General features: G+C 37.1%; 4 protein-coding genes and 1 long non-coding RNA gene across 5 annotated transcripts in view; all 5 read right to left on the bottom strand.

Annotated features, from left to right (window-relative positions):
* Window positions 1-13,567: 13,567 nt before the first annotated feature.
* On the bottom strand, window positions 13,568-15,036 carry LOC308640658. The gene is made up of 2 exons (XR_014020328.1): window positions 14,915-15,036; window positions 13,568-14,271 (listed from the first exon to the last, which is right to left on the bottom strand). It is a non-coding gene; the product is annotated as an uncharacterized lncRNA (long non-coding RNA).
* Window positions 15,037-15,083: 47 nt separating this feature from the next.
* Window positions 15,084-18,788, bottom strand: LOC308640657 (transport and Golgi organization protein 1 homolog; the record flags this gene model as incomplete). Its single annotated transcript, XM_081312462.1, has 4 exons — window positions 18,717-18,788; window positions 16,923-17,085; window positions 15,709-15,904; window positions 15,084-15,102 (listed from the first exon to the last, which is right to left on the bottom strand). Exons 1-4 carry the CDS (start codon window positions 18,768-18,770, stop codon window positions 15,084-15,086), a joined length of 432 nt encoding a protein of 143 aa, XP_081168588.1. The 5' UTR covers window positions 18,771-18,788.
* A 1,462-nt stretch (window positions 18,789-20,250) lies between these two features.
* Window positions 20,251-37,747, bottom strand: LOC308640656 (uncharacterized protein; the record flags this gene model as incomplete). Its single annotated transcript, XM_081312461.1, has 5 exons — window positions 20,251-20,459; window positions 21,560-21,683; window positions 36,897-37,042; window positions 37,487-37,601; window positions 37,718-37,747. 5 exons carry the CDS (start codon window positions 37,745-37,747, stop codon window positions 20,440-20,442), a joined length of 435 nt encoding a protein of 144 aa, XP_081168587.1. The 3' UTR covers window positions 20,251-20,439.
* A 1,502-nt stretch (window positions 37,748-39,249) lies between these two features.
* Window positions 39,250-45,443, bottom strand: LOC308640659 (transport and Golgi organization protein 1 homolog). Its single transcript, XM_081312463.1, has 3 exons — window positions 45,312-45,443; window positions 42,293-42,426; window positions 39,250-39,530 (listed from the first exon to the last, which is right to left on the bottom strand). Exons 1-3 carry the CDS (start codon window positions 45,421-45,423, stop codon window positions 39,408-39,410), a joined length of 369 nt encoding a protein of 122 aa, XP_081168589.1. The 5' UTR covers window positions 45,424-45,443; the 3' UTR covers window positions 39,250-39,407.
* Window positions 45,444-69,793: 24,350 nt separating this feature from the next.
* The window catches only part of LOC308640655 (ATP-dependent RNA helicase DHX15-like), a gene marked incomplete at its 3' end in the record, with an annotated part of 11,494 nt that continues 9,198 nt past the window's right edge, over window positions 69,794-72,089 (bottom strand). The window contains exons 3-4 of the mRNA XM_081312460.1: window positions 70,822-71,014; window positions 69,794-69,819 (exon numbers count right to left, since the gene is read on the bottom strand). Of these exons, the coding sequence (XP_081168586.1) occupies window positions 69,794-69,819; window positions 70,822-71,014 (219 nt within the window). The remainder of the gene's footprint in view (window positions 69,820-70,821; window positions 71,015-72,089) is intronic.

Below are 72,089 nucleotides of genomic sequence, written 5' to 3'. Positions count from 1 at the left end.
GGCTTTGCATACTTCACTGTTTTCCAAGGTAATGCTCTGTCTAAAGGCGTCAATTCACAAACTCAAAATCTTCAGTCGTTCAAGGCTCAGGAGTAATAGAGTAAAATGTCAGTGGTTTCCCCAGGAGGCCAGTGATCAGAATCAGGACATTCTTAGTCTGGGACGTACTGTTCCCTTCTGACTGAATCCTATATTCAACATCTCTGTGAGACAGAGATACAAGGCCTCTGAGACTGGTTATTCCCAGAAACTACCTTCAGAGTTTGCCTTATCTGATGAGGTCAGGCTGGGGAAATGCCCAAGCAGAAAGATAAAAGTGACAAATGGCATCTTTTGGCTGCTTGTATGAAAACACAAGAGAGGGAGAGGAAGAGCAGAAGAAACTGTTTTATTTTATATCAAAATTTAAAGAAAATCTTAGAGTAGCCTTTCTAGGAAGCAAAGCCTTTCAAAATAAGAAAATGCAAAGATGAAATCTAGAATATCGTCAGTAAAATTTGGTCCTGAGTGAGCCCTTAAGACGGTTTTCTGAAAGATCAGAAAAATGTAAGGGTGTGCCTCTCAGCTACTCCTTGCTCTATTAGAGTCCAACCATCTTAAGGCATTGTTGCTAAGTGTTGGGTAAATTTGCTACTTGGCAAGAAGTAACTGCAACACTAACTCCCAAATGTTTGCCATCTTAGGGAGATGATCGTGGGCTCATGTTTCCCTACCTACTTCATTTGCATTTCTCTGACTGCTAGTGGGTTTGAGAAGCTTTTTGTGAATCCCCATTCTGTGAGGTGGGTGACAAGGTTTGGAGGAAGGAAAACATTTCTCCAAATTAGCCAGGATAAATCAGCAATTTGAGATATACTACAGTGCAGATGTTAAAAGAAAGAATTTCCAAAGGGAAAATATCCCACAACACCAGGTTACTGGAGGGCTCACCCTTAGACTAGATAGTGGTAATGCTGTAGATAAATTGAGAACAATTACTCAATAGACGATGGCCACCATGCCCTTGATTCTGAGAAAGTTGGCTTCTGGATTTTTGGAAATTATAATCCAAAATGGCCAAAGGTACAGGTGTGAGGTTGCTCTTGTCATCTCCAGTGAAAGTGGCAGAAGCAGCTAAGCACCTGCAGCAGGAATCCGACAGGAAACCAGTAGATCAGAATTCTCACTAAAAGCAAGTGAGGTTGCAGTCTTTCAGCCTCATATGAGGCTGGCACTTGAAGTGTTAGGGCTGGGGACACGAAGGCTTGAGATCACCCTCCAGCACCTATGGGTTGGCAGCCCATCATTTTCAAACCAGGATTTGGATATTTTCAATGTTTAAACCTGGAGTGATAGAGGAAAACTAAGAAGTCTCCCTGAGCTTCCTTTTCATAGATAAAGAGATTAAATAAACCAAGAGGGCCACAAAATAAATGCCAGCAATTTCAGCCATGGAAAGAAGTAATAATTATGAAGCTAAGAAAAGCTCTCCCTGAATATGAATTATGCATGTTGGAAGCTTATTGGTTTTAATACTCAAAGTGTTGGAATTAGTACTGTCTTCTTCCAAAAATTCTAATTTGGATTAAATCAACTCAGTATAAAAATTTGAATATACACTAACTCACTCTTCATTTCTTTGATGAAGAATAAATATTTTCATTGCTTAAAAAAAAGGAGAAGGAAGAATCTTTCTTGCTGAATTTTCTGGAGAAAGGAGGCCAAGGGAGAGACTGGCTTCAAGTTGAAGGTTTTAGCAATGTCAGGAGCCCTGTAAAATGTTAGGGACAAATCTTCTCCTTAAGTCTCTTCTCTTTTGTGGATCTGCCAAACAAATAAAATAATTGTTGCTGTTTTTAGTCAGTGTGGAGTTACAATTTACATACAATAAGATACACCTTTCTTCCTCCTCCTTCCCCTCCTCCTCCTCCTTTTCTCCTCCTCCTTCTCCTTCTTCTTCTTATGCTCTTGCTCTTCCCCCTCCTCCTCCCCCTCTTCTTTTCCCTCCTCCTCCTCCTGATACTCCTTCTCTCTCTCCTTCTTCTTCGAGCAGGGATCTCACTGTGTTGTTTGGTGAATTGGCAGACTCAAGTGATTCTCCTGCCCCAGTCTCCCAAGTAGCTGGTATCTGGGAACACAGGAATGTATCACAATACCTGGCTCAAGAAGGACCCATTTTCAGTCTGCTGGGCCCTATTTAAGTGCCTGATCCAAAGATCATAAGAAATGGCTTTTTCCAAAGTTGTGGAAGAGCACTTGGCCTGGACACAACCCAGTGGAAGTGCTTGAGACTTAACTTCTCAGAAAAGCCCCCAGCTAATGGCTGAACACAGCTGGTGTCGAAATGCCCATCACCACTCAAAGGAGAGTTTTGCATTATTTTGTAGAATCTCCAGGGCCCAGGCTACAAGTTCCCTTAGTACTGACCTGACTCATAAGGCAGCTTATTGGCTGCTTTCCCTTCTGACTCCAAGTTTGTCCTGCACCTCCAAAATAAACTGCTGGCACTTGAACCCTCATCTGAGGGTCTGCTTTTGAAGAACTGCAAATTAAGGGAGAAACTGATCCAGACATTTGAGCAATTGTTATTGATAATTTAAGGCTAGGCAAACATATAGATCAATAGATGAAAGCATGGATAGATACAGAATGAATGAATGGGTGGATGAAGATTGGATGGATGGATGGATGGGTGGATGGGTGGATGGGTGGATGTATGGATGGATTGATAATGGATATATGAATGATTTTTAATGGTTTTATTTGTTAACGGACCTTTATTTATTTTTATTTATTTATATGTAGTACTGAGAATCGAACAGGTGCTTCACACACAAGGCAATCCCTCTGCCCCTGAGCCACAACCCCAGCCCCATGAATGATTATTGAATGGATGGATGGATGACTAGCTGGGTTATGAAGGGATGGATGAAGATTTGCTAGATGGCTAGGTGGATGGTGGGTAGATAGTGAATAAGTGGTTATTATTGAATGGATGGATGGTGGATGGTACATGAAATTAAAAAAAAGAATAATTGTAAAGAAGAAGCCTTGCAGACATTTTTATCTGGCAATTTCATATTGATTAAATTCACATTTTGTTACTTGCATGTTTAAAAATTGTTTTATGGGGTGGGGGAACAGTAGCACATACCTATAATCCCAGTGGGGTGGGAGGCTGAGGCAGGAAGATTTCAAGTTCAAGGCCAGCCTGAGCAACCTATGGAGAACCTAAGCAACTCATTGAGATCCTGTCTCAAAATAAAACATAAAAAGGGTTGTGGATGTGGCTCATTGGTTAAGCACCCTGGTTTAAATCTCCAGTACCCCAAATAAATAAGTATAAATAAAAATAAAAATTACTTTTAATTTCTTTCAAAGGTTTTTGTTGTAGAAAATTTAAACCCTATAAAAAAAGTCTCCAGATACAATCCCACTCAGAGGTCCTAGGGCTGGGGACTTTAGCACATGGATTTGGGGGGAATACAATTGAGTTTATAACAACCACTTTGAAAAACTACTGGGAGGATCTGCTAAAGCCGAAAATACCCATATTTTATAAACCATTAGTTCTTTTAGGCATATGCTCAACAAAAATGCACACTTACGGGTGCCTGAAGACATTGGAAAGTGTTCACAGCAGTCCTGCTTGAGATAATCCCAACCTGGAAACAACAGAAATGTCAGTCCACAGCGGAATGAATAAACAGTGCTGTATTCAATAAAAAATAAAGCATTATTAAGTAATAAGTAAATTATAATGGGATATTGTGTGACATGAAGGAATTATTAATTACTTTAGATGTGATAATAGTACGGTGATTGCTCTTCAAAAAAAAACTTTTATCTTTTAGACATATATATACTAAGACATTTTGAGATTGAATTTTCTGACTTCTGATTCAGAATAATATAGAGAAGGGTGGGTACCCAGAGTGACAATGGGAAACAAGATGGCTATGAGTAGATAATTTTTAACCTAGAGAATGGGTATATGGAGGGCTGCAGTCGTGGCTCAGCTGTAGAGCACTTGCCTAGCACATTCGAGGCCCTGGGTTCAATCCTCAGCACCACATTAAAAAATAAATAAATAAAATAAAGGTGAAAGGAAAGTGACCACAACACTCGGAGTGACCACAAGATCTTTATTGCAGCAGTGCAACAAAGAGAAAAGAAGGAAGGAAGAGAGAGAGAGAGAGAGAGAGAGAGAGAGAGAGAGAGAGAGAGAGAAGAGAAGAGATGAACAGGGAGAGAGCAAGAGCAAGAGAGAGACAGAGAGCACGCGCAAGAAAGATAAAGAGAGCAAGAGAGAGAGAGAGAGAGAGAGAGAGAGAGAGAGAGAGAGAGAGAGAGAGCAAGAGAGAAAGAGCAAGAGAGAGAGGAGAGAGGGGCCTGGCAGGAGGGAGTTTTTATAGCCCAAATCTAATGGGGCCTCTGGGTCTGCAAGCTGCCATGTTGGCCCAAGGGGGGTTGAGTGCTCAGCCTTGAGCCGGACTTGACACAAACAGGTGATAAAGGACCAGATAGAGGGGGGTTTGAGTGTGTGGGCTATCTTGCAGCCAACATCTGTTCAGCCTGCCCTGCAGACAACACAGTTCAGCCTGCTCTGCACCCAACAAAAGGTATTGTGTCTGACTGTAACTAAAACATAAATATTAAAAAAGAGAATGGGTATAAGGAAATTTATGAAACTAATCTCTCTACTTTTTATAGGGTTTAAATTTTCTACAACAAAAACCTTTGAAAGAAATTAAAAGTAATTTTTATTTTTATTTATACTTATTTATTTGGGGTACTGGAGATTTAAACCAGGGTGCTTAACCAATGAGCCACATCCACAACCCTTTTTATGTTTTATTTTGAGACAGGATCTCAATGAGTTGCTTAGGTTCTCCATAGGTTGCTCAGGCTGGCCTTGAACTTGAAATCTTCCTGCCTCAGCCTCCCACCCCACTGGGATTATAGGTATGTGCTACTGTTCCCCCACCCCATAAAACAATTTTTAAACATGCAAGTAACAAAATGTGAATTTAATCAATATGAAATTGCCAGATAAAAATGTCTGCAAGGCTTCTTCTTTACAATTATTCTTTTTTTTAATTTCATGTACCATCCACCATCCATCCATTCAATAATAACCACTTATTCACTATCTACCCACCATCCACCTAGCCATCTAGCAAATCTTCATCCATCCCTTCATAACCCAGCTAGTCATCCATCCATCCATTCAATAATCATTCATGGGGCTGGGGTTGTGGCTCAGGGGCAGAGGGATTGCCTTGTGTGTGAAGCACCTGTTCGATTCTCAGTACTACATATAAATAAATAAAAATAAATAAAGGTCCGTTAACAAATAAAACCATTAAAAATCATTCATATATCCATTATCAATCCATCCATACATCCACCCATCCACCCATCCACCCATCCATCCATCCATCCAATCTTCATCCACCCATTCATTCATTCTGTATCTATCCATGCTTTCATCTATTGATCTATATGTTTGCCTAGCCTTAAATTATCAATAACAATTGCTCAAATGTCTGGATCAGTTTCTCCCTTAATTTGCAGTTCTTCAAAAGCAGACCCTCAGATGAGGGTTCAAGTGCCAGCAGTTTATTTTGGAGGTGCAGGACAAACTTGGAGTCAGAAGGGAAAGCAGCCAATAAGCTGCCTTATGAGTCAGGTCAGTACTAAGGGAACTTGTAGCCTGGGCCCTGGAGATTCTACAAAATAATGCAAAACTCTCCTTTGAGTGGTGATGGGCATTTCGACACCAGCTGTGTTCAGCCATTAGCTGGGGGCTTTTCTGAGAAGTTAAGTCTCAAGCACTTCCACTGGGTTGTGTCCAGGCCAAGTGCTCTTCCACAACTTTGGAAAAAGCCATTTCTTATGATCTTTGGATCAGGCACTTAAATAGGGCCCAGCAGACTGAAAATGGGTCCTTCTTGAGCCAGGTATTGTGATACATTCCTGTGTTCCCAGATACCAGCTACTTGGGAGACTGGGGCAGGAGAATCACTTGAGTCTGCCAATTCACCAAACAACACAGTGAGATCCCTGCTCGAAGAAGAAGGAGAGAGAGAAGGAGTATCAGGAGGAGGAGGAGGGAAAAGAAGAGGGGGAGGAGGAGGGGGAAGAGCAAGAGCATAAGAAGAAGAAGGAGAAGGAGGAGGAGAAAAGGAGGAGGAGGAGGGGAAGGAGGAGGAAGAAAGGTGTATCTTATTGTATGTAAATTGTAACTCCACACTGACTAAAAACAGCAACAATTATTTTATTTGTTTGGCAGATCCACAAAAGAGAAGAGACTTAAGGAGAAGATTTGTCCCTAACATTTTACAGGGCTCCTGACATTGCTAAAACCTTCAACTTGAAGCCAGTCTCTCCCTTGGCCTCCTTTCTCCAGAAAATTCAGCAAGAAAGATTCTTCCTTCTCCTTTTTTTTAAGCAATGAAAATATTTATTCTTCATCAAAGAAATGAAGAGTGAGTTAGTGTATATTCAAATTTTTATACTGAGTTGATTTAATCCAAATTAGAATTTTTGGAAGAAGACAGTACTAATTCCAACACTTTGAGTATTAAAACCAATAAGCTTCCAACATGCATAATTCATATTCAGGGAGAGCTTTTCTTAGCTTCATAATTATTACTTCTTTCCATGGCTGAAATTGCTGGCATTTATTTTGTGGCCCTCTTGGTTTATTTAATCTCTTTATCTATGAAAAGGAAGCTCAGGGAGACTTCTTAGTTTTCCTCTATCACTCCAGGTTTAAACATTGAAAATATCCAAATCCTGGTTTGAAAATGATGGGCTGCCAACCCATAGGTGCTGGAGGGTGATCTCAAGCCTTCGTGTCCCCAGCCCTAACACTTCAAGTGCCAGCCTCATATGAGGCTGAAAGACTGCAACCTCACTTGCTTTTAGTGAGAATTCTGATCTACTGGTTTCCTGTCGGATTCCTGCTGCAGGTGCTTAGCTGCTTCTGCCACTTTCACTGGAGATGACAAGAGCAACCTCACACCTGTACCTTTGGCCATTTTGGATTATAATTTCCAAAAATCCAGAAGCCAACTTTCTCAGAATCAAGGGCATGGTGGCCATCGTCTATTGAGTAATTGTTCTCAATTTATCTACAGCATTACCACTATCTAGTCTAAGGGTGAGCCCTCCAGTAACCTGGTGTTGTGGGATATTTTCCCTTTGGAAATTCTTTCTTTTAACATCTGCACTGTAGTATATCTCAAATTGCTGATTTATCCTGGCTAATTTGGAGAAATGTTTTCCTTCCTCCAAACCTTGTCACCCACCTCACAGAATGGGGATTCACAAAAAGCTTCTCAAACCCACTAGCAGTCAGAGAAATGCAAATGAAGTAGGTAGGGAAACATGAGCCCACGATCATCTCCCTAAGATGGCAAACATTTGGGAGTTAGTGTTGCAGTTACTTCTTGCCAAGTAGCAAATTTACCCAACACTTAGCAACAATGCCTTAAGATGGTTGGACTCTAATAGAGCAAGGAGTAGCTGAGAGGCACACCCTTACATTTTTCTGATCTTTCAGAAAACCGTCTTAAGGGCTCACTCAGGACCAAATTTTACTGACGATATTCTAGATTTCATCTTTGCATTTTCTTATTTTGAAAGGCTTTGCTTCCTAGAAAGGCTACTCTAAGATTTTCTTTAAATTTTGATATAAAATAAAACAGTTTCTTCTGCTCTTCCTCTCCCTCTCTTGTGTTTTCATACAAGCAGCCAAAAGATGCCATTTGTCACTTTTATCTTTCTGCTTGGGCATTTCCCCAGCCTGACCTCATCAGATAAGGCAAACTCTGAAGGTAGTTTCTGGGAATAACCAGTCTCAGAGGCCTTGTATCTCTGTCTCACAGAGATGTTGAATATAGGATTCAGTCAGAAGGGAACAGTACGTCCCAGACTAAGAATGTCCTGATTCTGATCACTGGCCTCCTGGGGAAACCACTGACATTTTACTCTATTACTCCTGAGCCTTGAACGACTGAAGATTTTGAGTTTGTGAATTGACGCCTTTAGACAGAGCATTACCTTGGAAAACAGTGAAGTATGCAAAGCCTTTGAGGAGTCCAATATTTATTTAATGAATTCATAGAAGAGAGTCTCTGAAAATACTTATGTGAGGTTGGGTAAATAGGAAACGTTTTGCATTCAATTTACTATTATCGGTTTAACATCGACTTTTTGCAAAGCACAGTCTGAAGAACTTGGGATTGGAACCAGAGTGGGGCCACAATCCCTTCTTTCAAATACGATGATATTTCACAGGAAACAACCTGCATGAGGATGTGATGACAAGAGTCATGTGCCAGTTGAGACCTTGTTAAATGATAGCTTTTCCAATTTTTTTTTTTGTTACCAAAGATTCACACACATAATATTTCTTTTGGAATCACTAATATTGAGAATAACCTATTTGTAAAAATAATCAATTTGTGTCTGAAACTGATTGTTAGGGTGAATTTAACCAAAATTATCTGTAAAAAGTCAATTTATAAAAAGGAAGTTTTTAAAAATAACTGATAGAACAATATGATTCTGAAAGAGTCTGTCAGCGGGTTGATTGACATCTTGGCAGGTCACACCCATCTCATTGATGGGTGCTGTTGCTGTGTGGGTCCTGGCAGAGCGGAAAGAGATTCACATTGTCCCTGGGCATTGACCAGAGGAAATGTCCACTGGCCATTCCCAGACACCAGATGTCCCTATCCATGAGGCTTCCATGCTCGGTGACCCACATGCAACCCATGGCTCATGGCACAAGTTCTCCGGGGAATTTTCTTGATAGTGCCATTATGACTACATCTTCTCTCCCTCTCCAAATACTCCACTCTGGGAGAGTTAATCCACAAAGGTGTTTCTGGAGTGTGAGTGAAGCATGATTAGCTGCAAAACTGAATTTTGTATCCATTAGCCTGTGGTATGCTGCGTGGGCTGTCTCTAGTCCAGCGAGGAGGTCCACGGAACAGGGTAGAGGAGAGAGTGGCTGCGGAGTCACTAATCAAGACCTCCGGAGACCAAGCAGGAAGCAGGTCTGATTTTATTGCGTAGTTACCATGTATATATTCTCAGGCAGGAGCTCAGCAGATTACAGGCAGCCACCAATGCAATTTCTGCTAACTGTCCTTGCAGTGACCACTCAAGGAATGGGCCGTGGAGCAAACACAGGGACTGCAACACCTGGCCTCACGCCCAGGGTTGTGGCTTCGGGGTAAGTGGCCTGCCACTCAGACGCCCTTAATGTATGCTATGTATGTAGTACTCCATGCACTTGTTCCCCACAGTATACAGTGTTTTTCTCCTTCTTCTCCAGATCTGTGACGACAAAGGGTTTTAGTCACTCGATTTGATGGCCTTGTCTCTGTTGTGTCAATCACCTACCTGCCTCTAGAACAGGCACCTCCTGGAACTGAAAGCATTTCTGATCCACTAATAGTATCTTCCTATGAAGTTGGGTGCAGATTTCCATAAAGATATGATCAAATGATTGTATTTTATACTGTGAATAGAAATAAACCTGAGCATTGAGAGACTGAGGTTACAAATGGATAAAGAACAAACCATAGGTACAAGTGGAGTTTTGACCCATAACCTGCAAGCAACTTGCCTAAGAAAGCAAGCCCTCATCTACAACAATGTAGGCAGCCACTCTGCTCATAAGTCAGACCTGCAGGAAGTCAGATGGCTATCTCTGTGGCAATCTTAGAAGCTAAACAAGTGCTACAAGACTTTGGCCAGGATTTAACTGACAGTTTCCCTAATCTTTGCCTGCTTTCCATTTAGGACCAACTTAGAGACAGCCAAATATGAACCTCTAATCAATCAAATAGGGTGTCCCCATTCCTAATCACCAGCCTGTACCTTCCTCAGGCCAACAGCCTCCAACCAGGGCACACCTGACTGTTCTTGCTCCTCAGCCTGCTTTTGAGGTTCTGACCAAATGCAAGTGGAGGTGCTTGCTCCTTTCCTACAGCAAGCTCAGAATAAATAGCCTTTGCTTTTCTCATTTGGTTGGTCTCCATTTGTTTGCACAGCATGGTCATGTAAATAGGCTTTGTGTGCTAATTGGCTTCCAAATCATCCCAACTGCTATTCATTCATTTATTTATTCAATAAATGTTTCTTTATTGAATGAATAAATGAATGAATAGCAGTTGGGATGATTTAACATATTCCTTGTTAGGCCCTGGGGCAAACAACAAAGAGTAAAATACAGTCTCTCCCCTAGAGGACAGTAGCTTAACAACTAAGGAGACAGAATGAATGATTGGGCAGTCTGATCAACAGGAAGTTGAAGTTGAATGGACATTTTTACTTTCATAGTAAGGAACTTGAATGTGGACTAGAGAAATAAGCATTTTAAGTCCACCAAACCCATGATATGACAATATTACTTTAGGATGAATGTGTATTGGTTGAGACCAAATCAGGAGGGGGAAAAAATCCCAAACACTGTAGGGAAAGAAAGATCCCCTAATTCTTGTAGTTCTTGTGTAGGGTTCCATGGCTGGAATTTATTGCAAAGGCTGATTAACAAGAGTGTAAGAGTTTTCATTTTGCATGTATGTCAGATCTTCACAAGAAAATGAAGTCTGAAGGAATGGCCAGATCATGATGCTTACATGCTTTTTTAGGCAAAGAACAATCAATGCGTGCAGGAATGAAGGGCAGTAAAGATCTGGACTAGGATCATAAGTGCCAGGATCCTAAGTGCCAGGCATGGCACTAGGAGACATGCGGGGAATGTAGAAGCTAGTGGAAGGTTTGACAGTTCATGTTCATAGCAGCCCGAATTACCACTCCCTGGTGGTCAAGGCTATTATCCAGCCTTGACATGAAAAGGACATGGCTCCGAAAATAATCTTTATGGCTTGCCGTATTTTGCCTTAACGCCTTCAACACCCTTTTTAAAAAATAGTTGGTGCATAAGAATTATGCACAACAGTGGGTTTCACCATGGCATATTTGTACATAATTTGATCAACTTTATATCCTCCTCTTCCCTCCCCTCCTCCCTTCCCCCCAATCCTCTTCCATTACCCTACTGGTATCCCTTCTATTTTCATGAGGTCTCTCTCCGCCCCCCCTTATGTTAGCCTTACTTTAGCTTCTACATATGACCCTTGACTTTCTAAGTCTGGCTCAATTTGTTTAACAAAGTACTCTCCAGTTCCATCCATTTCCCTGCAAATGACATAATTTTGTTCTTCATAACTGAATAAAACTCCATTGTGCATACATACTGCATTTTCTTCATCCATTCCTCTGCTGATGGACACCTGGCTGGCTCCAAAATTTGGTTGGACAAGCTCGGCCATGTGTGCAAAGCTATATTATACTGACTTTGATTCTTTTGGATACATGTTGAGGAACACTGTTCTAATTTTAACAGAGGAAATCAATACAAAGAATTCATAATGAGGCACAAAGGTGTCCTGCAGGAAGCTGCCACCCGAAGGGAGAGGTGGAATTGTTGAGTGTAGAAGTTGGAGGGGGCCTGACAGCTGCCATTCAGATGTCTGATGAGCTGCTGCTCATCAGTGCCTTGCTCATCAGTACCAGTGCCTTGGAGTTGAGCCGGAGCCTGTGGCCCAGCAATGACAGATGTGTGAGGAGGGAACACTGGGGGTTGGTTGGTGCCAGTGCTGGTCCTGGATGGAGCTATGGGCTGCTCCAGCAAGCGCCGGGAACACGGATGCTCCTGGTGACAGAGACTTAGTAATACTGTAAACTGGTGTTAATTACTGTCACCAGTACACAGGCCTCTGCAGGGTGAAGGAGTTTTGAGCATGGTGAAGGAGGAGGAAGGAAAAAGGAAGCAGACAGGATGGACCAAGTCCTCCCTCTTCTTCTAGCTTTACCACCTCCTTCTGGGCTTCCACTGGAAGATCCCAGGTGCTGAGTACAGTCTGCTTTTATTTGTGGGTTCTGCATCTGTGAATTCAAACAACTGTGGATCAAACATATTCAGGAAAAATATTTGCTACTGTACTGAACATGTGGACAACACATAGAAATGATACAGTGTAACAATTAGTCACTTAACATTTAATTGTATTTGGTATTGTAAGTAACCTAAGGATGACTTAAAGCACATGAGAGGATGTGCAAGTCCTATACAAATACTATACCATTTTATGCCAAGGACTCAAGTATCCTTGGATTCTGGAACCCACCAGAAGCCCTGGAACCAGTAACCCACAGATAGCTGACAGCATTGAGGGTGAGCTGGAACCTGAGAAGCAATCGTTTACAATCTGATAGAGCCCATGGTGGGCCATTCAGCCTCTGCACACAAAATGCTTAACATAATTAATCTTCCTGCATCAAGAGAAGCATCTCTTTATTTCTATTTAATAAATCACAAACATCCTTTTATAAAAGAGATCTTCACCTTTTCTCCCAAATGAGACAAGAATGTCCAGTAGATCTTTGATCAGTTTCTGGGAGTCACACTCATCTCCTCAGTTACAGTTAAATCGTAGTCACAGACTAAACAGCAAATTGAATCCAAGCTTATATAAAATAAAGGGGAAGAGAGGAAATCAGCACACACAGTGTGCAACTGAGGCAGTAACTTGTTTCTGTAACTGTTGGTCACAGGCAGCAGTTAGTAAACTTATTCACACCCACATATTCCGTTTCACCTCCCTCATCTTTTCAGGGTTCCTATGTGGTGGGAGTCCTAAAATGTAATGGTCTAAAGGTCACACTCTTCTTTGAGGTTATTGTTATTTCCATTAAAATTCTGTTACTGGACATTGAAGTGCTAAACACACCCTAGTGTGACCCTTGGGCACAAGCCCATGTAAGTGGTCCCCAATTCAGATGGGGTGCTATACCCTAGCCAGTGCTACCAATGTTTTCAGCACCGTTCCACCATCCCTGTGTACCCGCTACTCCTGGTGACAGAGGACTTGGTAAACCAGGCATCACCTGTTGCCATGCATGGGCTCATTATTAGAAGTGACGCTGTGAAGGTGGAGAGTGTGCCCAAGACATTTGGTAGACCGTGGTGCGGGCAGGGGATGGGGAGGAACTTCCAACCACTTCTCTAGGATGGAGCGCACTGGCAGCATACTGTTCCCACCTTCACACACACACACACACACAAAGCATGATTCTTCAAATTCACTTGTCATAATTCACCAGAGAACTGAGATCACAGAACCACCAAAATCTATGGGAGATTCAGGGAGAGAGATCTGTATCTTGCTTATTTGTTGAGAAAAAACATTAAGTGATATCAGTAATTTAAAAAAACTCTCAGTACCTAACTCCAGACAGATCCACTTAATTCCATATGCTTCTACACCTGGTACTTAGAATAGGTTCAGGCTGAGATGGTCTGGTGGTGAGTGGTAAGTTCTATAGGCCTATACTATAAGAGACTAGAATACTGTTTTTGACCCATATAAGGCAACTTCTTATGGTTCAATTGAATACATCAATATATTCTAAATTAATGGCTGATATTAAAAATTACTATTTGGATAAGTTACATTATCTAGACTAAAATTATTTGGAAGTCCAAGAAAACAGAAAAAGCATGTGGAAACAGATATTTATTACAGAATATTTTAAAAAAATTAAATGCCTTAAACAAAAAACAATACCATAAAGTGATAGACCTAGTAGCATGCAAATACTTCAGGTTGGAGAGGCATGTTTGCTCTTGATGAATGTACATATAATAAATTCCTGACATTTGACTCCAAAATGAATGTATGAATCGGCTGGACATGATTATATGACTAATAATTTAAAGTAAAATATAATCTTAAAGGCAATTTAAACACTGGCATTAATCTATAGGAGTCCATTCAAGGTCAGTGACTGGAGAGCTATATAAAAAGAACTGAGGTTAAATCTTTAGGAAGCAATGCTGTGCCTATGAACATCTGTAAGATTCAGGCTCAACTTCTGCTTCTGACGAACCTGATTTGGAAAAGGATGTATAACATCCATTACACATCTGTTTCAAACACAGTCTATTTCTAAAATTACACATCTCTTTACAAATAAATATCAAGTATTAATAGCTGAAAGATGCCACTGGGATGGGCTCCAAAGTCTGCTGTTCTCATGGCCACCCCGAGACATATTTTAAGGCATCATTTTTAATCTTGGGGCTTTAAGAACATCTTCTTTGCTTTAACTGGTTTTATGTTTCCATTTTCATCTTCTTCGTAATTGGCACGGTCTCTTTTCTTGGCAAACTTTTTTCCAATTGTCCCCACCAAGGTCTCATATCTGTTAAAATGACATATAGCACAAGTTTAATTTCAAATAAAGTAGGAATCAAATCTTGTCAAGAATATCAAACCAAAGGCAACAAAAATAAAATAGAAGTAGAAACTATGATTAAAAGAAACAGTTTGATCTAAAAATTTATGAACTTTTTAAAGAATGACTAAATTACTTCCTGGTTTTGCTTTGCATTACTCTAAGTAAACATTTTTGAATACATGGAAGAAGCACTGGAGAGGACACTTCAACTGTCAGCTTGCCATAGGTGAAGGCACCTGAGGCTGTTGAGGAGGCAGACTTGAAGTCTTCCTGCCGGGGGCTTCGTTTTTTCATTTTTCTTTGGGGATTGAACCCAGAGGTACTTACTCACTGAGCCATATTCCCAGCCCTTTATATTTTATTTTATATTTTGAGACAAGGTCTTACTAAGTTGCTTAGGGCCTTGCTAATTTGCTAAGGCTGGCTTAAAACTTGCAATCCTCCTGCCTCAGTCTCCCGAGCTGTTGGGATTACAGGTGCGCGCCAACATGTCCAGCTCTAGGGGGTTCTTTTTAAAGCTTCAGCAAACTGTAGGGTAAGAGAAGTGCACACAGGGTGCCAATGACACAAGGCCCAGCTTGCAAAGCTGTTCCCAGGTAACAGTTACCTTCTAGCCATTTCCTCATCTGACACATCAAGCTCTACTATCTCATCTTCATCTTCATCTTCTGCTTTGTTCTTAGCATTCATCTGAAGCATCAATTTCTGAAAAATACACCAATGTTGACCATGATGGCTAGCTAGACAAGGCTTTGTGAAAGGATATGGCATCAAACTTATTTGAAGGTGGAGAAACTAAAGTCAAAGAATCCAGAGTACATGTCAGAATTTATAAGGGATTCCCTGTAACACTCGATGAGTTCTGAATCACAGACAAGTAAGAAAAGCCCCACCACACTGTATTTAGTGCCAAGGAATTCAAGGTGTCTTTTCTTTTGCCTCATATTTAAGATGGGCATATGATACCACAATATAGTGAAAAGGCGAAAAAAAAATAGACTTCAGATTTCCTTTGAACTTCCCATCTTAGAGCCCAGTGAAAGATGTATTGGTAGAGGAGGATAGTCACTAGTAATCTGGATTGCATGTCTCAGTGGTGGACAGGAGGGCAGCCAGTGCAGGACAGAAGTGGAAGCCTGGCCCTGCATGATGCACAGAATCTGCAGCCAAGCTCACTCTGAGCTTCAGGGTGGAAGAGGCATGGCACGCAGTGTCTCTTAGCCATGCCCTTTCCTCCCTCATTAACCTCTTTGTAAGAGCTATTCTCTAACAAACTAAAAAATAAAATTAAAGAGGGGCTGGGGATATAGCTCAGTTGGTAAAGTGCTTGCCTCACATGCACAAGGCCCTGGGTTCTATCTCCAGTAACATACACACACACACACACACACACACACACACCTGAGAATAAAGTACACTTGGGGACCATGAGTTGGAGGTGGTAATGTGGCACCAGGAATGAAGTACTCTCTTGGGCCAAATGAGCCTAAAGGTCTAAATGGTGCGGGTCCTGGAAAAAAATCACGTGGGTCAAAAGGCAAATCCCGTGGAACACCTGGTGCATATTCTCTGAAGCCTATTGGATGCATACCAGGACCTGGAAAATAAAAAGGAAGTTATGTAAACACCCAGAAATTTCTGAACTAGGGTGATTTCAAGTATGTTAATATAGTCTTTAATTTCTCCCAAGCCTAGAACATCAACTGGTGAACATCCTGACTTGCCAGATGAGGCAAACTGAGATGGAACAAGTTTAGGTTATAGCCTTTGGCCAACCAGCCATGAAGCAACATATTAAGGATTTAAACATGGCTCTACCTAGCTCCAGGTTTGTCTTTTTTCTTTCCCTACTATGTAACTGCAGAATTATTTCTATCTCACAAGAGCTCCATTTATATTTGGAAGTACTATATTACCATGACAAGATGATAGATTATGAAATAAGAACTTTACTACATCAAAGAAATTTTGATAAAAGGAAATCCCACTATTTATTACTGTATCCATTAAAAATTCATGAAGTATTTCAGCATGGACTTTACACATGCCATCAGAATTAAGGTGCATGCCCTCCTGGATGGAAAAGGCCTTCCACAGCCACCTAATTAAATCAGCAACATTTATTAGGTCACTGTTAAATCCTCCTCTTTAACACTTCCCTCTGACGTTTCTCAAGGTAAGGAGGGTTTGACTTTTCCTTTTCTATATTCTATAACCTACTGCTTATGCTTCCATTATGGGTGATTACAAACTTTATGTTATTGGATTTTCATATTTGTGACAAAATTTTAAGTTATGGCATGTGTCTCATCCACCTTTCCATCTATTGCAGTGCACATCAACAGATTTTCAACAAACATCTGCAGAAGTAATATTTCTGGATTTTCTGTATATAGCTCCTTATCCTTGTCTATGAGAGATAGCTATTGCCTATCTCAGTATAAGATTATGTAGTGTCCCATATATCCCAGAAAACTGGAGGAAAAGTTAAAATGTACTCAGCTTTATCCTTTCATTGTTAAGACCTGAGATAGCAACCAACTGTTTTAGCAAGCAATAGAAATGGAAGATGAATGTGATTTATAAGTCAATCACTACTGTTCAGATCATCATACCAAATGGTGGAGGGATTGGCCGAGGCCCAAAAGGCCCACCGAGCTGAAGTGGCGGTCCATACCGAATGGGAGGTGGTGGAGGTCGTCCCATCGGGGGTCCCATAGGGAGGCCCATGAAGGGTACCCCTGAGAAAGGAGGGGGCCCTTTCATAGCCATATTAGCCTGCAATTTAAGATTTGAAAGCAGTTGAAAGTTTTAAAAGTCCTACGTATGAAGACAAAGTACCAACACCGATAAAAGCTAAAACCCAAAGCTGGCACCTGTCCAGAGAACACCATCAGTGCAACAAAACTCTACCCACCCCTCCTGTGTATTCCCACTGACAGCTTACAGAAGTTAGAAGGATGCCACAAGAGGGAGCAGTTTGTTACTGATTTAATCTGCACAGGAAAGGGAAAGGCAAGAGGACTGGCAGAGGTTATTAACAGAGGTGATTTCTGACCAGTATGTCATGCTGTATTATTCACTACAATCTATTTCAAAGGGAGTCCCCCCTCCCCATCACTTCCCTTTCATCACAATAGCTCATTACCTTCCATATTAAGAATGAACAGAATAAAATGAAAAATCCATTCTCTACCCATGTAATAATAGCTACTATTCAGCGTATCTTCAATAAGTCTTTCATATATTATTCAACCTCTGAGATCTTTAAGTAGACTGTCTTGTTTTAAATAAGAGGGAACAAAAGCAAATGGAATATCATAATTTGTTGAAGGCCACACTGCATATTAAAGGAACTCAATCCCAGGTTTGCCTCCAAGCCATGCTTTCCCCACCTCTACTCCTCTCTAACAACGGGTCTTTGCTCTCTTTTAAATCTTCTACTACAAAGGGGTTTGGGGTCTTATCTAAGCTGCCCTTAGATTTCTCCAGAGATGTATATTCCTGGAATATATATACACTGGAACTTGATAAGTATTTTCCAACACAGTGCTATACACACAAATTAGGAAGACAAGGCTTTAATATTTACTTTCATTTACTGTACACCATTTGAGATATTGATTTATCATTTCCTATGAGTAATGGGTTTCAAACTAAACAATTAAAAATTTGTTTTATTATAGAGCTGCAGAAGACCTACCAGATATAATAGCAACACAGTTACAAGAGAATACACTTATATGAACAAATGAGACCATTGCTTGGGACTGGCTCAAGAGGTCATTTCAGATGATCATTGTTTCACTGAAACAGTATTTCACTTTCAGAAAATCTGATACCAATCTAATTCTAATCACTCAAAATAGGGTTTGCACAAATGGAGGAATTCTTAAATAGCATTCTTCCAAACAAAAATAAAAATGATGAATTATATAACTTATAATGAATTTACTTTGCCTTAGAGCATTCAACACAAAACACCATATAAAGTTAGAGTGATAACTTTTCACATTCTGTAGTTCATTATAGTTGTACACACTTAAGCAACATTCCCAAGTTAAGGAGAAAAGTAAGCTCAATATCGCATGCAGTTTAAAGCAAACAAGATCAGTGTCATGCTCTGAACATCCTTCCCAGAAATGCACAGAATAAAACCCAATTCAGTTCTCAACCTCTAAGTACTTACTCCAACTGGATGCTCAGTCAAAGAAGTAATGGTGGAGACTGAGGGGGTCTCAGGTTCTAAACTGAGGGGGTCTCAGGTTCTTGGGGAACAGTTTGCTTTTTAAAAAACAAATGGGATAGTACAAATAGAACACAAAGAAGGATAAAGCAAAGAGCAAGTACTGTAGGAAAGCTACATGTTCCTGCATGACCACATGATTCACAGTAACTACAGAACTTACCTTGCCCTCATTCGTCACCTTAGCTGGAGAAGAACTTCTGGAACTGCTGTTCATGTGAGCTGGACCACATTCTGGGTCTGTTAGAGATCAAAGAATGGATTCAGACTTATTCTAACATGAAAAGAATAAAAATCCTCCATCCACAATTACAGATTCTTTGAAATTACTTGGTCCCTTTACCAGAGGCAACGGGTTTCCCAGATGCCTCAGAAGACCAGTACGAGGTAAAGGTCCATCCATTGATCCTCAGAGCCCTTGTATGTATTTTTCAGAAGAAATAAACCACTGGTGGACAGGTCAGGGTTCAACAATAACTAGAAAGCAACATTAAAAATGGGTTGCCCAGGGGTTGGGGTTGGGGTTGTAGCTCAGTTGTAGAGTGTTTGCCTAGCATGTGTGAGGCGCTGGGTTTGATTCTCAGCACCACATTTAAAAAATAAAGATATCATGTCCATCTACAATTAAAAATATTTTTTTTAAAAAAAACAGGTTGCCCAATACTGTGGGGAGCCATTCTGACACGTGATTGGGTGACTCCCGTTAAGGGCCTGAGGCGCTCTGGCTGTGTCGGAGCTTACAATGATATGTCTGAAATAATTAAGAAATCAGAAAAAGAACACTCAGATTTGAAAAGATTTGTATCCAATGCTTTTGGCCTCTTTAACTGTTAGGCTTTTCATATGCAAAGTCCATTTACCTAAAATAATTTTCTTCCAATTATGTTAAATAACTATGAAACAGAATGACCTACAGTACAAACATAAGTATGTATAAGCGCATATATTATATATATATATATATATATATACACACACACACACACACTTATACATATATGTACACACATACACAGAGATAGACTAATTCTGCTCAGGAAAAAAAAAAAACTTAATGAACAAAACATTTAATGGATTTTTGGACAACACATAATCTATACTTCCAAATAAAAAGGTATTTTCTGAACACATGATCAAATCATAAAATCTGGGAAAAATTTATATAAAAGACTGGAAAAATTATCTCATCTCCTTTTTCTCATTTTACTGTTATTTCTTTGCAGCATTTCCCCGTTTATATGTGTTTATATTAACATACAGTTCATCAACATTTAAATCTTAGTTTCTGCTTTTTTTTCCCACTTCACATTTAATTGTGAGCATTTTCTGTACCTCAAAGCTTTGAAATAAATAAATCTGCCTACTATTCCATTAATCGAACATACAATAACCCCTAAATGAATTATGTTGTGCTAAGTCTTCAATCTAATACACTGTTCCATTGAAAAACATTACCAAAATCTTCAAAGCATAGTTATTTCTTTAAGATAGATTACTAGACATATATGCTACATAAAAGGATATTTATCTACCCTATCCCACCTTTTATCCCACTTTTAAGACTTCTAATACATATGAAACTACTGGTCAGGATGGCTGTAAGAATTACCAGTTCTACCAAATGCACCCACACTAAATTATTTTATAAGGTTAGTTTGACTTAAACCACTAATTTGTGTTTTAGCAACTGAAAAAGAAAAGGGGGGGGGGCAGTGACTATATAAAATAATCCTTGTGCTTATGTGCTAAGGTATAAGTAAGTTAATTTACTCACAACAAGAGCAGTTCTCCAAAAGAAAATGACAAAGGATACAATCCCAAAGAAAACAGTGAAAACTACAGGCTTCCATGGTAGTCCATAAAAATCAGTTCCAGGTTGAGTATCATCAGGCAATGTAGTAAACAGCTGAAACAGACAAATTAGAAGAAATGGGAAACCTTAAATTTATAACAAAACAGTCACAAAGAATCATGGCAATTCTAAACCAACGTCCTCATCAGAAATCCACCTCCTCAATATTTTCCAATAGCTTCTTCAAGAGAGAGGATACTGGCAGTCTCATATTTTTTGTTTGCTTGCAGTGTTTTCAAGTATAATGAATCTAAATACTTTTTAAAAAATATTTATTTATGTATCTTTAGGTTTAGGGTGGACACATTGTTTTGTTTTTATATGGTGCTGAGGATCGAACCCAGTGCCTCATGTATGCTAGGCAAGCGCTCTACCACTGAGCCACAACCCCAGCCCGAATCTAAATACTTTAAATTGAGCATACATTTCCAGTTTGTAACAGGCCCTATATCATCACATTGTCTAACACCTGGCTAGAATCCCTCTGGATCATTCTTTTCTCTTAGATAACCTGGTTTTTATAATTTAAAAAATTCTTTTAAGACAAATACTTAAATATATGAAAGAACTAATTAATTTTATGGCAACAAATAAAAACAATGATGATATATGTATAAGATTTTAAATCTTACTTCCATTCCACTCTTATATAAACAGATAAGTGACATGTAATTTCAGACAACTCTTGAAAACTGGCTTAGATAAACTTCTCTGAATTTAACATCCTTCTATAAAATTCAAAGCCTAATTTTAAATGGTTGCTCAAAGGCAGTGCAGTAAACACCTGCCTACTCTTCCCTGTTTTCACCGCCCTCTACAAGTAATAGGAGATAACTGTCATTTGGGCCCAATTCCCCAGCAGTCTCTGTAGGGAAAAGACCTGTAGTAACGTTAGCTGTTTGGATTGTTGGCTGCATTTCGGAACATACCATGAGGTTGTCACCTCTATTCCATCAAAAAAAAAAAAAGTGCAAGTGGGGAAAGCTCAAGTACACTCTCACCAGCCTCACTTAACAATACAGTCACGTCCTGCCTGCCTTGGGCCTGACACACTCCATTTCTCCGTTGCTGCGACAGTCAGTGCACCCACTCTGCCAGAACTCAGCCACCCGCCTGCCAGAGCTGGGGTCCCTCCCTGTAAATAGGACCGTCACCTCCAGTAGCTTGGCTATGAGGGCTGCGTAGAGCACCGACAGGGGTCCCAGGAGCTCCGGGTCCCCCGGGGAAGCAGTGACAGAAGGCACAGTGGCAGGTACTGAGTCCATGGTGTAGGGACAGCTGAGCAGAAGCGACGCTTCCCTGCAGAACAGCACAGGACCCTCTCTTTCGCCGTTTCCTACTTCGGTAGGACCCAGCGCAGGGGGCGGGTACTGGGAGTGAACTTTGCCTTCCTCCACCGCAGTGCAGTGCTTTCCGCCCAACGCACATAGAACGCGTCATCAGAAGAAGCCCCTGGGTGGACTGCAGTGAGCAGAGGGAGGATGCCGAGGGGCGGGGCCGGGAGCGGAAAGAACCATCTGCGGAGCCCGGCGGGGGACAGCGGGAGGAGCGGAAGAGTCCAAATGAAAGGACTCCAGAAGGAAAGAGGCTCACCTGTCCCCTGAACTGGGAGAGGACCTGCGATTTAGAAGGCCCTGGAGGAAGCCAGGGAACTAGCAGAAGGGGATTATAGGCAGAGACTAGGAAAAAGGAGAAAGTCAGGCCTCCCAGCCCTTCCCAGAGCAAAACCCTTTTGTCAATGTGTTGAGACACCAGGTACCTGCCCCAAAAGTGCAGACAGAAGAGGAGAAGCTTCTCCTGCTCCCTTCTAAAGGACTATTGCTCGGTCTGGGCTTTCCTTCCCTGCTCACTCCAGTCCTGTTACTTTCTCCAATTGTGGATGACACTCTTTTTAAAAAGCCTTACCCTAAGGAATCATGTCATTATCACCCCACGCCGGTGGCTTCATTTCTGGATGCCACATTTTAAGGTTGCATGACTTGTGGAAAAGAACAGAATCATGAATAGCCCCCGAAAAGCACGTGCTAAAAATTGAAGAAACTGGGGACGTTTAACTTGGGGAGGGAATGAACATCTGTGGATCTTTAAAAATCTGTCGTCAAGTTGAATATAGTCAATTCAAAAGAACAAGAATAAGCAGGAAAGCACTGAAAAAGAAGAGCAATGAAGGGTACAGGGAGGGCAGACTATATAATTAATTCATGTACCCTCGTCCAAGCCCAGGAATACATAGAGATTGTGGGACAGAATAGAGAATCCAGAAACAGAACCAACTGGACATTTGGGGTACAATAAAAGTTAGTTTGGGGAAAATAGACTTTCTAATAAGTAGCGTTACCACATGAAAAATTATAAAATTGGATTTTTCTCTACTTATTCAAAAGATAAACTACAAATGGATAAGAAACATGAATGTAAAAATAGAAAATAAACAAGTACTAGAAAATATTGGGTGAAATTTTCTATGTATTATGAGTGGGCAAAAACCTGCCTCATTGAAAAAATCTTTCCTGGATGTATCTAAACCTGCTACACACACACACACACACACACACACACACACACACACACACAGTTTGACAATGACAACCTGAGAAAAAATATTTGCAACATATTATTGTCCAAAAAATCATGTTCCTGAAATATAAAGAACATTATAAATAAAATGGCCAGCAAACCTATACAAAAATGGGCTGAAGAAATAAACACATCTCAGGAAAAGAAATGCAAATAGCTATAGCATATGGAAACATGCTCTGCTTAGCTCATAATGAACAAAATACAAATTAAACCACACCAAGATACCATTTCTCACTTGCATTGGCAAGATCCAAACGTTTGACAACATACTCAGTAGGTGAGAGAATGTGGGGAAATACAAATTCTCAGACACTGCTGATAAGTATACAAAATGATACAACCTTTATGAATGAGATTTGGCAACATCTCCCAAAACTGCTTGTATATATACCTATTAACTCAACAATCCCACTTTTTTTTTTTTTTTTTTTTTTTTAGTGAGAGAGGGGGGGGGAGAGAGAGAGAGAGAGAGAGAATTTTTAATATTTATTTTTAGTTCTCGGCGGACACAACATCTTTGTTGGTATGTGGTGCTGAGGATCGAACCCAGGCCGCAAGCATGCCAGGCGAGCCACATCCCCAGCCCCACTTTTTTTTTTTTAACTTTTTCAGTGCTGGGGAAGGGTATCTAGGGCAAGTGCTCTACTGCTGAGCTATAGTCCCCCAGCCCTAACTTCTAAAGATACTGGGAATACAACAACAAATGTTTAAAACTTGTATTTACAAAACTATGTTATTCAAGCATTAATTATAATAATACAAGATGGTCACAAAAGGCTGAAACAACCGTCATCAATGAAAGTTGTTGAATAAACCAAAGAAGAAAGAAAATAATTTTAAATACCGCTAAAAGCTGGTTTCCAGAATACATTTTTTAAAAATGAAGTAGAGAAAAATATTTATAGAATACTATTTGTATCTTAGAAAGTGAAAAAAGATGAATATATTATTTCTTATAGCTTTGAGGTAAAATTGACATGCAATAAATTACATGTATTTAAAGTGTGCAATTTGATAAATTTTACATGAAATTATGAAATCACCATTATAATCAATATACACATCCTTTACATCCAAAAATATTCTCATTCTCTAGGTAATTCTGCCCTTTGTCACCCTTCCTTCTTGCCCCCCACTTTCTCATTCCTCCAGCAAAACGTCTATCTTAATAGATTGCTTTGTATTCCTCAAGTTTTATGTGTATGGGATAATATATTGTATTTTCTATGGCTTCTCTTATTCAGCATAATTTGAGATTCATCTACATCAGTTTATCTATCATCTATTTTTATTGCTGAGTAGCATTTCATTATATGTACGTACCACAATTTGTCTATCATCTATTGATAGACATTTGGATTTTTTTTCCAGTTTGGGGCTTTTACAAATAAAATAGCCAATAACACTGATATAAAATTCCTCCTATTGCTATATAACTTATCTTTTCTTTGGAAAAGAATGGTTGGATATGACTGGTGTATGTTTACCTTTTTAAGAAGGTGATTCTACCACTTTATATCCCCACCAGCTGTGTACCCATCCAGTTCCTCCATCTCTTCTCCAACCACTCAGCACAATTGTCTTTAATATTAGATATTTAATAAGTGTGTAGTGGTAACTCTTATGCTTCAAAATTGCATTTCCCTGATAATTATGTCAAGCATTTTTAATGTATTTACTATCTGTTTATCTTCTTTGATGAAGTGTTATTTTACAGGACTATATTTTTTCTAATGAGTTCTAAGAGTTCTTCATATATTCTTGATGCAAGTCTTGATAAATGCTTTACAGTAATTTCCTCCCAGCTTGTGTTTTGTCTATTTCATTCACTTCAAAGTGTATTTTGAATTACAGAGGTTTTAGTTTGATGAATCCCACATTGTCAAATCCTTTTTAATGCTTTTGTTGTCAAATTTAAGAAATCTTTGCCGAATCTAAGTTCAACAAAAATTTTTCTCTTATTTTTTTCCTAGGTTTTGTAGTTTTGAGTTTAATATTTAAGTCTGTGAGTTAATTCAGGTGTCTAATGCAAGGCATGGATCAATATTTTGCATATAAATATGCAGTAATTTCAGTACCATTTGCTGAAAAAACTTTCCATTCTCTACTTGTCTTTCCATCTTTGTTAATGACTGCTGCCATATATATTGTGTATCTATCTCTGAATTCTTGGCTCTGTTCCAATGTTTTGTCTGCAATCCTGATTACTGTGGCTTTAGAATATATTTTTTTCTTTTTTTCCTCTTCGTATGGTACTAGGGATTGAACACAGGACCTTGCATATGCTAGGCAAGTGCTCTACCACTGAGCTACATCCCCAGCCCTAGATTAAGTCTTGAAGCCACGTATTCTAGGTCTGTTGCAATCAGCTTGTCATTTTCTACAAAACTCTGCAGGGATTTTGATTGGAATAATGTTGACTCTGGTGATTAAACTGGGATGAATGGACACCTTAGTCTTCTGACTCATAAATTAGGTATATCTCTCCATTTAGGTTCTCTTTAATTTCTATCAGCAATATTTTATAGTTTTTAATATATACATTTTAGTTTTTGCCATGTTTATGTTTAAATACTTCATATTTTTATTCTATTGTACATGGAAATCTTTAAAATTTCAATTTCTAATTTTTCATTGTTAATATATAGAAAATATAATTGCTTTTAGATGTAAATTTTATCTGTCAACCTTACAATAGCTTTTTTCTAGATCATACCAGATTGTATCTATATATATTCATGTTATCTGAAAATAAAGAGAATTTTATTTCTTCCTTTCCAATCTGAGTGCATTTTATTTCTTTTTCTTGCCTTAGTATACTAGCTATTTCCTTACTGCACCCCAGTACAATGCTGAATAGATGTAATGAGAGTGGACATCTCTGTTTGGTTTCTGATCTTGGGGAAAAGTATTCAATTATCAACCATTAAGTATGAGGTTAGCTGCATTTTTTCAGAGGATGTTTTAAGCTCCCTTCCATTCCTAGTTTGTTGTTTGTTTTTCTACATCAATAATCAATGCTGAGGGGCTGGGGTTGATACTCAGTGGTAGAGCACTTGCCTAGCATGTGTGAGGCAATGGGTTTGATTCTCAGCACCGCATATAAATAAGTGAGTCAAATAAAAGTCAATCAAAATCTAAAAAAATGTTTAAATAATAATCAGGGCTGATTTTTTTTTTACATTTCGATGGGATTTATTGTCACCTACTTGTACATGCACACAAAATAACAATATAATTTGGCCAATATTACTCCCCAACATTTCCCCCCTCTGCTATATTTTTTAAATGCTTGTTTTGTATCTCTTGAGCTAAACACAAAGACTGTGCTTTTAGGTACATCAATGTGGTAAATTTCATTGATTTTCAAATGTTAAATAAATTTTGGATTCTTGACATAAATCCCCATCATCAGTCTAGTTTTTGTCTATGATGTATTTTCCTTTTAAATATTGTTGTATTTGACTTAAATTTTTGTTTAGAATTTCTGTACAGATTCATTGGAGATCCCATGAGAGGTATGTGGCTTCCGTTTCTTGTTATATCTTTGTCTTGGTTTGGTGTAGTGATAACACTGGCTTCATAGGAGAAATATTTCCTTGCTTTAATATTCTACAAGGGTTTAGTATTACTAATACTATTAGGAATTAGTATCATTTCTTCTTCACAGGTTTAATTGGATCACCAATAAAGCTATCTGGGTCTTATATTTTTTTCTTTGTAGAAAGGTTTTTACCTATACCTTCAATTTCTTTAATAGTCAACAAGGTTTATGAAATTGTCTGTTTTTCTTGAGTGAACTTTTGCAATTTGTGGCTTAAATAGAATTTCTTCATTTCATCTAAATTGTCAAGTTAATTAACATAAACTGTTCATAATATCCCCATTATCAGTCTAGTATCTGTGAAATCTGTAGCTATATCCCTTCTCTGATTGCGGATATTGGTAATCTGTGTCTCCTCTTTTATTTCCCTCACTAGATGTTGATCAATTTTATTCATCTTAAAGAACTAGCTTTGGGTTTCATTGATTTTCTCTTATTTTCCTTTTTTAAAATTTTACTGACTTATGGTCTTTATTATATCTTTTTTTCTTGCTTACTTGGAGATTAACTTATTTTTCCTTTTCTAGTTTCTCATAGTAGGAACTAAAGTCAATGACTGGAGACTTCTTTTTTAATAAAGCTATCTTGGGCCTGGTAGTGCTATAAATTTTCCAATAACACTTTAGTGACATTGCACAAATGGATATGTTGTTTTCAGTTTTATTCAACTCAAAATATGAATTTCTTCTCTGATTTATTTGACTCAAAAATTATTTAGCAGTGGGGGCTAAGGTTGTAGCTCAGTGGTAAAGTGCTTGCCTCACATGTGTGAGGCACTGGGTTCAATCCCCAGCACCACATAAAAATAAATGTACTGTGTTGTTCATTTATACCAATATATATATGTATATATATATGTATTTAGCAGCCTGGCACTTAAGTTTTCAAATATTTGAGAATTTTCCAGATTTTTCCATTATTGATTTCTCATTTTATTGTGTTCAGAGAATAAGCTTTGCCTGACTTTGAATACTTTTATATTTACTGATAATTTTTTTAAGATCCAGAATATAGTTTATCTTGGTAAATGTTCCATGTGCACTAAGCTCCTTGGGGGTTTTCTATAATTGTCAATTAATTTCAAATGGATGGATTGATTATGTCATTCACACTTTCTACAACCTTACTTTTATTTTTCATTTTCTGCCAATTGCTGAGGAGAGGATATTGAAATCTCTAAATGTAATCTATAGGATTCATCATTTTCCTCATAATTCTATCAATTTTTATACTTCATGTATTTTGAAGGTCTAATATTAAAAGTACAAGCATTTAGGCTTATTATATAATCTTGACTGATTCGTTTATCATTAGGAAATAACTTTCTTTAGTCCTGATGATATATTTTGCCCCACAACCTCTTTTGGTTTAATGTAGCTACTCCAGATTTCCTTTGACTAGTGTTTAACATGAGATACCTTTTTCAATCATTTTAATTTTGACTTCTTTGTGTCTTTCTATTTACAGTGTTATTCCCTTAGACATCTATTTGGGTCTTGCTTCTTTAGGCAATATGACAATCTCTGTTTTTAACTGATATATTTAGATACTTTCCACTTAATAGGATTACTGCTGTGCATAGGTGTAAGCTTAATATAATCTTCTATTTGTTCCTTCTGTTCTTTGTTCTTTTTCTTTTCTTTTTGTCTTCTTTTGCAGAAATACCACTATCGGTATTTTTAGTGATTCCTCTATTGGCTTATTAAGCTATAACTCTGTTTTCTAATCTTAGTGCTTCAGGGTTTAGAATATACATCTTTAATTTGTCACAATCTACCTTCAGATGATACTATATTACTTCACATATTCAATAAGAACGTTACAACAGTTACTACCCTTCTGAGATTTATACTGTTGTCATGTATTTTACTTTACATGTTTTCTAAGTCCCATACTACACTGATATTTGTCTTTGAACAGTCAATGACTTTTTAAAATGTTCAAATAAGAAAAATTATTTTAAATATTTATGCACACAGTCACCATTTTCAGTGTTCTTTACTCCTTTATTCCATTATTTCCATCTGCTCTCTTGGTGCAAGTGTAGGGTGAATTCTTTCAGCTTGTATGTCAGTACAAGTCTTCATTTTAGAAAGATATTTCACTGGGCATGATATTATCGGCCAACATTATTACTCTTCAAATATATTAAAGGTATCACTCCACTATATTCTCTTATGCCTAATTTCTGACAAGAAATCTGATGTCATCCTTAGTTCTTCTCTACATAAATGTCTTCTCTAACTGCTAAGATTGCTCTTTATCACTGGTTTTGAGCAATTTATTTATGATATAATATACCTTGATATAGCTTTATTCATGCTTTTTGTACTCTAGTTCCATTTAATATCTTGGATCTGCAGATGTACAGTTTTCACAAATTTTTGAAAATTTTTGGCCATCATTTCTTAAAATATTTTTCTGAATACCTCTCATCGCTCAACTTGAAACTGTCCCACAGCTCACTGATGCTCTGGTTCACTTTTCTTTAACAGAAGAAATTTTCCCTGTGTTTCATTTGGGGTACTTCTCCTGCTATGTCCTCAAGTTCACTAACAATTTCATCACAATGCTTATTCTGGCATTAATCCCATCCCCTGTGTTTATCATATATTTTCAACTCTAGAAGTCTGATTTTCTTAAAATATATCTTCTATATCTCTTTTTACCTTTTTAACACACGAAATATAGTAGTAATAACTTTTAAAAAAATGCCATTACCTCATTCTAACATCTCCGCCAGTTCTCAGTTGGCTTTGATTGGATGATTCTTCTCCTCATCATTGTGGATTATATTTTTCTTGCTTCTTTGCATGCCTGGTAAGCTTTGATTCGATGCCATACATTACGAATTACTATTCTTAATATTTCATATACAATTAAATTACTGGAAACAATTTGATTCTCTTGGGTCTGAATATTTGTTAGGTATGACATAAATTGTAATAGTCAGTCCGAGGTAACACCCTTCTGATTATTCTACCCAACTTCCTTAGATAGTTTTTTCCAGGTGCTATTCTGGTCCCTGTGTTAGGACCTGTTCCTTCTAATCACTTAAGATTGTTTCTCTGACTTGCTAAGCAGTTTCATCACACTTATGTGCACATCAATACCCTGCTGAACACTCAGAGAGCCTTTCACAGATTTCCAGAATTGTCTCTCAATGTAGCAACCTTCTTTTGGTACTCCACCCTGTGAATTCTAGTCACTTTGGTTTTCCTGGAATCTCAGCACCATCTCTCAATTCATGGTATCCTCTGGTTCTGCCTGACTTCACCTTCTTTGTCATGGCTTGGGAATCTCTTAACATAGTAAAAGCTGGGACAACTAAAGAGCTCACAGCATTTGTTCCTTATGTTTCCAGAATCATTCTTTGTTGCTTGATCTTCAATGTTGCTGGATCTTCAAATTTTATCTGTTTGTGGGGTTTTTTTCATATTTATTTTAGTTGTTTCAGTTGGGAAGGTGAAGCCAGTACCTATATAAAGCTATCATGGCTAGATGTAAAAATCATTTGCGTTTCTTTTTCTTTTTATGATTGAACACATGGCCTCATGTATGGTAGGCAAGTGCTCTACCACTGAGCTACATATCCCTTTTCTCATTTGCTTATTTTTTTTAATAGCAGAATACATAATGAAATAAATTTTAAAAGTTAACTATAAAAGAGAGTAACATCAGGGTAGACAGAACTGGGACAAAAGCTAGAGTTCTTTCAAAATCAGGCAGGAGAATCACAAGTTCAAAGCTAGCCTCAGCAACTTAGCAAGTCCCTACGCAACTTAGTGAGAACTATCTCTAAATAAAAAATAAAGAGGCTAGGTATGTGGCTCAGTGGATAGGAGCCCTGGGTTCAATCACCAATACCAGAAAACAGAAACAACTTATTTTTACAAATTAACTTTGGCTCTTCTAAATATTTAAATAATTGTAAAATAAACCAAAAAAAATCTTTAAAAAGTAACACCTAAATATTGAAAGCAAAAATGAAACAACCTGTGATATCATATTGGTGACAAACCACAGAAATGAATTATTTCAAACATACCTTAGTGGGATATAGCTTAAAGACAAGAGAATTTCATTTCATTTCAGGAATACATTCCTGAAAGTATTTTAAATAACATAAATATAGTCGTGTGTTGCTTAATGATGGGAATAAATTCTGAGAAACACATCTTAGGCAATTTTAGTGTGTAAACATCATTGAGTATACTTATACAAACCTAGAAAATATAGCCATTTCCACACGTAGGTATTCATATATGGTATATCATCGCTTTGGGGATAAAAACCTATAAGATATTATTATACTGAATTCTGTAGACAATTGTAACATTGTAAATGTTTATATATCTAAACATATCAAAACACAAAAAAGATATTAAAAATACTAGGTGACAAGAATTTTTTAGCTCCATTATTATGCACTAATGAACAAAATGTCATTAAGTGGCACAAGACTGTAAACAATTATATTGATGTCATTGAAAACTGGAACTCCAACATCAGAGAAAGAAAACACAAATCTAAGATAGATGAAGTGAAGTAAAATCTCTCTAGCATCCTGAATTTTCATGGGAATTATCTAAATGACATGATGAAAAATCCCCATATATTTCTGAGCTTTGTTCACTAAAAAGGCCTACAAATGACAGTCAATTTGAGCAATAAGCAATCTTAGTACTTGGAATGTAGCCTCTAAATATCATTTCCTATTGAAAGGAACCAAAGTTCTTTTAGAGAAATAGTTCCTTCAAGGTCTGGACAGGGAATGTTTAAGATGAACTTGGAACATCTCTCATAGTTCAAAAGCAAGGGAAATAGGTAAGAATGACCACTAGGTGGTGGCAAAGGGTCCCAGGAGCCAAGATAAAGAGGCCTCTACAAGGCAAAAGGGGGAGAAATTGAGCATCAGGTAAGAACAATTACTATTCCTAACTAGATTAAACACACCAAATATTTTTAAATGCATGACATCAGACTGACTCTTAAATAAAAGTTAAAAAGATTTCAAAAGCCCCTTTGGGTATCATTTGATAATGCTAGAATAATACCTTACTATTCTGAAAAGTGTTTAAATGAAGAAAAGGAATCAAATGTTTATCTCCTGCCTTAACTATACAAACCAAATATCTGTGTAAAGAATAATCAATCATAGCCAGGCGCCGTGGCACACACTTGTAATCCCAGTAGCTTGGGAGGCTGAGGAGGGAAGATAGCAAGTTCAAAGTCAGCCTCAGCAAAAGCGAATTGCTAAGCAACTCAGTGAGACCCTGTATATAAATAAAATACAAAATAGGGCTGGGGATATGGCTCACTAGCCAAGTGCCCCTGAGTTTAATCCCCAGTACCAAAAAAAAGAAAGAATAATCAATCATAAATTTTTATTTGTATAGGCATCCCAGCCTTTAAATGAAGAAAAATCCCAGCAACTCAGACCATTGCTATTTTGCAACCTGTAATATATTAGCAAATCTCACCAAGGTCACTGTTGACTAGTAGTCAACATCAAAGGAGAGGACATGCAGATGTCAATGCAATATTTCCTATTAAGTTTTCATAAGAAACAGAATTGAACCTAAATCTGACTACCAATTTCCAAGAAATATAAAGCAACAGAGAGAGGCTGAGGTTGTTAGCTCAGCACTTGCCTAGAATGCATGGAGCCCAAGGTTCAATCCCCAGCACGACCAAAAAAAAAAAAAAAAAGGCAATAGAGAAAACAGGTTAAATTGTTGTACCAGGGGGATATCATTTATTCACCCAAACTACAATATATCCTAGAAGTCCCACAAACATTTTTTTTCAATTATTGCAAAAAGTTACAACAAAAGGAGAAATCAATAGAGAGTAACTTATGAGACTTATTCTCCCACTGAAAGCAACCAGAAAGTTGGAATATATATATATATATATATATATATATATATATATATATATATATATATATATATATATATTGGTACCAGGGATTGAACTCAGGAGCACTTGATCACTGAGCCACATCCCCAGTCTCAGCCCCATTTTGTATTTTATTTAGAGACAGGGTCTCACTGAGATACTTAGCACCTCACTTTTGGCTTTGAACTCGTGAACCTCCTGTCTCAGCCTCCCGAGCCACTAGGATTAAGGCATGTGCCACCATGCCCAGTCAAAATATATTTTTAAAAAGCTATTTTTCAGATAGAAAGCCACAAGGGACATGCAACTGTCACCCCTAAGAGCAGGAGAACAAATAGGTGAGCATTCTACCTGGAGGCACCCTCTAGACCTCAGTTTGGCGAAGGGGAACCCAAATGGGGCATAACAGTCTCACTGAGGAGAGAGAGACCAGAGTTCCAGGAGATTAAGCAGCCAAAAATTTGTAGAGAAAACTACCAGAAAGATGGGAGCCACAAAGAAAAAGAGTTCCAGAAATCTGCATGGAGGTGGTCTTCAGTTTGGGGCTACATTCTAAGCAGTACCTGCGAGGGCCAAGAACAACTATAAGCTAACCAATCCCACAGTTGGCACTGAGCTGGGAGAAGTCTGGATTCCAGCTAGCCAGAGAGAGTCGACCTACAAAAACAGTATGGTCAACAAGCTCATTAAGAAGTATTTGATCCAGGCATCATGGCACATGTCTGTAATCCCAGCAACTCAGAAGGTTGAGGCAGGAGGATCCCAAGTTTGAGGCTGGCAACTTATCAAGGGCCTAAGCAAGTTAGTGAGACCCTATCTCAAAAGAAAAAAAAAAGTTCACTTAATATCATTAATTATCAGGAAATAAACTCACAAAGACATACCCACTAGAATGGCCCAAGTGCTAGTGAAGATGAAGTCAAGTGGAAGTCTCCTAAATTGCTGGTGGAAGTATAAAATGATTGTGGTCATTTTTTAGCATGGCTTGACAGTATCACATAAGATAAAAACATACATTAAACGTAGGAGGCAATTGCACTCCCAGATATGAGTCCACTTATAGTGGCATATATATGAAATAGTACTGTAGGAAAAATGAATCTATAGTTTAAAAAAAAAAGTTATCAGTGGTTGCCTGGAACAGGTGGTGAAGGAACTCACTGGGAAGGATCCCAAGGAAACCCCTTTTCTAGTGAAAAAACTGTTCTATATCTTGATTATGGTAGTTTTTACATGGGTATCTACATTTGTTAAAACTCAGAGTGTGCTTGCTTTGGCAGCACATATACTAAAATTGGAACAATACAGAAAAAATTAGCATGGTCCCTGAGCAAGGATGACACCCACATTTGTGAAGCATTCCATAGTTTTGTGGAACCAACCCTTCAGCAGATGAATGGATAAAGAAACTGTGGTACATATATGAAATGGAATATTACTTATAGCATTAAAAGAGAAAAAAATTATGGCATCTGCGGGTGAATGGGAATATCAGGTTAAGGGAAGTAAGCCAATCCCAAAAACCAAAAGCTGTATGTTCTCTCTGAAAGTGGATGCTGACCCATAATGGGGGTGAGGTGGGTGGTAAGGGGCATGGAAAGAATGGAGGAACTTTGACTGGGCAAAGGGGAGGTAGGACAGGTGAGGGGGCATAGGGATAGGAAAGATGGTGGAATGAGATGAACCTCATTACCCGAGGTACATGTAGGACTACACATGTGTTGTGTACAACTAGGAAAAGTTTTGTTCCATTTATATACAATGAATCAAAATGCATTCTGCTATCATGTATAACCAATTAGAACAAATTAAAAAAAAACTCACTGATATTGGCTATCAAGGAATTACTGTTAAGTTGGGTGATGGCCCGTGGGTTCATTATACTATTCTCTATGCTTTTCTTTAAAGCTTTAAAATTTATTTTTTAACTAGTACATAGAAACAAACATTATAATTATTGAAGTAGGTAACATGACATTTTGATGCATGTATACACTATGTAACGTTTAAATCAGTTAAATATATCTACCTCCTCAAACATCATTTCTCTATGGTAAAACTTTCACAATCTTTTTTTCTAGTATTCTAAAATATACAGTATGTTATGGTTACCTATAGTCCCCTACTATTCTCTCTGCTCTTATTTGAAAGTTTCCATGATAAAAATACTAAAAATAATTTTTAAATTAAGATATAACTTCAAATATTTAAAGAATTTCTATGTAGAAAAGAATTCAATTTTATAGAGGAAATCATGTGGAGAAAAATTTGGAGTCAATACAAGGATGAACTAGACAACAGAAGAACAGATAGTCTTGTAAGAGAGTGACTCATGCTAGGAAATACTGGTGTACAGGCCTCATAACTACTCGTCAGGGCCACAGTAAAGAAAATTACAGCAATGAGTGAGAAACTAGACTAACAGCCTTCCAAGGTTTCTTCTAACACTAAGATTCTACTAAGATTCCATTGATCAATGAATCTGATTGGTGCACATCTCCCAAACACATCAGAGTCTATTACTCTCCAGTCCTATCAGATATCATACTACTTGTTTAAGATTTTACATTGACTTGTTCATAATTTTTGCATATATTTGTGAAGTCCTTTTCTTAAGGCTTTCAAAAATCACAATTATTCCTTACACCTGTTAGACTCTTTTAGTCCTCGCACAATGTCCTGTACATACTGGGCCATCAAAATGCCTTTTTGAAATCTTTCAAATCAGTCTCCTAACATTGTGCCTCTTCTTTGCCACTCACATCTATGTCTTACCTATCACCGTACAATCACTGACCATACCTGCACCACATTCGTGTCCCCCGACCTAGACCTAGAGGAGGGCTGTGTGCATACCTAAAAATATGAATAAAGAAATCCTTCCCATATCGTGAGGCTGTTAACTTTCCAAGTGATGCTTATTCATTCTGATAATCAAATTATGACTGTGGAAGACTGCTTTAATCACTGGAAATATCATTATTCTAACTGCCTGGCTTATACATACCCCTTACCCAGGTGGCTGCCACCATCATGAACAAACATGGAGCCAACTGAAAAATGATTTGTTTCTCCCCACCACATCTTTTCCACCCTGGTGGTCTTTCCTCCCCAGGTATATTCATTGTCTTTATATCACCTTCTGACTGCCTACATGAGAATTATGGGGTGCGTGGGGGTAAAACCCTTCAAAATGCCAGACACCTCACCAGACACTTTACCTTGTCAAATCATTTAATTCTTATGAGGGAGTAAGCATTATCTACATTTTTCAGATGATGAAAACTTTTTTCAAAAGTTTAGTTATTTGCCCAAACTTCTAAATAATAACCTTGGGATTTGAAACCAGATCTATCTGGCTTCAAAATCTATACATTTTACAAGGAAAACAACAACATCATCTTTCTTACACAAGCCTTGAAATAATACAATCTTCAGAAAACAAGTTCAGTTGAGGAGGATTACTGTCACAATGGCCCTAGGACCATCTTATCCTCCAACCTCTAAAAGCTTTCTCATTCCTATAATTAAACTCTAAAAGTCCAATATCAACAAATACCAATGGGGGGGAGGTAAGTCCTAAAATGCTTAGATAAGCTTCTAGACAGATTAAATATCTTGTTTGGATCATGATTTTCTTTAGAAAGATCAGCCTTAAGTGACTCTAAGAAACAGATCTAATCTAATTCCTTTCATTCTTAAAACTTTCTAAGGATCCCCACTATTAATGGTCTAATGCTACTTTGGCTCATGACTTCCTTTAAGATTTGCTGGCCTCTCCAACAGACCATCCCCTTCCAACTTCACACTTTACAACACCAACTATTCACATTCTCCTGCCCTCCCCAAATATCCTTTTCTTCATGTTTCCATTTCTCTGAACACATTTCTTCTGACTACCACCTTCCCCCTCAGTCTTCCACCCCAGCCTGTCTAATCAACAACAAACCACATGTCAGACTCCCTGTTTGCCCTTTGCCAGTGCTTCAAACACATCTCAACTACTTTATGACCTTATTGATCACCCTTCCAACCATAATAAATGCATTTATGGACAATAATGTTCTACCATCAAATAAATACCTCTCTTTCTACCATTATCTTACTGTGTTTTAAGTGAATGCCATTATCTCCCTGCCAGAAAGAAAGGTTCTGAGGGGAAGAACCAAGTTTTTACAGGTGTGCAAATGTCCAGCCTTGGTAGACAGCAAATCTTTCTCATGTGCTAAACCAAGTAGCCATTAAAGCCACACCCCTATGGCTTTTGTTTCAGGAGCTATCTACTCAAAGGGTCAGGAGTCATTTTCATAAAGACATTTTAAGTTCTTCACTTCATGACCAGAAGCCACTTAAAAACTAATAAATAATCAACATTCTAATTGAAGAAACTATGTCAAACTTACCATCTTAGACAAATAAAGCAAGAATGAATGTAACAAGAAAAGTATGCTGTCCAAAAGGGTGGCATCTGCTGGCTCTTCCACCTTTATCTCTAGTTGGTTTTCTGTATCAGCAGCATCAACAGGAGTACCTTCTGTTATAAGTAGCTCTAAAATTGAAAGGGGAAATGGCTATTTTATTTTATGCTATAGAATAAGAATTGTCTTTCTTCAGTTTCAATATCCATCGAGTGTTTCACTAAATATATGAGTCACAGTGCCTGGAATATGTCCCTCTCCTAAAGACAATTAACACAGAGAAGAAAACTTCAAAATCCTAATTAGAGCTGTCAGACCCTTCAATTATAAAATGAACACTTTCAATTTATCTGGTAGTATTTCTTCAAAAAGTTCAAATGAAGTTTGTTCACCCTGAGCATTATCTGTTTGACTATCTGCATGAGGATGGTTCTTCTGAGCCAAAAATTGTTCCTCAAGATCCATACTGTTTTCTGAGAATGCACTTTCAATGTGCTCTGAGTTTGCTACCATTGGTTTAGGTTCAGGTTCAACATCCTGGGAGACTTCAAGAAACTGTTCCACTTTTTCTATACCTTTCTCAGAATCTTCATTTGCAGAATCATACAATTCCAAAAATGCTAGAAATTCTTCTTCATTATAATCATCAAAATCATCTCCTCCACCATCAAAACAGACAAAATCTGTCTCCTGTAAGGAAAAGAAAACCATTAGTGTGTCAATAACAAAGTGTCACAAAAGCAAACTCATCCACCCTCCCAAATTCAGGATTGGTTCTAAAGAATCTTTGGGGTCAACCAGATTACCCTCCTCCAACCCCCATTGGCTAACTCCATCTATGGCTGAGTAAATCTGTCTTTTTCTAGACTACAGCGTTAGAAAGTCTATTATTTCTTTCTTTCTTTCTTTCTTTTTTTAACATGGGTCATATTCTTTAAAAAGCATAATGAGTAAAAATGGTGACAATTTGGTCTCCAACTGCCTGACTCTTGGGTCTCTCTCAATTTGCTCTGAACATAAGTAGGGAAAGGCAAGGTATCACTTATAGGATCCTCCAGCTCTTAATATCTACACCTATGTTTCAGAAATTTAACTCTTAATCATTTGCTCAGGAGAAGCTGGAAGATCCTGCAGCACTGAGAAAGATGAATCAGTTTTAAAGTATCTTACTGAGATACAAGTACATTTGATGGAATAAAGAATGATATTAAGGAGGCTCCTCACATTATTACCACAAGAACAAACTGAAAACAAGATTCAACAAGGTATACACCTTTCTCTTCATCAGGGTTTCACAGTCACTAAGATCTCTCTCAGGACTATCTATATATTTATCTAGTCTTCCTTCTTGCCACTAGTAAGCAAATTGATATAAAAGGAACCATAGTATGAGTGGAAATTTAAAAAAGAAATTTCCATCTCCTAATTAAATCTTCCTAATATTCTGTGGGGGTTCCGGGGGTGGGGGAGGCAGTTCAATGTAGTAGGGATGAGTGATTTCCTCTCCCCATCACATGCATTTCTAAGCCATGAGGGATGCATGTAATGGGAAATATAATGAGAAGGCAGAGTTCAAAACAAATGAGTTCTCTGTAATCAGTGAACTGCTGTCACAGCTTAAATCCCAAGAACTCTCTTTACCAACAATGAAGTCCAACAAGCAACAGAAGTGATTTTATGGCCCCTGAGATTATGAAGAAATTTTAGGAACAGCAACAACAAACAGGATGACTTTATCCATTCAGCCCATCTAATCTAAGAACTGTCCTAGCCTAGCAGCTTGCATATTCTACAGCCACTACAAAGAGCTGCCCAAAGATGTTTCAGTGTTGGTGGGCATCAATTACTATACAATTTAAAACTCTAGAAAATAATCAGCTGAAGTGAGAATTCTAGAACACAAAATTATTTCAGTCACAAAATCAATTTAAGTCAGAGCACCATTGAGGAATGTTGTATAAAGGAAGCAGTTGGGGCCTTAAAAGATCTGAGACTGAACATCACCTGAAATGCTCAGGTCCCCTTTTCCAAATCTATAACATGACTATGAGCCCATATATGACTAAGAATAAGAAAACCTTTGTAAGTACATATTTCTAGCCTAGTATAAAAGTTAGAGTTTATTAATTTAACCTAAATATACTTAAAATGTCTAATAACTATCCAATGAGTTTTGCCTGTAAAATGAAATTATTTACCTCTTAAATTTAATAGCCAAGTACAAATATATTAAATTATTTATTTTTCACATATAAAACAGAAAAGAAAAGCCCTATAGTTGAGTAAAGAGCCTTCTACAAGAATATCTATTTCAATATATTAGACAACTCTCAGATTATAATATAATCACCCTTGAATACCTTTCAAACATTTTTTTTACAGGTAGTCTGAATTCAAATGAAAATCTGATACACAAATGTTAGATTGCCCCTCAAACACATTATAAAACTTTCAGAAGCAGTTAACTGAATATAACTGATGGATTTATAAGCCAGTTTACAATTGAGAACAAAAAAGAAATCCATAGCTTACATCTGTTGGAATTTGTAGCTCTTCTTTAGTATATTCACGAACTACCTTGATGCAATCTTTTGGAAAGTATCCAAAACTACGGCCAACCTATAGTGCAAAAGAGACAAATATCAAATAAATTCTGTACAAGGAATATAAATAAGAGATTTCTCAGAAGTGGCAGGAAATATACACATAATAGATAGGTATATGGTATAACCAAGAAAGAAAGTTGCTATAACAATTACACTGAGATTATTATTCCAAATAAAAATTAAGTACAGAACTGTTAAAACAACATTTCCAACTACGGAAGTTTTCTTTTTTACATTTAGCTTAATTCTCAACACAGAGAATATAAAGTTAAGACTTCTGAAGTAAATAAAAGATCTGCATAGGAGATTATTGTATATTATATGGTTAAAACTATGTAAATCAAAGCTGGTTATAAATGCAATTCCAATTAACCTCTAGCAAGAATTTACCTGTACTTTTTGTAGCATTGCTCATAAACCAATATTTATGTCTTTCTTAACCAATACACAACAGTCATAAAAATTAACAAGTAAAAACAATACAACATCTCTAAAATGTATTACCACTATAGCAAATGTATTGATAGCATATGCTTTCCTAGCTTTTTCAAAATCTACTTTTACTAGTATTTGGGGAGAAAATTAAATTACAATATAATGAATATGAAATCACATATCAAGCTTCAGTTTCACCCAAAATAAATCCTCTGCAGAAAAGAACCCCATTTATTTTCAGCACCAACAGCTAAATTATATGAAGTTACATAAAGTGTACAAAAGGCATATAAAGTTCCCCTTGAGAAAGACACTCTTATTACTAACTACTGACTAAAAGGAACAGAAGATTCTTGCCAATAATTAAAGGAAACTGATAGGCAAATCAAATGCCCAAAAGAAAATTTAAAAAGGCATCTTTTATCACTACCTCTAAAATATCCCCATTCATGAATGTTCTTGTTATATCTAGAAACCATCTGAGAGCCAGTATTAGTGGTAGAATACTGCCATGAAGATTAGATAAGACGGAGCAATTAAAAGCTTCATCACTGCAGATAAAGTCTGAGACTCTAGAAAACCAACAACATTGCAGAATGAAAACTAAAAACTCGAAAGGAGAATCATTTTGAAAACTAAAGAGTTTTTAATTTCCTAAATGACATGAGAGGCGAGTCTGAGGGGAAATACACTTTTCCCTTCTGATGAAAATTCTATTAAGGTTAAATTTGGAAAAGGGAAAGAAACCAGAGATGTATGGAGAAAGGAAACACATTTATCCCTTCTTAATCTGTGTCAATTGAGACCATAGATTATATAAAGCTCCATAATTACACACTGGGTGGTATCCCATTCCTTGTGATATGAAAAAAATGATGCAGAATCATGGAGGCTCATGACTGGGAATAATTTTTATATCTAATTTTGCTTCCATACATCATCCCTGCCAAGGTGCTGTTGATTTGATTTGTGGGTGGGGAGCAAAGAACTGCCACAAGAGAACAAATTCTGCATAAGCTACTATCAGAACAAATGTACTTAAGTGCCACTGCCCTGAAAGGAAATATTCAAAAGGAAGATGGATTAGATAGGGGTCCTTTCCTAACTGAGTTTTTCACTTTATAGGGAGGAGCTAAGATAAAACACAACCTGACTTACAAAGAAGACAAATGAATGCCACAGGAGCAATGCAAACAAAGTGCCACCCAAACACTCATCATTCGGCAAAGATCCTTTCTGGTCAGGTGCTGAAAGCAGGGCTCCTCAGGAAGACAGGATGAGTGCTGCCACCCAGAATGGCAAGAGTCCTAGGGATGAGCATAGTTAACAGGCTACAATGTGAGAGGAGAAAATGTAAATCAAGCCCATTTATCCAAAAGCTCAAAGAAGGGGAGAAAGACGACTACTATATGAAAAATGCCACTTAGGTACATAGAAAAACAGTTCCAAGTTTAAAGATTACCAATCCTATTTGGTATACTTGAAAAAAACAATAGATGGTTCTTTATATGGAGTATTGCAACTGGGACTCTGTCTAAATATAAAGTTTGTACCTAGAGGCACCATGTTTCAAGATCATTCCCTAAGAATCAGAAATGGCAACAAAATGAAACTAGTTTTCCCATAGGGATTACTCTTAGTAAACAATCCACATATCACATTTTTTAAAATGAAAAGGACAATACTCATAAGTCTCCCAATGAGGTCCCTCCTAGTGAATCTCCCCATTGAAAATATCAAAGCATGATATAAACAATGTCATGTCTTTCATCAGAAGATCCATACAACTGGCTGGAAGTAGAACCCCTGGGGGAACCTTCAGGCATAGAATATAGGAAAAGCAAGAAATGGATGACCCAGAAGTTGCAAAAAAGAAAAAAAAGGGGAAAAAAAGCACATAATGAACATAAAATTCTGCTTTTTTAGAGTAAAAACAGCACAAATAATTTGGTAAAATACACAAAAAATCGAATTTAAATATGCATGCCTGAGTTACTATCTCAGACTTAATTTACAGGATTAACTCTAATGTCCATGAATCCTTCCCTTTTGAAGCAGCAAAGCTAAGAATTGTCAGGTTTTCACCATGACAACCTCTATGATGTGTAGAGCCTTCTGGAACTTGATGTGAAGGGTAGCAACCACAACCAGTTCAGTTCTGTTTCAGAAAGTCTCCTGACTTTCTATGCTGTGCCAGGCCTAAGGTGTCTTAGGAGCACGGGGCCTGGCAGAGAGGTCAGGTTAACTCTACAAAGACCCCAAGAAATCAGTCATTTAAATCTACACTGCTGAAAAACCCATCAAAAGTAAGAATATAACACCTGTCAAACTTTTACTTACACTTCCGGCCCAAAGTTCTGGTGATACCTCTGCAAGTTTATAGTAGACATATACAGGGTCACCTTTTTTTAAATTTACAAAACGACAATCTTGGCCTCTGAAATCTTCAAGAGCTTCACCACGATACATTAACACTGTATATAAACATTGAAAAAAGAAAAACAAATATTAGGATTTGATTTTTCACAGTCCATATTGACTCATCAGGAAATATGAATCCCACTATGAACAAAAATCAAGTTTTTCCAGTACTCTCTGGAATCACTTTTAATTCACCTGCTCAAAGTATCTAAAATCCTTAAGAGATTTTATTGCTATAAAATACAATATTCCCTGCAATTAGACAAGGGAAAAGGAAGCTTCTCTATTTTTCTCTGTGCTGAGAAATAAAAAGCAAAGTGGCTACCACCAACCATGGCTGGTTTCAGTGAAACTCTTGGTTCTTGCAGGTCTCAATTTTTTTTCTGTTTCATAATCATAAAGGCTTCATTTTGCAAATATGTAAATCCAAGTGTAGACACGGACAGGCTTAAGTATGGCTTCATGCAGAGGTAATAGGGAAGAGGGAAGAATATCCAGGAACCCCCAAGGGGTTAATTAACTTGAACTAACCGCTAAAAGACATTACCTTTAAGTGGCTGCAAGTGCTACCATGCAGCCATAAACACTGTCAATTTCATTTGCAGCAGAGTTACCATCTCGGGGTAAATTACCAGGAAATGTATTTTCTCTGAGCAAATATCGTTGACTATATCCAACATTAAGATTGTTTCAAAACATTCTCATTCTTTTAATATTTATTTTTTAGTTTTTGGAGGACACAACATCTTTGTTTGTATGTGGTGCTGAGGATCAAACCTGGGCCGCACGCATGCCAGGCGAGCGCGCTACCGCTTGAGCCACATCCCCAGCCCCCTCATTCGTATTTTTTTTTTAATAAACAAAATCAAAAGTGGGTATCCTATCTGACAAGGAACAAGTTTAACCGTGAGAAAAGGTCAGGCAATACCTTCATGCTTAAAATGCAGGACTAGAATCACAATTGATCTAGAAACTTGTAGAAGCAACATTTTTCTTTTGGTTGACCAAATACACAGTTTCTGATTTAAGATGAAATGGACAATAGATGTTATGTAAAAATCATAAAGAAGAAATGGAAATAACACTTTTTCTAAAAGCCAATTAGCAGTAAAATACACAAGAATGTGTGTTTTATAAAAATATATGTCTGAGGAACAAACAGATTTGGAGAGGGTAACTTGTTTTTTTGAAGCTAAAATAGGACTATTTTCAGAACTCTCAGCATCCTAATTCATATATAATTAAGAGGCCAAGTTGAAGGTGAGAGACAATTTAAAGTGGGGAATTCTCATCACAAGTGGAAATGGCAATGTTTCTCTTGTTCCCCCTTAGGTCATAGAGGATTTACAAATCAGTAATATATTAGGTGACAACATAATGCATACTATGGAGCACCTATTTAGTTCTTTTTTTTTTTTTTTGGAGCACTTATTTGGAAGGCACACAAGGACACCTGACATACACACCTCACTACTTCCTACAACACAACACAGACCCACCTGTTGTGTTTGGTCACATCTGTTTGGACACAGGCCATTTCTCAAGTTATGTTACCCCACTGAACCTTACCAACACCATGTCTTAGTACTGAGGAAGCATCAGTGATGAGATTGTCCAGGTAGCCCACATAGGATAGCGCTCGACAGCAAAGAATAGCAAAACTGAAAGGAAATATCATGGCAGCTGCTTTGCTTTTCTGAGTGTTTATTTACTCCAGCCTTAGGGTTACCTCTAGGAACTGCTTAACATATATTGGAGACATCTTTTTTCTTTATTGGAGTGGAACAAACAATTCAAATTATAAAATTTGTTTTTGGTAACACCAATTTAGGCATAAAGAGCTCAATGGTAAACTTCTTGGCCTTTTTAGCATGAATATTTTAAAATATGTACTGCTTACAATTTATGGACAACACGGTCATCAAGTTGCAAGGTTACTAGAAACCAAGTGGGAGGCCATAAGAAGTATTCTGGGCCAGTAACTATATAGAGGAAAGAGGTTCCAACAACACTAGCGACTGACTCTAAAACTGAATTGGCTTATAAAAATCTTGGAGTATTTATTATTGTTATTGCAACAAACCTCTTCATCTGAATCTGAATGGCTACATCCTCCCCACCGCCCACCTCCAATCCAGGACTGGGAAGCAATTCTGTCCGCTTCCTGCGCACAGAAGAGGCTGCAGTTCCCAGGTGGCCGGTGCAGATCCTTGGCCTCTTTCAAAAGCAAAAGATTATTGGCCCACCTGCTACCCTACCTCAAATATGAAGGGAGGCTTCTATGCACAGAAATGACAGGATTGAAGCAGAGTCGGCCGAGACCTCGGAACACATTGCGTGCCTGGACTCAGTGCTCTTCCCAAACCTAAACTCTAGTCCCTGTTAAAAGGCAAAACCAGCCCAATCCCTAGTGCAGCAAAAGGACGAAGGGGCCAGTGAGCCTTTCCCAAGGAGCCCCACCATCAACCTGCCGCTGGGATTAAGGCAACCGAGCCCTGGAGAGCATCTGCCCTGATACCACACCGGCCCAGGTCCCTGTGGAGGGGGCAGAAAAGCGCTCTGATACAGCGTGGGGAGCCCCGGGCGCACGGCGCACAACCCCATCACCCACTGAGATCCTAGGCGAATCCTGGAAGGGAAGAAACTGAGAGCTGTCCCTGGGGAATCATGTTTCCCAACCCCGCCTCAGACAGTAGAGAAACATAAAATGCTGGCAACAAGTGGGAGTCGAAGCCCCCCGCAACCTGAGCGGGCTGGCCGGGGCTCCGGCAGAGCCGGAGGGGACACACGCAGGGTCCGAGGCTCTGTCACTCCTGCGCCCCACCCGTCATCCTGCGACCCCCTAGCCCAGCCCGCGGGGCTGGGGACCAGGGGATCGGAGCCCCATGTGGCCCCAAAGAGCCGAGACCCCGGGCCGCCCGCCCGCCTGCGCACTCACTACTGCATTCCTCATCTGCACAGAGTTTGTGCTTCGGGTCCGGTTGGCCCAGCACTCGCCAGGTAGGACAGAGCACGAACAGCCAGAAGAGCAGCCCCCGAGCCACAGCCATGTTGTGGTCACCTCGGGAGCCGGTGAGCGGTAGGCTGCGGCAGGCGGCGCCGGAGGCGGGGCTCAGGGGGCGGGTGGGTAGCGAAGCGCGGAGGGGTGGCGCCCAGGAAGGCTTAAGCCTTTCCCAGGTGACACGTCAGCAGGGATATTTGGGGGTCGATCCACAGACTCTACTGGAGAACGCAAGGAGCCAGAGCTCCATCCTTCTCTAGTGGAGACTTCTCCTCAACTGAAGACCTTCTCCTCTAGTCGCTGCCTTGGCAACTAGGACTCTCCTCGTCCAATCACCTGCCTTTGCTTCTGTGACCTCACAAGCGACCCTCCGTGTGATTCTAGTCGTCACCCACCCATCCCCCCCCATTCCGCCAAAGGGTCCTTTCTGGCTTTCCTCAACATCTCATTTCTGGTCCATCCTGAACTAGCCCACTCCACCATCACTCCCATCCCCCATTCCTGGTCTGGTACCTCCTTTTCTGAACTACCAAATCCCACCCCTGACTTGTCATAGCTAGTCTATGGTTCCAGGCTCCCTCCCCTTCAAACTCCTAAAGGTTCCTTGAAGCCCCACCCCAAGATCCCTCTGATTAGGAAAAGGGAAGGTGAATGGAACTGTGAGTGAGGGTGTAAACTGGAGACAGTGGCCTGCTTCATTTTTTAAGGCGGGGACAGGTGGGGGCAGAGAGATGGACATTAGTCTTTGGGCTAAGATCTTGAGATTCTTATCTTTATCCATAAGGGAAGAAATCATTTAATTCAACAGCATATTTTTAACTTTCATTTTGTGCTACCATTCATGCCAGACGCTGGACAAAGCCCTAGCATGGTGTGGGAGTGGATGAAAATCAAAAGACAAGATATCTGGTGCTGGTCCGAAAAAGTCCACAACTCAGTGGGAACCAACTGACAAAACCTATTGTCAGAGAAGAAAGCTAGTAGCTAACATTTCTTGAACGTTTTCTTTATGTCCAGTTGTTATTCTGAAGGTCTTATACATATCAATTCATTTAATCTTCAGAACAATAGTACCTTACAGTAGTAGTAGGTCCTATTCCAATCCTTATTTTAGAGTAAATTGAGGCAGTCACAGGTCCAGTGAGTAATGGAGCTAAGTTTCAAGCCCAAGGAGTAGACTTCTTTTCATCACAACCTATCAACTAACAAGCAATTGTACTTTCTGACAAGAGGAGCAAAATATGATTTAAATCATAATATAGCTGAATTACTGATATGTACAGTTAAGGGTGGGGGGGAAGGCACAAGCTAGCCAACCCAAGGAAGAGTGTCTGCAATGCTCCCATCCTGGGTGGAGCCATTCTCATTTGTCTGTGACCAAGGGCTTGTTACTATAGTCTCTGCTAAGGTTATTCATCAACCTCCAACAATGAACCCATCAGTTGTTTCCCCAAATTAACTGAATCCCCAAATTAACTGTAATCCACCATGTTCATAATGTTAAATAAAGAAAACGATGGAAAAAAGGTGTGCACAAACATTTGTCTACAGGGGCCATGAGAGGTCCCCGTTGGTCCAGTGTACTTCTGCGCTTTCTGGAGAACCAGTGGATCATACAGAGAAACTGTCTATCTGAGTCATTCTTCATTTCTTTTCTACCATGTATTTATTATGTTATAAAATGTATCTAGTAGGCATCTCTAACAACATGTTGAAAACTGAACTCATTTTTCTCTCAAAATCTGCTCCTTTCAGTCTTCCCTATCTCAGAAATAAGAATGACAATTTAATTCCCATTATCCAGGTGCTCAAAGCCCAAAACTTACAAACCATCTTTGATCTCTTTTCTCTCACATTCCAACTCCAGTCCATTAGACAATATTATGTCTTTATTTTTATAATTTTATTGAGATATAGTTGACCTACAATAAATTACACGTTTAAGGTGTACGATTTGATAAGTTTTGACATGAATATACCCATGAGACTATCACCAAAATCAAAAGAGTATTTCATCCTTCTTTGTAATCCCTCCCCTCTCCTTTTCTGGGCTGTCTCCAAACATCTCCTGTCATTATAGATTGTTTTACATTTTCTAGAATTTGATATAAATTATACAGCATTTTATTTATTTATTTTTCTGACTTCCTTCTTTCCAAATAAGCATTTGAAACATGCCCAGAATCTGACCACTCCTCTGCATCTGCTAAGCCAATATACAGGCCAAACCCACATCATAAGTCACCTGAATGATTCCCATAGCCTTCTTCTGTCCTTGCTTCTGCCCTCATTTTCCCCAATATCTATTGTCCTGATGGCAACTAGAGTGATATTCTTAAATATAAATTTGATTGTGTCTCTCTGCTCAAAATCTTCCTATAACTTCCCATTTCCAAATAAAAGGCAATGACTTTAGCCAGGCCTGGTGGTACTCATCTGTAATCCCAGCAGCTCAGGAGGCTGTCAGGAGGATCCTGAGTTCAAAGCCAGCCTCAGAAATGTAGTGAGTCCCTAAGCAACTCAGTGAGACCCTATCTCTAAATAAAATATTTTAAAAAGGACTGTGGGTGTTGCTCAGTGTTTAAGTGCCCCTGGGGATTCAATCTCTGGTATCAGGAAAAAAAGCCATGACTTTATTATGGACTGCCCTGCCTTATTATGGACTGTTCTTATTCAATGTGACTCCCCTCATCCTTTTCTCCCCATTTCCTAACATTCTTCTCTTGTCTGTTAGTTCCATTTAAATACACCAAGCCCACCCCTGCTTCAGAGCATTTACACTTGCAACTTTGCCTCAACCTTAACTCCCCAAATCATCTGACTCGCTAACTGCCCCCTCACTTTATCATGTCTCTGTAACAGTGGCATTTCATGTGATAAAGGCCTTCCCTGGCCATCCTACATAAAATAGAGCCTCTTGCCATGACTATCAAGCCCATTACCCTGCCTTTCTTTCTCTTCAGACTTGCCTTACCACTTCAGACTTCTCTTACCACTTGCCTTACATTTGTTTATCTACTTGACTGCTCTGACCCAACCTCAAACACAATTTCCAACACGAGCAGGAAATTAGTTGTTTTGTTCACTACTGTTACATCAGTGACTAGGGAAATGCCTAGAATGTATGAGAGAGTTAACAAATGATTTGTTGGATAAACTCATGGTTCCAATAATATTATAAATATACTACACTATTAACCTAAACACATATATTAACTATTAAGCCCCCATATATAAATAGTACTGAGAGGAAATAAGCTATGAGAACAAGGCATTTAAGGTCCACCTCTCAGCAGCATGCATCCTCAACTCCAGGAATGTACCCCTGAATGTGTTTGTTGTTGAATAAAAACATACTTGTGTGGAGAGTAGTTGTTTGGTTACATGATACTGGAATATTTAAGTAGATCTTTTAAAACTAGTTTTAATTTTTTTCTTATTTTTCTTATTATAGAATGTGGTATGTTGTAGAATTTTTCTTATTGTAGAATAAATTAATGATAATTCATTGGTGGAAAAATCAGAATAGCAAAATGATCTAATTGCATATTACCTTCTTGATATTTACTTTGACTCATAATCAGATATACTTTTATATGCTTAGTCAGTGCTTCCAGTTACTGAAGAACTAGCTGCTTAGTTTGTAGAGTTTTCAATATTTTGATTTATCAGTGTTAGTTTTTAAACTTATTGCTTAAAGACATATTAACTAGTCTGGTGGATAATGAGAAGAAAATTTCTCAACTGGCCACAATAAGGTAGTGGTAGTTCTTTCTACCAGGATACATACAATTAGTGGATGAATCGGCATTCACTTTTACTCATAGCATTTAAATATGTGGCATTGATGTTTAACATGATGTTTAATATAACGTTATATTAAAAACCTTCAGAAAAGGAACAGGATAGAATGTGGTGGTGATTGTTGGCCTGGAGACAAATAATCTCAAGTGCATTATTCTTTAATACCTCAAAGGGAATTCTTACGGGGTAAGGGTTGAGTAATTGTTAAAGGTAAATGTGACCAGTTTGGGTGGCAGGGACATAAAATTCTAAGATATGAAGTGTTCCTAATGTCAGAGTACAATCTAAATGAGACAAGAAAAACATATCTGAAACAAATAATTGGCAGCATAACAACATATACCATTGGAAATTTGTGAAGGCACTTGCCTAGGAGCATTCAGTAGGCCTAATGCTGCTGTTACCAGGAAGAACCTCATCTATTGTAAATGATGTACCAGAGAATAGTGTTAAACATTTATGGAAGACTAAATCTCTCCAAGAGGGGCAACAGATTTACCCTCGCATATGAAACATTGGAAAAAAAGTGGACAAAATACAAACAACAGTTCTCAGATATTAGATAATAAGCAGCATAAGAGTGACCTCTAAGATAAAGTTAAGCATGAGAGATGAGTGCTAGGATTATCCCAATTTACTCCCTGGAAAGAATTTTTCAGGCCACATCCAGAGAAGGGAAACTCAAATAGAAAATCTCCTGAGTTGAAGAGATGGATTTTAAAATCTAAAGAGACCGACACAGCTAGAAGTCCCAGAGCAGAATAAAGGAGAGAGTAGAGAACTGCAGAGGGAGAGAGAGTGTGTACATGCACTAGCTCTCTAGACATCTATGGAGGGTTCCCCTGAAGTCTGTGGCTATGTAACAATGGGCACACATGTAAGGCCAGAGAAAGAACTTTCAGAAAGGAACAGAATGGAAGGTGGTGGTGATTGTTGGCATGGAGATCAATTTTTGTAATCACCAGTTAGAATGGAAAATCTATAATAAAAGGGCATCAAGAAACATAGTCAGTAAAAGGGAAAAATTAGCCCAAGATTGAAGGTAACCCCTGTCTAGCAGAATCTTAAAAAGATAAAAATGTTTCCAAGATAGTTCAGAGAAAAAGCTGTACACAGCTCAAGAATATTTAAAAGAATACAAAATATGTTTCCAAGATAGTTCAGCAAAAAAGCTGTACACAGCTCAAGAATATTTAAAAGAATACAAAATATCCAGTATTCAACAAGGTAAATTCACAATGTTTGGAATCCAATAAAAATGTATGAGGCATGCAAAGAGGTAGGAAAATATAACCCATGTTGAAAAGAAAATTAATAGAAATGATCATTAATTGCACTGTGATAGAGTTATTATACAAGGACATTAATACAGTTGTATACCATATGTTCAAGATGCTATGGAAAAGCATAAGCATGTAAAGGAGAAAAAAAGAAGACATAAAAATGTCTGAATTAGATAAAACAGATAGAATTGGATAAAATCAGAAAAAACAATGGCTAAGGTGAAAATTACACTGAATGAGATTAACAGCAGATTCGACATTGAAGAAGTCAATATCAGCAAACTGAATATGCAGTGATAAAGACTCCAAAATCAAACATGGAGAAAGAGACTTAACTGAACAAAGCATCAGTATGCACAGCTTCAAACAGTCCAATATATATGTTATGGTAGTTCCTAAAAGAGGTGGGAAAAACACATTTGAAGAAATAATAAATAAAAATGTTCTATATCTGATGAACACTCAGATTCAAAAATCTCAATGAATAAGAAAAATGATAAAGATGACACAAATATACACTGAATGCTTAAAACCAGTGCTAAGAAAAAAATTGAAAAGCATCTACAGAAAAGAGATACCATTATGTACAAAGGAGTGAAAGTAAAATGTCAAAATTCATTCAAGAACCATGCAAACCAGAAAACAGTACATCAACATTTTCAAGTTCTGAAAGAAAAAAACACTGACATCCTAGAATTGCATTCCAAATGAAAATATATTTCAAAATGATGTAGTCTTTAATGCAAAAGAATTAAGTTAAACCCTACCCCACATAAAAATCACCTCAAAATGGACCACAGACATAAATGTAAGAACTCAAAATGGACAACACATATATATGTAAGAACCAAAACTAAATGTAAGAAAGGTAAATATTGGAGTAGACAATGACTTTGTAGTTAAGACACCAAAGGCCCAAGCACCAAAAGAAAAAAATAATAAAGTAATGAACTTCATAAAATTTAAAACTTTTAAAGGCTACCATCGAAGAAAGTGAAAACACAATCATAGAAGAAAATATTTACAATTCATGTAGTTAGAATATAACTACCTAGAATATACAAGCAATTCTTATTGTTCAATATGAAAAGACAAATGGCAAGAAATTAGAATAGACATTTCTCCAAAGAAAATATGCAAAAGCAAATAAGCAAATGAAAGGATACCCAGCACCATTAGGGAAATGTACAACCTCAGTGAGATACTACTTCACATCTATTAAGATGGTTATAATCAAAAAGATAATAATAAGTTGGCAAGGATGTGGATCAATGGGAGCCCTCACACACTACTGGTAGGAATAGACTACAGACCTAAATGTAGCAGCTAAACCTATACAACTTCTGGAAGAAAATATAAAAAGCTGCTTGGCAGAGACTTTTAAAACTAACTAGCTCTCTCTGCCTCATGCTCTCTTTTTTCTCTCTCTCATCTCAGAAATAAATCAGACTTAAAAACTTTGTCTCATGCTGGGCGTGGTGGTGCATACCTGTAATACCAGTGGCTCAAGAGGCTGAGGCAGGGGGATGGCAAGTTCAAAGCCAGCCTCAGCAAAAGTGAGGCACTAAGCAACTCAGTGAGACCCTGTCTCTAAATAAAATACTAAATAGGTCTGGGGATGTGGCTCAGTGGTGGTATGACCCTGAGTTCAATCCCCAGTACCAAAAACAACAACAAACTTTGTCTATTCTATATTCATTGTTACGGAAGTGGAAAGGTAAGCTGACAGACTAGGACAAAGTATTGGCAAAACATATATCTCTCAAGAGAATGATATCTAGGATATACAAATGATTCTTACAACTTATTAATAAGAAAAATCACCCAATTTGAAAAGATGGGCAGAAGATTTTTTTTCTTCACCAAAGTAGATACAAATATGGTGAATGTGCACATGAAAGGATATCCAACATAAGTTGAAATGTAAATCAAAATTGCAATGTTATTACACATACAGTAGGATGGAAAAAATTTAAGACTCATAACAAATGTTGACAAAGATGAAGACTATGGTATCTCTCTTAGAACTGCAGACTATAACATGTAGTATAAACAATGGCACAAACTGTTAGAAAACTGTTTGGCAGTTGCTTTAAAAATTAAATCACATCTGTCGAGATATTTACTCCAGAGAAATAAAAGCATACATCCACACTGAGACTTGTGCACAACTATTCATGGTGGTTTTATTTGTAATGATCAAAAAATCCCAATGTTGGACTGTGGGAACATGTCTGTCTTACATGCCTCAGAACCCTTATACTCATATTAACCATACAGTAGGCATTTGATTACTAACTATTACATGAATGTAGAGATTGATTTTTTTACTGTTAATAGAGCTTCTCTTTTATTAAATATAACAGACAAAAGAAAATCACGTATAGCACAATGAATTATCACAAAGTAAACATATCCACTGAACACTAACCCAGGTCAAGAAATTGGACATCAAATGCACCTTCATGAGCCCTTTCTCATTGCTCCCCTCATTATTCCCTCCACTCCCCCAGAGTTAGGCACTATTTTAACTTCTAATAACAAGGATTAGTTTTGCCTGTTTTGTTACTTTATACAGTGTAATCATACACATGTGTTCTTTGGTATGTGGCTTTTTTAGCCACATTTTTATAAGATTTTATAAGTATTTTTATAAGATTTATCCAAGTTGTTGAATGTGAATGTACTTCTTATTTTCATTGCTTAATAATTTTCCACTGTATAAATATAACCTGGTTTACTTAAAAAAATCCCCAATGTATATCAATAGGAAAATAGATAATAAATTTTGGAAACATACTTAGCAAGAATAAAGAACTATTGATAATAGCAAAAACAGGGAGATTCTGAATGAAATAAACTAGACAAAAAGTAATATGCATTGAAAATTCTTTTTTTTTTTTTTGTACTCCCTAGTACAAATATCCAGGGGTGCTCTACTGCTGAGCTACATACATCCCCAGCCCTTTTTATTTTATTTATTCATTTATTATTAATTTTTTTTTTTTTTTTGCTATCAGAGATGGAACTCTTGGGAACTCAACCACTGAGCCAGATCCCCAGGCCTCTTTTGTATTTTATTTAGAGATAGGTCCCACTGAGTTACTCAGGGCCTCGTTAAGTTGCTAAGGTTGGCTTTGAAATCCCAATTCTCCTGTTTCACCATTCTGAGCCGCTGGGATTACAGGTGTGTGCCAACATGCCCAGTTTAGTTTTTATTTTGAAACAGAGTCTGGCTTAGTTCCCCAAGTTTACCTCAAACTTGCGATCCTCCAGCCTCAGCCTCCTGAATATCTGGGATTACAGATTCTGCCACCACCTTCCAGCAGATTCAGTTATATTTAAAGGTAGAAAGTTATAAACCAGGTGAATCCTAGTAAAGGTCTTAGTAAAAAAGTAATAAAAATAAAAGCACTATGCTTGGTCACAATATGGTAAGGCAGAAAATGACAACAAATTGATCAGAACAGTATCATTTCTCAATGGATTTCAAAGGGTCTCCTTCCTTCTTTCCTCCCTCCCTCCCTTCCTGAGTTTTGGCATGTGTGTGTGTGTGTGTGTGTGTGTGTGTGTGTGTGTGTGTGTGTACATCATCTTCTGTGCCAGTGTAAGAGGTTTAGGCAATGGATCAACCTTTACACCTGTGCCGAAGGACCCCAAGCTTGGATCTATCTCCAAGGGTGGAGGTGACTCTAGATCCTCATTATAATCCCGAGAGTGGGAACTCCTAAAAAATAACAGGTCTTTCTTGGTAACACCAGTTTCCTCCTTGGTAAAAGTTAGTGTAGTGGGAGGGTGGCAAGGGCCCTACCCTGCCACAAAATAAATGCTAAAACGTTATTTTGGTACAAATTGTAAACACTAAAGAGTTAAACGTAAGAGATGAGTCTTGGGATTTGAGCTAGACCTGGATAAGTACATAGGATTCAGATTCTAAAAAGAGAATAAAAGGCAAGTGAATTAAACAGCATAAGAAAGACTCAGCAGAAAGAAGTATGTTTAAAGGACAGTAAAGACATCTCATTTTGCTAAGAGGAAAGGATTCTATGAAGGATGACATATTTGTGTGCTTAGGTCAGATTATGAATTTCCTTGAAAATCAAGCATAAGGATTTAGACTTAATAGAATAAAAATGCATAAAATATTAGACTTTAAGTAAAGGGATCATATAACTTAAGTGGAATTTAAACAAGTATCTTGTCCTTAAATCCAGGGAAGATGGAGGTTTAGGCTGGGCATGACCAGTAGGGCTGAGGCACTCCCCACAATTAAAAAGTCATGTCGAAGTGTACTATACTAATGGAAGTGAGTCATATACAAGGCAAGGTCTTCTGCCAGCATCTACTGTTTGTCTAGCCCTGACAAATATTATTCCACTTTCAACTGTACAAAGAAAGAAACTCAAACATCTGAAATTGCCACTAATATATGGCATGTATATGAGTTCCTGTTTCTGGTTCTGCCTAATTTACCTTGGAATTCTTTTCATGGAGGTCAAACATTTGGTGTGTTGAAATAAACGCAGAACAGATATTGGGGACTTGTGGCCTGCACATCTCAATTTCCACAGTGCACTGTTGGGCTTCATCCATTTAGTTTTCAGAAATATAAATTACTTCCTTACCAGAACAACAGCAGAAGTAAGGAATATAGCCAAAAGGATTGTAGTAAGAGTCAGAAGTCTAATTGTGTGACTATAGGCAAATCATTAACTTTTCTGAGTCTCAGATATTTCATCTATACAAATATGGGTCAAAGTTAAAATTTTATAATTCATTTTTAAAGAAGAAATAGAGATAATATATGAAAGATTGTCCATTTATGTGGTTTAAATAATTAAACAGCAAAATCCTGGCGGTTACAGCCAATATAGACAATTGACAAAGCAACAAAAGTCTTGGCAATAAATGCTTTCATCACTAAGGAGACATTTTTAGATAGTTCCTACTCTGGAAACTGTTCTCTTCTCATTGAAACAAAGTAAGGCTGATAACATCCTCCCAAAGTGTGCTTGGAAGATCACAAGCACCTCTTGGAGGAGACACGGAGAGTGGAGGAGAAAATATGTTCTTCGGGATAACATATAGTCTACCAGAGCATACACTGAAGCAAAGCAAACCCTCCTGAATCTTCAGCATTTTAACTGATGCATGCAGTATAAAATTAGAAACAGGACCATAAACACTATTATGAAGACTATACTCAGTGGGGGACACTGAACAAACATATATGGGAAAGTAAGTTCTCTGCAATTAGTATGAAAGCTCAGTCTTACCCATATCCACATGAAATTTGAAATGGTTTGGAATACATAAGAGGATCAGTGAATGACATCAAACCCAAATGATGAAATAGAGAATCTGAACATGATCTTTCTCTTATTTCTCACTGATCCCTTAGAACCACCAATAGAAATATAATATTAACTCTACATGTAAATTAAATTTTCTAGAAGTCATATTTTAAAAAATAAGACAGATGAGCTTCATTTAATAATACATTTTACATAATTCAATATATTCAAAATGTCATCCTTTTAACTTGTAATCAAAATAAAAATATAACTGTTATTTTACATTCTTCATAATACGTCTTTGATATCTGACTTATGGCACATATCAGTTCAAACTGGGCACATTTAAAGACAGTCACAGCATAAGAAAGTAGGGATTGTAAATTAATACTAGGCCATATCATATACTTGCACTTATTTTAAAGAAAAGCCAAGTTTAATAGTATGTTTTAGGTTTTAAAATATTTTTAGCCAACCTCTCTTGGTACTTACGCAGAAGTGAGAAAAGATGATTGAAGGTATCTCAACATCCCTCTTTTTTTTCACTCAGAGGTTAAGATTTCTGTTGCAATAGCTAGGGATTGCATTGTCATTTCAGATGAATCTCAAGTCTGTAATCAAAAAGTGTAAGTCATCATTAGGTTCCTACACTTGTCATTCTTTTATTATTTTTCATTGTTATCTTAAATATATTTACTTCTTGACAAACATAAAGAAATAAAGAATTATATTTAAATGGATAATAAAACAATTTGACTGCATAAAATCCCTTTTCATTTTAGGTAGACCTACTGGTACAAACAAGTCACCTGGGTGGTCTATTTTTCTTTGGTAACAGGGATTGAACTCAAGGGCTCTAGACCACTGAGTCACATCTCCAGCCCTATTTTGTATTTTATTTAGAGATAAGGTCTCACTGAATTGTTTAGGGCCTTACTTTTGCTGAGGCTGGCTTTGAACTCACGATCCTCCTGCCTCAGCCTCCAGAGCCACTGGGATTACAGGCATGCAGCACTGCACCCAGCACCTGCTCTGTTCTCTTACTTAACTGAAACTGTGTTTTCCTTGGTAGATTACTTCTTTGCACCAGGGTTTCTTGATAGAACTCTATTGGTACTTTGGTTTGGACTATTCCTACTAGCTGAAGGTTATATACTATCTATGGGCCTGGCCAAAAAAAGTTAGTAGTTTCCTCAGTCATGGTGAAACAACAACAAAATGCCCCCAGGCATTTCTAAACTTCTCTCGATAAGACTAGTATCACTCTCCCAGTTTGAGAGTCACTGCTTGAAACATTAGTTAAACTCTGATAATTTAACAAAGCAACTTTAGTTGTAAGTATCCTATATTTTGTAGTTTGCAAGTATTCTGTATTTTGTAATTTCTCTTATCAGCTAAAAACAAAGGATTATAAAATCAACATTTAAGGCCGGGCTTCATGATGCACACTGTAATCCCAGTGGCTCTGGAGGCTGAGGCAGGAGGATCTTGAGTTCAAAGTCACCCTCAGCAATTTAGCAAGGCCTTAAGTAATTTATGGATTTCCTATCTCAAAATAAAAAAAAAAATGTTAAAAAAGGGCTGGTGATGTGGATCAGTGGTTAAGCACCTAGATTCAATCCCCTGTGCCCATCCTCCACAAATCAACATTTTAAAAACCAGAATCACTAAAACATCAAAGAAACTCAAAGGCCCTTGTAAACACAACTGACTTTGCTTCAAAGGTTTTTTGCTTTTTGTTTTCCACTTCAAGTTAACACTACCTTTAAAAAAAATCACATTTTTGAATTTCTTTTTTCTGACCTCTAAGAGGTATCTTACATTTTTCTACTTCCCTTTCCAAGACTATTTCCTCTTTTGCACTGTGTAATCTTGAATTTAAATCAGAATTAGTTGCATTGATTTTTCCCTTGTGTTAATAGTCAAATTATGATACAATTTGAATTATTGAAATGCATATGGAGGGGTTTTTTTTCTTATTTTTAATGAAAACTCATGTTTTTAAAATTAGCACCTAGGGGACTATAGGTGGAGACTTAATATGTAGAGTCATCAGCATGATAATTGTAATTAAATAAACACAAATCAGTTCATGATAGCTGATTTCATTTACTATTATAATCAGCTTTCTCCACTATAAAACAGCACAATTAGTCCTAAATTGACATTCACTAATTGTATATTAGAGTTTCAAGGAAAACAATGAAGAGTTAGTGACTATCATAATGATTGAGATGTGTTTTGACATCAGTAATTATTATTATTTTTAAGAGGGGGGTCTTGCTATGTTGCCTAACCTGATCTCCAACTCCTGGACTCAAGCAATCCTCCTGGCTTGGCCTTCTGAGTAGTTAGGACTACAAGTCACCAAACCAGCCCAGTAATTATTGTTTAGTAGATCTCTTTTTGGACACTAAAATCACTACTAATATGATTGTATATGTTTGAAATTGGTTTTATGAGCAACATACAGATTTGATGCAATTCCCATCAAAATACCCACGAATTGGTGTGAATATACTTTGTATACAACGAGAGATATGAAAAATTGTGCTCTATATATGTAATATGAATTGTAATGCATTCTGTTGTCATATATAAATTTAAAATAATAATAATAATAATAATAATAATAATAATAATAATAATAATAAATGTCATTTTTCCAGACCTAGAGAAAACAGTCCTGAAATCCATTTGGAAGAATAAAATATTCAGAATAGCCAAAACAATTCTAAGTCAATAAGCAAGCTGGAGGCATCATCACAATACCTGACTTCAAATTATACTACAAAGCTATTGAAATAACCACTGCATGGCTCTGTCATAAAACCAGATACATAGACCAATGGGAAAGAAGAGAAGACACAGAAAAAGATCCAACACAATTAACAGTCATCTGATTCTTGACAAAGATGCCAAAAACATATTGGGAGAAAAGACAGGCTTTAAACAAATGGTGCCAGGAAAATTGGTTATCCATATGTAGACAAATATGACTAGACCCTGTACAAACTTGAAAGAGATCAAAAGCCCAGGAATTAGACCAGAAACTATGCAAATCCTTGGAAGAAAATATAGGTTTGAGACTCCAGCATATAGGTACAGGCAATGACTTTCTTATTAGAACTCCTAAAGCTCAGAAAATAATGACAAAAGTTAATAAACAGAATGGCATCAAATTAAAAAGCTTCTGCACAGCAAAGGAAACAATTAGTAACATGAAGAAAGAACCTACGGAATGGGAGAAAATATATTTGCTAACTACTCTTTTTTTTTTTAAAGAGAGCGAGAGAGAATTTTTTAATATTTATTTTTTAGTTTTCGGCGGACACAACATCTTTGTTTGTATGTGGTGCTGAGGATCGAACCTGGACTGCATGCATGCCAGGCGAGCGTACTACCGCTTGAGCCACATCCCCAGCCCTGCTAACTACTCTTTGACACAGGATTAATATCCAGACTATATAAGAAACTTTAAAAAACTTAATACCAAAACCTCAAATAACCTAGCTTAATTGGGCAAATGAATTAAACAGATTCTTCTCAAAAGAAGAAATAAAAATGGACAACAAATCTATGAAAATGTTCAACATCATGAGCAATTAGAGAAATGCAAATCAAAACTACAGTGAGCTTTCATCTCTCTCTAGTCAGAATAGCAGCCATCAAGAATATGAACGATACGGGGCTGGGGTTGTGGCTCAACAGCAGATTGCTGGGGCTGGGGATGTGGCTCAGGCGGCAGCACGCCTGTCTGGCATGCGTGCGGCCCAGGTTCGATCCTCAGCACCACATACAAACAAAGATGTTGTGTCTGCCGAAAACTAAGAAATAAAAAAATGTTAAAATTCTCTCTTTCTCTCTCCTCCCTCCCTCCCTCCCTCCCTCCCTCTCTCTCTCTCCTAAAAAAAAAAAAAAAAAAAAAAAAAAAAAAACCAGCAGATTGTTTGTCTAGCACGTGCGAGGCCCTGGGTTCAATCCTCAGCACCACATTAAAAATAAATAAATAAAAATAATGGTATTGTGTCCAACTACTTAAAAAAAAGAATATGAACAATAATAAATGCTAGAGAGAATGTGGAGAAGAAGGGACACTTTTTTCTCTGTTTATAGGATTGTAAATGAATATAACAACTATTGAAATCAGTATGGAGGTTCCTCAAAAGACTAGGCAGGAAACCACCATATAACCCAGCTATACAACTACTCAATGTTTATCCTAAAGAATTAAAGTCATAATACTAGAGTAGTACATGCATACCCATGTTTATAGCAGCACAATTCACAGTTGCCAAACTATGGAGCCAAACTAGGTGCTTATCAAGGATGAATAAATAAATAAAATGTGGCATATACACACAATGGAGCTTTATTCAGCCATAAAGGTGAACTATGTCATTTGCTGGAAAACGGATGAAACTTGAGAACATTCTGTTACACAAAATAAGCTAAACTCATAAGATCAAGGGATCATATGTTTTCTCTCAGATGTGGAAGCAAGAGAGGAAAAAGGAAAAGAAAGTGAAAATAAAGAGGAGATCAGTAGAGTGTAGGAAAGGAACCAGGAGAGGGAAGAGTGAAGGGAAAATACTGGGGAATGATATTGGCCAAACTGTAGTGTTATATTGTGCATGTGGAAATATGTAACGACAAATACTGCCATGATTTATGACTATAATGTATCAACCAAAAAAAATGGAAAAAATAAAAGAAAGCAAACAAAAGAACAAAATTGCTTTCATGTATGTATGTATGTATGTATGTATGTATACAGCCTAGCCAAATATCTATTGTGAGCATAAACATTAATACTCTGGAACAGTGATGAGCCTGACACTGTTTTTTTTAAATTGTTCCTTCCTTTCTTCCTTCCTTCCTCCCTCCCTCCCTCCCTCCTTCCTTCCTTTCATTCTTACCCCTCTCTCTCTTTCCCTCTCCTCCCTTCCTTCCTTCCTTCCTTCCTTCCTCCCTCCCTCCCTCCCTTCCTTCCTTTCCCAGGCTGCCCTAAACTCCTAGGCTCAAGTAATCTTCCTGCCTCAGCTTTCTGAGTAGTTGTGACTGTTGGGGCACACCACGGTGTCCAACAATAACACTTGCTTTTGTAAACAAACTTTTATTAGAACACAGAAACTTATATTTACCCACAGTCTAGGCTGTTTTTGTGCTACACTGGCACTTGAGTGGCAATGAAGACTTGCCTACAAAGTCTAATATATTTATTATCAGTCTCTTTTCAGGAAAAATTTGTTGATCCCTGATTAGATTATAGATTATAGTCAGCAGAATAAATACATAAACATTTATTTTCTTACAACTAAAATTGGCTGTATGAAATGAGATAAATGATCTATTAATTGCCAAGATAAATGTCTCTTCCCTATAGAAAGTGTGTATTCAGGACTAGAAATCTTGGCACTGTGTCACGTCAAATGGAGGAAAAAACCTGGCAGTTCATTTTGATGAGACTTAAGAAATTTCTTTTCCAGGGCATTTTGAGGTGCATCTAAACTTTGTAGATAATACAGGGAAGAACATTTTAATCTGCAAATAGATTATGTTCATTATTAGTTTGTAATCATTTCACAACTATCATATAATATTAAAGCATCATTAGAGACTGCCTATCATAATAGAAACTTTTATGACTCTAGCCATTAACATGTATTTTTCTAGTTATTGTAGACCCATACTTTTAAGCTAGTGCTATTGGTAAAATATATGATTATTTAAGTCTGATTGCCTTACTAATTTTGACCAGTTTATTTTTCAGATATCCATTTTGGGGTTTACTCTTTCAATTAATTTTGCGTTCCATGGGCAATGAAATTGTTGTTTAGTATATAAGATGTTGCAGTTTCTATGTAAGTTCACCTAAGTGCCTCTACCACTATTGATGGGCAAGGATATAAGTAAGTTAGTATTCTTACTTGAAACTGTTATAGATCTACTGTACTGGATTTGTTTTCCTGACACAAAAGAGTATAAAACTAGAAAAACTAAACATTTTCAGGTATTAATTTCAGACATGACTGTAGGCCTGGTGCACAAAACACAATTAGGGAGATGAAGCTCAAGTAAGATGGTGGTCATACTGAGTTAAGGAGAAAATTATCAAAGTGCAAGATTACCATAGTGGTTGGAATTTTGTGGACAAGAATGTCTGAGCTATTTATGGTGGGTGCAATGTGATTATGTGTGTGTAATGTTAGAGAGAGAATACTAAAAGCCTGGAGGAAATTCATTTTTGATATGAATGTACCAGATGAGACTCTTTAAGGCTTAGCAGAGTTTGACTGCTATAAAGAAGACTGAAGATGATGCTAAATGGCAATATTGGAAGAAATTAGGTTTCCAGCAGAGTCAGATTTCAGCAGCTTCACTAATATATCAGGTACTTAATTAAGAGTTCAGAAATAAGCCTTAGCAAAAAGAACCACACACAAAAGAGTAAAGGGAAAAATGGTAGACCTAAATTTGAAATCAAAATTGATTCATGCTGAAAATGTATGTGGCAGCCAGAAAGGAAAAAGGAAAAGAAAGGTGTGTGTGTGTGTGAAAGGAATCTGACGACAATCAAAGGGAGATCAGTAGAATAGAGGAAAGGGATCAGGGGAGAGAGGAAAGCAGGTAAAAGAGAAATACTCGAGAATGATATTGGCTAAGTTTTACCACTATATTTTACATATGTATGAAAACATAACAAATCCCACCATTATGTACAAGTATAATGCACCATGAAATATGGAAATAAAGAAAAATACCAAACCTAGTGAGGCGCGGTGGAATATGCCTATAATCCCAGTGACTCAGGTGGATGAAGCAAGAGGATCACGAGCTCAAAGCCAGCCTTAGTAAATCGAGGTGCTAAAGCAGCTCAGCAAGACCCTGTCTCTCAATAAAATACAAAACAGGTCTGGGGATGTGGCTCAGTAATTGAGTACCCTGAGTTCAATCTCTGGAACCAAATAATAATAATAATAATAATAATAATAATAATAATAATAATAATAATAATACCACAAAATCTAATATGATCAAAACAATTCACCAGTAATTAGCCTGCATGACACATAAAACAGAATATCCTTTATAGGAAGACAACATAATCCAGACTTCCTATGATGTATCATCTATAAATGACCAGAATATAATTAAAAAAAATTTTTTTGGTACCAGGGATTGAACCCAGGGGTGCTTAACCATTGAGCCACAACCTCAGCCCTTTTTTGGCATTTTATTTAGAAACAGGATCTCATTGAGTTGCTAAGTGCATCCCTTAGATGTGGAGGCTAGCTTTGAACTCTTTTTTTTTTAACAATTTCAATTTTTAATAATGGAAACATTTTGCTATTCCAGAAAAAATTTCAGGGGAGAAAAATCTTCCCTATAAAAATAAACTCATCAAAATTATAAATATTATAACTTTTTTACTTCTGCAATTTAAAATGCTCCCCTGCAATACCACCCCTTCATATAACACCTTTCCTGTACCATCACATTTTGAAGAGAAAACAGTATTACAGCAAAGCTCAGTTTTAATTTAACATCTTTGGCCTTCAGAGCCTTTATTCTTATTTTACAACATTAAAAATGCTGCTGCAGTAACCAGTGTTTGGGAGAGAACATCACTCTTCTAGAACCATGAACAGACAGAATTTTAATACAGTAACTTCCAAATTGTAACTTGTAGTGCACATGACATGGAGGTTTGGATAAACACAGAGGAGAATATGCCTATTTCAGACAATCTACTTCAAGTAAAAAAAAAAAAAAAAAAAAAGAATTCACAGATACCCATCAGCTACTACTTCAGGTTCTAACAGTGCCATGAATCTGAGAAACAAATGCTTCACAAACTATAAGTTTACTGGGATGAGCAATTAAAAGACCAGGTGGTTGATAACAGTATATTCAAACCCAATCCACAGTCTGAATAGGAAAACCAGTATTAAAATCATGAAGGCATTCCCTGAACAACAAAGGCCAAGTGTTGGATGACAATGTCACTAAAACCTCATTGATGCACTAAAAAGAAGTTACATGCAAAATTAAACAATGTGTGCCATGCATAATTTATTAGCTTTGAACTCCTGCCTTAGCCTCCTGAGTCACTGGGATTATAGGCATGTAGAATATCATTAAATTTTGCCAGAATGCAAAGAAGATAGAAAAATGAGAACCACAAGAGAAAATATCACATATAAAAAAAGTTCCATGAGCTGACCCAGATGTTAGGATTAGCAGAAAAAAAAATTTAAATAGTTTTTGTAACTAATTTCAAGGAGTTAAAGAAAAGCTTAATCATAATGAATAAGTAGATATGGGTGTCAACATATAAATGAAAAATTTCTTTTAAAAGAAATAAAAAATATAGTATTTGAAATGAAAAATTCATGAAGCAAATCTATCATCAGATTGTGTAGTGCAAAAACAGCAAAAAGTTAACTTGGAGATAGACTAATAAAAATTATCTGGTCTAAAAATCAGAAAGAAAAAAATAGAGACTTGGTTACTATCAGTACAAAGTGACCTAACATACATATAATTAGATTTCTAGAAGAACAGAGGCATAAATTGTACATAAAAAAATATTTAAGACAATGATGGCTAAAATTATCCCAAATTAACAAAAAAAGATGTTAACAGATTTAGGAAACTCAGTGAATACTAAGGTTAGTTACAAAGCAAATCACATCTATATGCATCAGAGTCAACTGTAAATGATCAATTAGGAGGAAAAAGGTCGTGAAGGCAATTAGAAAAATGTGGTGTGTTATGCATTGGTAAAAATGACTAAAATGATAGCTGACTTCTTATCAGAAATGAGAGGTTAAAGTTAATGGAAAGGTTTAAGGTGCTAGAAGACAAAAACTGCTAATCCAGGATAAATACTCTTCAAAACTGAAAGCAGAATAGACATTTTCAAATAAATAAAAAGTAAGAAAATTCAATACCAATAGATCTCTACTATTAACAATGCATCTGATGCGTAAAGCATTGATATTGATGTTCTATAATACATATAGCATCCACATCAAGAGACCGTGCTCTAAAGAAAGGAAATTAAGGCCAACAAATTATAAATTACAAATGATCAAGACAAACCAGAAGAAATCCAAAGATTAAAAAAATTACTCAACATTCATAGCTCTTAACAATGACATCTGCTCAAAAATTATCAACCAAATATCCCTGTAGAATGTGAACATAAATGAGAATTCACATTTACTGCAGAGATGTTGTTGCTTAGCAGACCTTTGGTATCGAGACAAATGGCAACAATTTTTCCTAACAATGTTTAGGCTGTCATTATCATATCATAGGCATCATACTATAAACTATTCCTGTGGAAAAGTGACCCTTAAACCAAAAGGACATAAAATTGGCCCCAGGAGTTTACAGAAGATGCAGATTCCTACATTTCATCCCCAAACTTCATCTGTTAGAGCAAGTTTGGAAAAGAGACAAGAATTTGCTTTGTTTTAAAAGAATTGTTTTCCAGAAGCGGGCAATCTACCACACCTGAGGAAAAAAAAAGTTCCAGAAGAGAAGTCAGATCTTTTGGGATGCCAAAACACATTAAGTTTTTCATTCATCTAAGATCTCAGTTGTCAGGTTCTTTTATCAGAGATAACCTTTTAAAAATGTAAAAGAAATTCTTAACCAGTGGGCATACAAATACAAAAACAAGATGTGGGTCAGTAAGTGTTAACTATTTAAACTTAGACACAATTAAAATTTAGTCTCTCCTCATACTAGCCACCTTGCAATGCTCAAAAGCCCTGTTTCTTGGTGGCGATCACAGTGAAAAGTGCAAATATAGAATGTTTCCAGCAGTGCAAAAAGTTCTGTTGGACCTGCTCTAGACCCTGACACTAAGACCTGAAGGAAAGTCAGCACCACCAGCATGCTTCTTAGAGGCAGGCTCTCAGGATCCACTAAGACCCACTGAATCAGAATCTCCAAGTTGTCTTGGTGATTTGCATGTACATTAAAGAGCACATACTAGAAAATTCTAGTGCATTCTAGAAAATAAACAAAACTCAACAAAAAACTTTAAGACCCATTTACAAAAACATTTTTTAAAATTGCTTTATCCAAATAGTTTTTCCTGAACTTCTTTAGCCACTTGAGAACGTCAGAACACATGTCTAAAAACACCCTATTGGAAGAATTTAGAACACAAGACAACTGAGATTTGTATATCAAAATGCGGTAAATTCTAAAGAAGACATGCTATCCTCCCAATTCTCAAAGAGTACATGGAAGATGAAACACAAAACAAGGTTTTTTGATGATTGATTGGCACTTAAGTCTACACACAAGCTAAATAACTGATGAAGACTGCCTGAAATCATAGCAGCTGTGATGCAAATTCATGTCCCAGTTTGCTGGCCTTTCCAAAGTGAAGATAAAATTTGCTAAATCTTGGAATTCTAAAATCATTTAACACTCAGGATAATTAACCCTAACACAAAAGTATTAGTGGTTTAAAAAGTATTCCTAAGAGTAGAAAGAAAAACGGTTACAAATTTTATATATCAATATGAAGGAAAAAAAGTCACAATAAGGAAACTATGGCTAATATATGCCAAATTGTTTAAAGTTGCCATTTAACAGAAATGATAGGCCAAAGGCTAATAATAACGGTACCTCTTGATCAGTTAAAAAAAGTAGAAGATCTCCCTCCTCCTCTTCACACATATGTATCTGGATCACTGTTCGAATTGCTGCTTCAAGATAATCTCTCTCTGGTTCTGGAGTATAAAAGATCTCAACAGGATGCGTGCGGCCAGGAATAGTTAAGAGAGGACAGTTATCAAAGTAAATCTGGAATTTTCCCGCATCTAGAGTAGCACTCATAACTATAACCTGAAAGAAAACAGTAAATTACTTGAGTCACCTTTAAGTTCTTTCATGGCCTCAAAGAAAAAAACAGAAAAGTACTGATTTACTGTTCTATATACAGTTATAAAGAAAACTATAAAGATCTTTAAATAAACCACTTTAAAAATGAAATACAGAAAGACTGAGGTACAGTAAAAGCTTTTTATTCAAAGATATTTAGAAATATCTATTTAAGTAAGTAAACTGCAATTACCTTGAAACATACCAAATGAAAGTTTGTGAAAGAACTAATGGAGAACCACGTTAATGTCATGATTATTGCTACATTTATTCAAACAAAACATGTTTCCACATGAAAGAAAAAGAAAAAATGCAATATTAACTAGTGGACCAGGTGTAAATTTTCTCACTTCTTCCAAATAATCTTTAATACACACATCTTTAAAAAAAAATCCTAAAATAAGCAAGGATCTTCTATACTTGTACAAAGGCAGAGCAAAAAAAAAAAAAGTCTTTTCAGGTATAGAACTTCATGATTATGCGGTCACAGCCCCATACAAATCATATATCATATAAACTAATAAAATTTTACTGTAAGTCTCCCTCATACATCATTCCACTAGAATTCTTAATTCTTATTTTAAATGAGATTTCTCCACTGAAACCCTGACAGCTCATCCATAATTTTTAACAGTGATAGTATTTATATGGTGCTTGTACAGCACACATACTAACAAGGAATGATGTGATGATGAGTTTTAAGTTTCAAAGTATGGTACATGCACACAAGAAAGCAAAAGGGGGAACTTCCTAAACTATGGGTCAAAAATGTAAAAAATATATATATATATATATATATTTATATATATATATTATATATATATTTATATTTATAAATATATATATATATTTATAAACTATTATAAACTATTATAAACTATTCAGACAGTTTTAAGACCTTAATCAACATAATAACACTGGCCAAGGTACAAGTGGTAAAGAAGGGGTTAAAAAAAAACAAAAAAAACCCCAAGAATTCTGAGGAGTTGATCGTCCTGGATGTTTATGTTGGAAGACAGACATAAATCTGAGGGATAAAAACTGATCCTTTAAGGAGATGTCTGCACTTAATGATGAATAGAGTGACTAGTATGATCAAAAAAAACAAAACAAAATGTTAGAATATGAAGAATCAGATGGGTTAGAAAAGAGAGATTTGGTTTAAAAATACATTACTAAAAAGTAGGAGAAATATAAGTGAAGTTTAAAATGAAGCCACATCAAAGTAAAAACACAGGCAGTACTTGGACACTACTTTTAGAAGTAAAGGATGGGAACAAGCAAATACCTAACAGAACACAAAAACCATTTAGCAACTTGTCCACTGGGACTGAGTAGCTACTAACGACTTCAAAACCAGAGTACGCACTAACTTACATGAGATCTGATCCTCTGAAAACAGCACAATATTAGACTCATCATCTATCCATATGTATCTCAAACCATGAAGAAACTACCTTGGACTCTGTGTACAATTAAAAAATACACCAATGTGGCTATTCTCAAAAAAACTCTTAAATTCTGAGTCCTTCAAGCAGAATCTTCAGAGAATATTTTGATGAATGCATTCTTCCTACCCAATTAACTATATAACTGATTTCAGTCAGTTACAACTTTAAATGTTTATAACATGTGGGTTCTTAATGGGTTGATATGTGACTATGAAATACACCAAGGGAATCATAAACCACTGTTCTTAATGAAGTATTCTTATTAGTCAAAACTGACATTAGTCCTCTTCATTAAATAAGAATTACACTGGAAATTTTAACGTTTCCTTTTAAAGCAATTTAAAATAATATATACCCTTTTACTAATATAGTGTCACTTAAAAACAACACTGGTTACTCCCTACCTTAAGGAGGAACATTAATAAATTTACCCTGTCTGGAATAAATTTTCTTGAAGAGGTTTAGTTATAGATAATCTTTGGGAACTGCTCCACAAGAAAACATCACAATGCTAAACATATGTTTTACTTATGTATATTTATATTGTCACTCCCTACTAAAAACTTAAAATCTTGCACAAGCGTACTCCCTACTAGACAGACACACAAACACATACACACCTCTAATACTGGTAACTTTCTCACAATTGATTTCTAAATTCCAATCTTAACTGTAACTTGCCCAAATATGATACAGCGAATCAAATGTCAGAAAGGTATGCCTACTAAAGACAAGTAAAATTTTACTCTATTTTTTTCAAGTCCTAGACATTATCTGTACTTTACAGTAGTATCAAATGAGCTATGATTTCACATAATTATTGTCAATTACAATGTAATTACAAACAACCAATAAATAATGTGATCACTAAGTTTATTTAGTTAAGATTAAGATTTAAACAAAAAAAAACCCTTATAAATCAAAGTTAAGGAGACCAAAGCATTTTAAAGCTCAATTGCTCTTAAAAATGAAATTATATCAAATTCTACTGAAACAAAATATATATTTCAAAAGACTAGAGGAAAACTAGACACAAAACATGAAGTGATTGAATATTTTGTTTGAAGGGATTTTTTAAAGTTGTGACAGTTATATTTTAAGAAAATGAGACACCGAAAATATTTTAAGATGAAATCATGATACCTAAACTCTGTTTCAAAATAATGAGAGACAGGGAAAATACTGGGATATAGGTGAAACAAGGTTGAAGATGCATAATAAACACAGGGAGTTCACTAAACTAGTATACTTCTGCAGACATTTTAAAATACCTATAAAATATAAAATTTTAAAAAAAGAGACAAGAATCCCATTTATTTCCTAATCCTATAGATGGATACAGATAGATCCATCAACAAAGACTCATGTCACTGACCACGTAACATTTTGTTCCAACATGTCTTTTTTTAAAACTTTGGGAAATTGCATTGTTTTTTTTTTTTTAGAAAGAGAGGGAGAGAGAGAGAATTTTAATATTTATTTTTTAGTTATCGGCGGACACAACATCTTTGTATGTGGTGCTGAGGATCGAACCCGGGCCGCACGCATGCCAGGAGAGCTCGCTACCGCTTGAGCCACATCCCCAGCCCGGGAAATTGCATTGTGACACAGGTTTTTTGTTATGTTTACAGTACTGGGGATTGAACTCAGGGCCTTGTACATGCTAGACAAGTGCTCTACCCCTGAGCTAGATCCCCTAGCCCTGTGAGAAATAGCATTCAAATGACACAGAAGTTAGTATGAAAACTTCCTCCGGAATTTATCCAGACCTTAAGCACTATTTCATGGATGAACTTCACAGTACAGGCAAATACCATGACCATGACAGCCTTGAACTTGCAATCTCAGCCTCCAGAGTAGCTGGGATTACAGGCATTTGCCACTGTGCCCATCAAGAAATAAGCTTTTTAAATAACTTAAATGTCATATAAATGCAGATAAACAAAAGCAATAAGGAAAAAAAATGAGATTTTTAAAGAAATGACTATCCGGAAATATATACCACTTGTGCAGAATGCAACTATATAAAATGAAAAAAACATTTTTGTCAAGTTAAAACATTCAAAAAGACCAGTATGACCACATGTACCACAGCTATAAAGAGGAACCAACACACCTTCAGGTGCCCTGAGTACATTACATAACAAGATTTGGCCTTTTAGTTCATTATGTATGCATATCAAGATCTGCAAAATTAACATTAAAAGTCCCTTGCCTACAATTAAATCATATCCCATCTTACACATCATTCTTTCTAACATTAGCTGTCCTTCTACAAAGATAAATCCATTTTTTTTTCTTTTTGGCAAGACTGGGGGTTGAACTTGCGCCCTCATGCAAGCACTCTACCTTTGCTACATCCCCAGACCACTAAGATATATCTTACTTTTCTATTCCTATCATATTTAAATGATATTTCAGAGCATGTCTACTAAAACTACACATTTTATAGGAACATTTTCACTTAAGATACAACCTCAAGCAACTAAAACCTGATCTGCCAACTTCAATTTCTACTAAAAAGCAACATATATTATAACCAAGAAAAAGAATCCACATTAAAATGTCACCTGAAAAGTGGCCTACTTCGAACTATTCAAATTTTAAATTTTTATAACTTGAGTGTCCACTTGCAAAATTCTTAACAAGTGGCAGAAAAGCTACAATTAGAAAAAGCATCCATTTTTAAAGATAAAGTACTTACTTAAGGATGGTTTTTGCGCTACTGCAGTCTTCAAATCGAATGGAATACCAACATCCTGGCCCAACATCACATCCATCTCATCAGCAACTCTCTGAGCCACGCTCATTGCAGCCACTCTCCTGGGTTGGGTACAGGCAACTCCTCTCTTGGGTCCCGGTAATGATCGCATATACTCCACACACCACTGTGGAATCTATCAAATAATTTCACATTTAAGTTAATTCTATTCTGCCGCATATCAACTATGTTTAATATAAAGCACTTTTATCTCATTCCAATAATTTAAAATAAAATTCAATTAGGCAAGTGACAGAGAATTATTTATAACAAAAACTTAACATATCATAACTCCTTTAACATATATAATTTAGATAGAAGAATATCCAAAAAGAGGTCATGTATAACAAGGATGTGATGTGATTACATTCTGTGCGCTAGGTCCATATAAGCTTTGCTTGGTATGCTCACCAGTGTTTAAGTGGTCCCATCATTAACTATTTGTCTACCCAATGAAAAAAATCCTACTTGAAACAAATTCTACTTAATAACAAAAATGTTAATTTCCAATAAGTACAGCATCAAAATTCATACAATGAGTTACAATATGCAGATACAAGTAGAAAATATTCCCTTGTTGCACAAGTATCTTTTAATTCAATTCAAATTCTGTAAGCCAGCAGAAGCCAAATCCTAGCACCTACTAGTACTCCAATCCATCTTTCAGGAATGTTATGCACAGTGGCAACACTTTAGGTACCATCTTTAAAGTAATTACCAGTCTCAAATTCAATATGGCTTACAGCAATAGCGCTTCACTGAGTAAGGTCAATCAAGGGAAAAGGGGAAAGAGAAAATCTCAACCACAAGATGGTTGTCAGGATGACAGCATATTTCCTTCCTAATTATCCACACACTCATAGATTCTCTCATTTTATGGTTCTTCTCGACTGACTTAACTGTAAAAGAACCATGGGAAAAAAGCAAATGACCATTCCATAAAACTGGAATCTACTGCTACAAGGACATGATTTGTCTTCACCAAAGCTTCCAAAAGCCTATCAGGTGCTAATGCTATAGAAAAAACAAGGGGTTTCTGGGTACACCATGTGTACAATGACATCTGATAACTAGTATTGATTATTGCATTATTATTACATTTTAGTTAGGTTACTTTTTAATTTGGAAATAACTTGTAACTGGAGAAACAAATGAAAGATGATTATGTTGCTTCTCAGAGAACATAATAATATTTTTACATGGTTTTAAAT

This window comes from Spermophilus citellus, assembly GCF_964194105.1.
Source record: "Spermophilus citellus genome assembly, contig: SCAFFOLD_433, whole genome shotgun sequence".
NCBI lineage: Eukaryota > Metazoa > Chordata > Mammalia > Rodentia > Sciuridae > Spermophilus > Spermophilus citellus.
Note: the sequence above shows the minus strand (reverse complement) of the source record. Positions and strands in the feature narration are given on the sequence as shown.

Excerpts from the sequence above, each read along its gene's own strand:
- LOC308640659 (XM_081312463.1), bottom strand. The coding sequence starts at position 45,423 with ATGGCTGTGGCTCGGGGGCTGCTCTTCTGGCTGTTCGTGCTCTGTCCT. Across the intron at positions 42,427-45,311 it reads TGCAGATGAGGAATGCAGTA|TGTTAATGTATCGTGGTGAA; the intron begins GTGAGTGCGCAG and ends GTTTATATACAG. Across the intron at positions 39,531-42,292 it reads CAGAACTTTGGGCCGGAAGT|GTTGGCCGTAGTTTTGGATA; the intron begins GTAAGTAAAAGT and ends TTTGCACTATAG.